The sequence below is a fragment of the Artibeus jamaicensis genome, unplaced genomic scaffold, assembly GCF_021234435.1.
Source record: "Artibeus jamaicensis isolate MK-2021 breed Jamaican fruit bat unplaced genomic scaffold, CSHL_Jam_final contig_515, whole genome shotgun sequence".
In the NCBI taxonomy this organism is placed as follows: Eukaryota; Metazoa; Chordata; class Mammalia; order Chiroptera; family Phyllostomidae; genus Artibeus; species Artibeus jamaicensis.
Genome location: NW_026521869.1, coordinates 633,874 through 705,962, shown reverse-complemented (window position 1 = coordinate 705,962; position 72,089 = coordinate 633,874).

Sequence of the window (72,089 nt, the reverse complement as noted above, 5' to 3'; positions counted from 1 at the left end):
AACACCAGGTGGTGGGAAGAGGACGTGGAGCTATAGTAACTCTTGTACCCTGCTGGTGGGTGTTGATAGTTTTTAAAAAAATATGGCCACGCATCTAACTATGACCTAGCAGTTCTTCAACCTAGATGCTTATTAAAAAAACCAAAACCAAAACCAAAACTAAGTTATAAAAAGGCTTGTGAAAAAACGTTCATAGCAGTGTTTATTCAAATAACATAAAAAAAACTAAAAATAACACAAGTGTTCATTAACAGGAGAATGGGTGAACAAACTGTGGTGTAGTTTCACTACGAAATGTAACTCAGCAATAAAAAGGAATGAATGAACTACTACTGACCCATGTAACAACACGAATGACTTTCAGAAACATTCTGCATGACAGATGCCAACACAAAAGACTGTGTAATTCATGAGTGTCTTTACATAAAGTTCTTGAAGAAGTGAAACAAATTTACTGTGACAAATCAGAAAAATGGTTACTTCTGGAGAAAGTGAATTAACTGGGAAAAAGCACAAAGGAATGGGAGGGTGAAAATGTACTCTCTAACCCTGGCCGGTGTAGCTCAGTGGATTGAGCACAGGCCTGCAAACCAAACAATCACAGTTTGATTCCCAGTCAGGGTACATGCCTGGGTCGCAGGCTAGTTCCCAGCAGGGGATGCATGAGAGGCAACCATACACTGATATTTCTCTCCCTCTCTTCTTCACTTCCCTTCTAAAGATAAATAAATAAAGTCTTAAAAAAAAGAAAATGTACTCTCTATATATTACGCTTGTGAGTTACATGGATATACACATTTTTCCAAACTGTCTTAATTTGGGCTGCTACAGCAAATTACCACAAACTGGGTGGTATAAACAATATAAATTTATTTCTCAAAGTAATGGTGACCGGGAAGTCCAAGATCAAGGTGCTAATATATTTGGTTCTGGTGAGAGTTTGCTTCCTGATTTGAAGATAACTCTCATCTTGCTGTGTCCTCACATGGCAAAGAGCAGAGAGAAAAGGCAAGCTCTCCTGTGTCTTCCTGTAGGATGACTAATCTTTTCATGAGGGCTTCATCCTTGTGACTTAATCACATCCAAAAGACCCCACTATCTAATATCATCACACTGGGGAGTAAGAATTCAACATATGAAATTTGGGGAGGTGGTGACACACATACATTTAGCTCATAACAGTGATCAAACTGTCCATTGAAAATCTGTGAAACACAATTTTCACTGCAGGTAAGCTATAACTCAATCAAAAAATTAATGAGGCTACTCTTCCTTCCTTAAGATTTAGAGGGTTCCTTTCACCAGGGACTATTTTTTTTTTTAACATTTGTAAGACTCCAGTCAGTACCAAAGTCACCTCTCAATTGTGACAGCAGGGCCATTCCAAATGTGAGTGCAGTATCTTTCTCAAGTGATAATAGACACTATAAGTTCAAATCAGCTTTCATGAGGAGAGCTCATGTACCTATCACTTGACTTAAGGTTAGGAGATTGGTTGACTGGTCCCAGCTCTACCAATAGTTACCTAGAAACTTTAGGTAAGCCACTTCACTCCTTAATGCTCTCAATGCTTTATATCCTCACTTATAAAAGAAGAGATTCGGCCTAAAGTTTAATAGCCTCTTTTCTTGTTCTGTTAGTCTTCAGAGAATTGCTAATGATTGAGTCAGAATGAGTATATTTATAACAGCTTTATTCTTATCTAGTAGGTTACAGATTATATATTATTTCTGCAAGAGGAACATTCTGATTGACTAAGTTGACATAGATCTCCTACTTATTCTGTGTAATTACAGTCTATTTGTTTATGCTATTTTTCAGCAAGTTTAACCTAACAAAACATAAAACACATTGGATATTATGACCGAGTGGGTTTATCTCAGGAATAAAAACCTGGCCTATCATTAAAAAGATATTTAATTGGTTAAAGCAAAAATAAGAAAAAAATTGGTAGGGTTTATAACATGTAGAAGTAAATGTAGAAAGTAATAGCACAGGGATAAAAATATACAGTACACTTAAAAATTTGATAGATTGTATTTTTATTTCAAGAGAGACTGAGCATAGTTAAAATTATATGAAGGAATTACAAAAAACAAAACATAGCTAAAAAACCAATAGTGGAGATGTAATGGGATGCTAAAAATAATCATTTAATTCAAAGAGCAGCAATAAGAGAAAAGCAATAAAACAAATAGAAAATATGTAGCAATGTGGTAGATTTAAACCAGACTAAATCTATGTTACATTAAATGTAAATGGTGTAAGTATTCACATTACAAGGCAGAGATTGTCAGTCTAGACTAAAAGCAAAGCCCAACTATATACTATCTACAAGAAACACACTTTACAATTGTATAAATGTAAAATGATAAAAAAAAACAGAAGATGCTTTGGCTTGTGTGGCTCAGCAAGTAAAAGACTGCTAGTTCAATTGCTGGTCAGGGCACATGCCTGGGTTGTGGATCAGTCCCCATTCAGGGCACATATGGAAGGCAACTGATTGATGTCTCTCTCCACACATTCATGTTTCTCTTCTTTTCTTTCTCCCTCTTTCACCACCAGCCTGCAAAAAGAACAACCCCTCCCCCCAAAAACCCAGAAAACCATGAAAACAATATTGATTATTAGATAAAGTGACCTTAGATATATTGATATTAGATAAAGTGAACTGCAAAAGAAGGAATTTTACCAAGGATGAAGAGTGACACCTCATAATTATAATTTTAAGGAGAAATAACCATCATAACTGTGCATATATCTAATGACAGCACTTGGAATAAATGTAGCAAATTCTCACAGAAATAAAAAAACACAATAAAAAAAACAAAACTGATAAATAAAGTTGAGGATTTTTCCCTTCTTATTCTGTAGTAGCTAGAACAAGTAGACAAAATGTTTTTAAGGATATAGAAGGCATGAAAACATCATCAACTAATTTGACCTGATATTTTTAGCACATTTTACCCACTGATAGCAGAAGAAACATTTTTTAAGTGCGTGTGGAATATTCACTCTGATTGGACAAATGCTGAGCCATAAGATGTCTCAGTGAAATTAAAAAGATTGGGATGATTCAGAGAATGTTCTTAACCACATTAAAATTAAATTAGAAATTTGTATCAGAACAATATCTAAAACAAATATTTAGAAATTAAATAACAAACTTCTACATGACTTCTTCTTTTTGTAGTTTTGGCCTCTTTCTTTTTTTTAAAAATTTTAATTGTTGTTCAATTACAGTTTTCTGTCTTTTACCCACCCCCAGGGCACCCCCCAGCCTTCCCTACCCCCTTCTGATTTCTACCCACCCCTTGTTTTTGTCCGTGTGTCCTTTATACTTATTCCTGTAAATCCTCCCCCTTTTCCCTGAAATTCCCTCCCCTCTTCCTGCTGGTCACTGTTCCTAAATGACTTCTAAGTCAAAGAAGGAATTACTAAAGAAGATAGAAAAAGTTTAAATTAAATTAAAATTAAAACAATACAAAAATTGTAGCACTGAATTGGTATTCAGAGGAAGTCTTAAAAGTTTAAATGCTTATATTAAAACAAGAAAAAAGCAAAATCAGTGATTGACACTTTTACCATAGTATGCCAGAAGAAGGAGAGCAAGTTCAATTCAGAGCAAATAAAAGAAATAGAATAATAAAGACAAGAGCATATACTAGTGAAATAAAAGACAAAACCAGAGATAATCAGTTAGACACAATGGTAGTTCTTTGTAAAGAAAAATAAATAAATAAAATTGATAACTCATTTGGCACATTGAGTTAAAAGGAGAATTACTCTTATCACAAATAAATGTGGGTATTGCTACAAGTACTTGTGTTGTGACCATTCAAGGCCTGACAGGACCACAGTATTCGGCCAGATGGAAGAATATTCACGGAGCCATTAGGATGTCTGACATGCCTTTATTCAAGGATGGGTGAGCCACACACGTTGCAAGCCGCATGTCCCCCTGCATGTTTCTGTGTGGCACATGTTGTTGTCCTTGCTGCCCAGCACGCACAAGTCATAGCACCCAGCAGGCAGCCCCTAACCCCTTTTAAATACTGGAACAAACAAAGTCTGCTTCAAGCCAGAAAATTATATAACATAGCATGATTCTGGGCTTACGAGCCCGCTTTATGTTGTGGGAACAGTTTATCAGGCCCAGACTCAAGGCTAGGGGAATACCACTTCCCTCAGTTACCCAGACACCTGGGTGAGTAATCCAGACTGCCCCCACTTACCATACAGTACTGTAGGCATTAAAAGAATAATGAGAGAATGTTATAAACAACTGTTGCTAAAATTTAATCTGGGTTGGCAAATTATGGTAATAGGCCAAATATGGCCGGCCACATGTTTTAGTAAATAAAATTTGATTGGAACACAGCCATAAACATTTACTTGTGCATTGTCTGTGGTTGTTTCCATGCTACAATGGCAAAGTTTAATTATTACAACAGGCCCTCAAAGCCTGAAATACTTAATATTGATTTCTTCCCTGATCAAAATATAATGAAACAAGTCCTTAAAAATATAAATAACTAGACTGACAAAATACAAATAGGAGAATTTAAATGTCCTTATATCTAATTAAATAAATTAACACCATATTTACAAGTTTTTCACAAAATAACTATGCTCAGATAATTTTACTGGTGAAATCAATTAAACACTTAAAGAAGAAATACTACTAACCCTACACAAAATTATTCAGAAAATAGTGGACAAGGGACTCTTTTGAAATTCATATAATAAACTCAGAATTTTTCTAATGCCAAAAATAAACAGCAATATTACAAGAAAACTATAGACCAATATCCCTAATGAGTATAGACGTAAACATACTTAAGAAATATTACTAACTAGAATCTAGCAATATATGAAAAGGACAATAATCCATGACTATGTGGGATTTACCCCATGAATGCAAGAATAATTTAATATTTAAAATCAATTGGTAAAATTTACCAAATTAAAAAAATTTAAACCATGCATTATCATCTCAATAAACATGTAAGATTTATTTAACAAAACAACAATTAAAAAGTTGTCAGCAAACTAAAAATAGAAACTCACTTTAAATTTGATAAAAATCATCTATAAAAAATTCTAGTGTTAACATAATACTTCAGGGATTAAAAACACCTAAATGCTTTTCCCCTAAGATCAGGAACAAGATAAGAAGTCACATTCTCACAGCTTCTATGCAACACTGTAGTGAAAATCCTAGCCAGTGCTGTAAGGTAAGAGAAAAAATGCCAACACAAAAATAAAACAGTGTACTATTTTAATTTTTAATAAAGATAACTGTGGATAGGAAATATCCTCAGGCATCTACTCAAAAAAGCTATTAGAATTAAAAGATGAACTTAGTTCTATCATAATATATAAGTTCATACAAAAAAACATAAATGTGTTTTTATTGAATTAAACTGGAAGTTGAAATGAAAAAATACCATTATAATAGTACCCAACACATGACACACTTAGAGGTAAATTTAACAAAATATACTTAAGACTTGAGGGCTACACCCTATAAAACAAACCTGAGAGAAAGTAAGCAAAATTTAAACAAATAGAGAAATATACCACCTTCATGATTTGAAGATTTACTTTTGTAAAAATAAAAATTCTACCTATATTAATCAATACATTCAATGCAATACTAGTAAAAATCCCAGCAATCTTCTTCTAACATTTATATTATAAAAGAAAAGGACCTATCGAAGGCAAGACACTTTTGAGGGGGGAGAGGGAGACAGAGAGAACAAAGTTGAAAAACATACATTACCAGATTTCAAGGATTACTGTAAAGCCATGGTAATAAAAAAGTGGTACTGACATAAAAATAAGCATGTATATTAATAAAACAGATTAGAAACCCCTATAAATTTAATGGTTTTTTCAAAGAGGCACCAAGGTCATTCCATGGAGAAAGAATAGTTTTTTAAAATTTATTTGAGGGGACTTCCGCCAAGATGGAGGCATAGGTGGATGTGCCGTGCCGTCTCACACAACCAAGTTTAGAGACAACTAAATATTAGCAATAGAAAACACAGCCAGAACACGGAAAATTGAACTTTTCGGAAGTCCGTTAACAACAAATTCTTCAGCCTGACCAGTAAGGGGCGAAACGCGGCTGGTGAGGCAGGGCTGCACAGGAGGACTCTGTCAGAGGGACTCAGGCGCGCGGAATCCAGGTGCAGGGTTGGACCTAGTGAGCGACCCAGCGAGAGACCAGGCGAATGACCAGGCCAGCGACCAGGTGAGCGACCGCGGGGGAGACAGCGGGGGAGTGGTGCTGCATGTTGACTGAGGTCGCGCATTTGTGCGCAGGTGGACAGGTGAGGGAGTGGGCGGTTGGACCAGGCCCAGCGGGTCCCCGAGGCAAGAGGCAGCGGAGGGCGCCGCCATTTCCCTGCTCTGACCCCACCTCCACAAACAGCATCATAACCCAGCAACTCTGAGTGGCCAGGCCCAGGTGAACCACCTAAGGCGCTGCTCCTCACCCAGCGGCGAGAAACAGCAGAGGGGGATGCCATTTCCCTGCTCTGACCACGCCCCCACGTACAGAGTCACAACCCAGACACCTGGGAGTCCAAGGCACTACTTCTCACACTTAAAGGGTGCGAACAGACCAAAAATGTCCCAAGAAGATCTCAAAGCCCCAGAGCCTATAGATCTAAGCGATGAAGAAATAGCAAAACTCTCAGATGCACAGTTTAAAACACTGGTCATCAGGATGCTCACAGAACTGGTTGATTTTAGCCACAATTTAGACAAATATATGAAGGCGAAACTAATTGAAATGAATGGAATTGCACAGGACACTAATAGCAATGAAAAGGAAACTGGGACTCAAATCAATGGAGTGGACCAGAAGAAAGCAAATAATGGCCAAACAGAAGAGAGTGAAGAAGCAAGAATTCAAAGAAATGAGGAGTCTTAGGAACCTCCAGGACATCTTTAAATGCTCCAACATCCGAATTATAGGGGTACCAAAAGGGGGAAAGGAACAGTCACCAGTGGAAAACTTATTTGAACAAATAATAAAGGAGAATTTCCCCAATCTGGCAAAGGAAATAGACTTCCAGGAAATCCAGGAAGCTCAGAGAGTACCAAAGAAGTTGGACCCAAGAAGGAACACACCAAGGCACATCGTAATTACATTACCCAAGATTAAAATGAAGGAGAGAATCCTAGAAGCAGCAAGAGCTAAGGGGACAGTCACCTACAAAGGAGTCCCCATCAGACTGTCAGCAGATTTCTCAAAAGAGACCTTACAGGCAAGAAGGGGCTGGAAAGAGGTATTCCAAGTCATGAAATCCAAAGACCTACAACCAAGATTGCTCTATCCAGCAAAGCTTTCATTTAGAATGGAAGGACAGATAAGGTGCTTCTCAGATAAGATCAAATTCAAGAAGTTCATCATCACCAAGCCCTTATTATATAAAATGTTAAAGGGACTTATCTAAGAAAAAGAAGTTAAAGAAACATGAACAGTGAAAGGACAACAATCTCACAGTTATTAACAACCACACCTAAAACAAAAGCAAACTAAAAGGACAGCTAGATCAGGAGTGGAAACCTAGAAATGAAGATCTCATGGAGGGTTAGCAACAGGGGAGTGGGAGGAGGAGAAGGGGGGAGAAGGTACAGAAAATAAGTAGCATAGACAGTAGATAGAAAATAGAAGGGGGGCAAGAATAGCATGGGAAATATAGAATCTAAAGGACTTGAGACACATGGTCATAAACTAAAGGGGGGGTAATGGTAGGGATGGGGGATAGGGTGCAGGGGAATGAAAGGGGGAATAGAACAACTGTAACAGCATAATCAATAAAAAATTAAAAAAAATTATTTGAAAACTTTATTTTTCAGGTTTATTGAGGTATAATTGACAAACAGTTGTATATGAGTATATTTAAAGTATACAATATGGTAATTTGATACACGTATACTCTGTGACATGATTGCCACAATCAAGTTAACAAACAAAATTATTATCTCTCATGTTATCATTTTGTGTGTGTATCATAAAAAAACTTAAGGTCTAGTCTTGTAGCAACTTTGACATACACAGCACAGTATTAACTGTAGTCACCTTGCTGCACATTAAATTCTCAGTGCTCATTCATTTTCTGACTGTGCCCTGCGCCCTTTGACCAGCATATGTCTGTGCCCTATACACGCTCACTCCCTCATGAGGTAACCACCATTCTACTCTTTGAGTGACTTTTTAAAACAATTTATATTCCACATATATGTGAGGTTATTTAATATTTGTCTTTCTCTGCTTCATTTCATTTAGCATAATGTATTTTAGGTTCATTTCTGTTTTTGCAAATGGGAGGATTTCTTTCTTTCCAAAGGTTAAAAAATACTCCTGTATGTATAATCCTATCTTCATGTCTTGGCTATCATGATACTGATTTTGCTTTCTTTTTTTGCTTTCTTACTCAAAGTGAAATTGCTACCAACTCTTGGCTATCGTAAATTGTGCTGCTATGAACAATGGGATGCATGGGTTCTTTTGGATTGGTGTTTCAGGGTACTTAGGACATACTAACAGTGGAATTGCTGAGTCAAAGGGCATGTTCATTTTTAGTTTTCTTTTTTTTTTTAAATTTTATTTATTTATTTATTTTTCAAGTACAGTTTTCTGTCTATTTCTCCCATTCCAGCCAACCCCGCCCCGTGCTCCCCACCTCCCTCCCATTTCCATCCCTGTTAGTTCTTGTCCCTGTGTGTTTCATACTTGTTCCTCAAAATCCCTCCACTTTTTTCCCCATTAAATTCCCTCCCCTCTTCCCTCTGGTCACTATCCCCCTGTTCTCTATTTCAGTGTCTTTGTTTTTATTCTGCTTGCTTGTTTGTTTTGTTATTCAGCTTCCTGTTAAAGGTGAGATCATTTGGTATTTGTCTTTCAACAGCTGGCCTATTTCACTCAGCATAATGCCCTCCAGTTCCATCCATGTTGTTGCAAAGGGTAGTAGCTCCTTCTTTCTCTCTGCTGCATAGAATTCCATTGTGTATATGTACCACAATTTTTGGATCCATTCACTTACTGATGGGCACCTAGGTTGCTTCCAATTTTGGCTGTTGTAAATTGTGCTGCTATGAACATGAGGTGCATAGGTTCCTTGAAATTGATGTTTTAGGATTCTTGGGACATAATCGTAGCAGTGGAATTGCTGGGTCAAAAGGCAGGTTGATTTTTATTTTTCTGAGAAAATTCCATACTGTTTTCCATAATGGTTGTACCAGTCTGCAATCCCACCAACAGTGAACTAAGGACCCCTTTTCCCCACAACCTCTCCAATGCTTGTTGTTTGTTGCTTTGTTTATGATAGCCATCCTGACTGGTGTAAAGTGGTATCTCATTGTGGTTTTAATTTGCATCTCTCTGATAGCTAACAATATTGAGCATCTCTTCATGTGTCTCTGGATATTCTGTATGTCCTCTTTGGAGAAGTGTCTGTTCAAGTCCTTTTCCCATTTTTTAATTGGGTTAGATGTCTTCCTAGAGTGGAGTTGTGTAAGTTCTTTGTATATTTTGGAGATTAAACCTTTGTCTGAGGTATCATTGGCAAATATGTTTTCCCATACAGTTGGTTGTCTTCCTAATTTAATACTGTTTTCTTTAGCCATGCAGAAGCTTTTTATTTTGATGAGATCCCATTTGTTTATTCTTTCCTTTATATTCCTTGCTCTAGGGGACATATCAGTAAAAATGTTGCTGCATGGAATATCTGAGATTCTCTTGCCAATGTTCTCCTCTAGGACTTTAATGGTGTCATGGCTTACATTTAAGTCTTTTATCCACCTTGAATTTATTTTGGTGTATCATGCTCAAGTTTCATTTTTTGCATGTAGCTGTCCAGTTCTCCCAACACCATTTATTGAAGAGGCTATCTTTACTCCATTTTATGTTACTGCCCCCTTTGTCAAATATTAATTGACTGTAGAGAGTTGGGTTGATTTCTGGGCTCTCTGTTGTGTTCCATTGGTCTATGTGCCTGTTTTTATGCCAGTACCATGCTGTTTTGATTACAGTGGCTTTGTAATACAGTTTGATATCAGGTATTGTGATCCCTCCTACTTTGTTCTTTCTCAAAAGTGCAGCTGCTATTCGGGCTCTTTTATGGTCCATATAAATTTTTGAAGTGTTTGTTCTATGTCTGTGAAATATGCCATTGGTACTTTAATAGGTATGCATTGAATGTGTATATTGCTTGGGGTAGTATGGTCATTTTGATGATGTTAATTCTTCCAATCCATGAACAAGGTATATGTTTCCATTTGTTTGTGTTATTCTTGATTTCTTTCTTCAGGGCTGTGTAGTTTTCTGCATACAGGTCTTTTACCTCCTTAGTTAGGTTTATTCCCAGATATTTTATTTTTGTTTTTGCTATATCGAATGGGATTTTTTCCTTGATTTCTGCTTCTGCTGATTCATTGTTAGTATACAAAAATGCCTTTGATTTCTGGATATTGACTTTGTAACCAGCTGTTTTGCCAAATTCATTAATTAGTTCGAGCAGTTTTTGGGTAGAGTCTATAGGATTTTCCATGTACACTATCATGTCATCTGTGAACAGTGACAGTTTTGTTTCCTCCTTTCCTATTTGGATGCCTTTTATTTCCTTTTCCTGCCTGATCGCTGTGGCCAAAACTTCCAATACTATATTGAATAGAAGTGGTGAAAGTGGACATCCTTATCTTGTTCCTGATCTTATTGGAAAAGCTTTTAGTTTTTGCCCATTGAGTATGATATTGGCTGTAGGTCTCTCATAAATGGCCTTTATTATATTGAGGAATTCTCCCTGTATACCCATTTTGCTGAGTGTTTTGATCATAAATGGGTGTAGTACCTTATCAAAAGCTTTTTCTGCGTCTATTGATATGATCATGTGGTTTTTGTCTTTGCTTTTGTTTATGTGATGAATTACATTTACTGATTTGTGAATGTTGAACCATCCTTGCATCCCTGGGATGAATCCCACTTGGTCATGGTGTATAATCTTTTGGATATATTGTTGGATGCGATTTGCCAATATTTTGTTGAAGATTTTAGCGTCTATGCTCATCAGTGATATTGGCCTGAAGTTTTCTTTTTTTGTTGTATCTCTATCTGGTTTTGGAATTAGGATGATGCTGGCTTCAGAAAAGGAGTTTGGGAGTTTTCCATCCTTTTGGATTTTTTGGAATAGTCTGTGAAGAATGGGGGTTAGCTCTTCCTTAAATGCTTTGTAGAATTCTCCTGTGAACCCATCTGGCCCAGGGCTTTTATGTGATGGGGGTTTTTTGATTACTGCTGCAATTTCATCTGCTGTTATTGGCCTATTCAGGTTTTCTACTTCTTCTTCATTGAGTTTTGGGAGATTATATTTTTCCAAAAATGTGTCCATTTCCCCTAGGTTCTCAAATTTCTTGGCATACAGTTCTTCATAGTAATTTCTTACAATCTTTTCTATTTCTGTGGTATCAGTTGTAATCTCTCCTCTTTCATTTCTGATTGTGTTTATTTGAGTCCTCTCTCTTCTTTTCTTGATGAGCCTACTTAAAGGCTTGTCTATTTTGTTTATCTTCTCAAAGAACCAACTCCTGGATTCATTGATCCTTAGGACTGTGCTTTTCGTCTCTATGTCATTTAGTTCTGCTCTGATCTTGGTTATTTCCTTCCTTCTACTTGCTTTGGGCTGTTTTTGTTGTTGTTCCTCCAGTTGTTGCAGGCATAGAGTAAGGTTGTTTGTTTGAAATGTTTCTATCTTCTTTAGGTAGGCTTGTATTGCTATAAACTTCCCTCTTGGGACTGCCTTTGCTGTGTCCCATAAGTTTTGGGTTGTTGTGAGATCATTTTCATTTGTTTCCAGAAACTTTTTGATTTCTTCCCTAATTTCATTCTTGACCCATTTGTTGTTTAATAGCATACCATTCAGTCTCCATGAGTTTGGGAGTTTTTGGTTTTTTCCTTCGGGGTTGGTTTCCAGTTTGAGTTCCTTGTGGTCAGAGAAAATGCTTGGTATGATTTCAATATTCTTGAATTTGTTGAGGCTTGTTTTGTGTCCTATCATGTGGTCTATCTTTGTAATGTTCCATGTGCATTTGAAAAGAATGTGTATTTAGCTTCTTTGGGATGAAGAGCTCTGTATATGTCAGTTAGGTCCATTTCATCGAGGGTGTTGTTTAATGCCGCAATGTCTTTGTTGATATTTTGTTTGGAAGATCTGTCCATTTTTGATAGTGGGGTGTTAAAATCCCCCACTATAATTGTGTAGCTGTCTATATCTTTCTTGAATTCCTCTATGATTTTCTTGATATATTTTGGTGCTCCTATGTTGGGTGCATATATATTTATGATGTTAATGTCTTCTTGGTGGATTCTTCCCTTGAGTATAATGAAGTGACCTTCTGGGTCACTCTTTATGGCTCTTTTTTTGAAGTCTATCTTGTCTCATATGAGTATTGCTACCCCAACTTTTTTTCTCGTCCATTTGCTTGGAAAATTTGTTTCCATCCTTTCACTTTTAGTCTGTGATGGTCTTTTGTCCTGAGGCGTGTCTCTTGTAGGCAGCATATGTGTGGGTCATACTTTCTTATTTATGCAGCTATTCTGTGTCTTTTGATTGGAGCATTTAATCCATTTACATTCAAGTTTATTATTGATAGGTACTTATTCATTGCCATTTTTGTACCTGTGTTCCTCTCTGTCTGTCTCTTTTCCTTCCTTTCCTTAAAGCAGTCCTTTTAGTATTTCTTATAGAGCTGGCTTGGTGGCAGCAAATTCTTTTAGACTTCTTTTGTCTTGGAAGCTCTTTATTTGGCCTTCTATCTTGATTGAGAGCCTTGCTGGGTAAATTAGCCTTGGTTGTAGGCCTCTGTTTCTCATTACTTGGAATATTTCTTGCCAGTCTCTTCTTGCTTGGGGTGTTTCCATTGAGAAGTCAGTGGCTAAACTTATTTGGGCTCCCTGGTATGTTATTTCTTTTTTCTCCCTTTCTGCCTTTAAGATTCTCTCTTTGTCTTTGAATTTTGCCATTTTAATGATGATGTGTCTTGAATTGGGCCTCCTTGGGTTCTTCTTGAATGGGACTCTGTGTGATTTCTGGATTTGCATGACTTTTTCTTTTATCAAATTAGGGAAATTTTCTCTCATTACTCTTTCAGATTTGTTTTCTATCCCTTGTTCTTCTTCTTCTCCTTCTGGTATTCCTATTATTCGGATATTATTATGTTTCATATTGTCTTGCATTTCTCTTAATCCCTCTTCATTCTTTCTGAGCCTCTTTTCCCTTTCCTGTTCTTTCTGTGAGATGCTTTCTACTTTGTCCTCCAATTCACTAATCCGATCTTCTGTTTCATCTACCCTATTTTTAATGCTTTCCACTGTGTTTTTTAATTCAGAAATTGTATTCTTCATTTCCTCTTGACCCTTGCTAATAATTTCCATTTCCTTTTTCATGTCGATATAGTTTGTGGTGAGATCATTATAGCTCCCCTGTAATTTCTGGTAGCTGATTGTGAGCTCTTTGAACTTCCTGATAACCAGTGCTTTGAATTCAGTATCTGATAGTTGACTTGCCTCTATTTCATCTAACATTCTTTCTGAGGGTTCCTCCTTTCCTTTCATTTGGGGATTGTTTCTTTGTCTTTTCATTGTTTGTGAGACTCTTCTTGTTAGCCTCAGCTTCTTAGATTAATCTGTTTTGACACCGTGGGTTTATGGTGTGAACTTTTGTGGTGGAATGCCTGTGAATTTCAGTGGGGCAGTCTCTTTTGGTTATCCTGTCATTCTCTGCTTCCACCTACTCAAATATACAGCAACTTTTGGCTTCTCTCCTACAACAATGTGCAATTTGTCTCTCTGACTCTACTATTGGGAAGCCTCTTCTATGGGTCCAGCTCTGGTCTTTTCATATTTTCAAGTTGATTGTGACTCGTGGGTAAAAGAAAGAAATGACAAGGAAAGAAATAAAAGGAAGAAAGAAAAAAATGGTTGGGGAATGGAAGAAAGAACAATAAGTTTAGAAAGAAAAGAAGAAGAAATAAAACAGAAAATCCGGGAAAAGAGGACAAAAGTATGGAAAGAAGAAACAGTAATAATAAAAATTTAAATTTAAATTTAAATTTAAATAATAAAATTTAAAAGAAATAACAGATTACTTTAAAAAAGCAAAAAGATAAAGAAAAGGAATGGAGAAGGAAGAAAAGTAAGAAAAAAAAGAAAGAATAAAGATAAAATAAAGTAAAAAAAAAATAAACAAAATACAAAAAACACACAAACAAAAAGAATCCCCCAAAAACAACATCAGAAAAGTAAATATCACTTGTTGGCTTCAAACTAGCTGAACCAGTTTTTCTGGTTGCAGTTGGCTGAGGATTGATTGTTGTGATTTTTTCTGCCAGCCTCTCTCAGGATCCAGACACTTGGTGCCTCTCCCCAGCTCCCTACAATGGGGAACTAGGACTTCCTCACAGCACTCCCCTCCCAGGAGTTACTTCCCTGGGCTGGTTTGCTGTGTTTGCGGGCACCTGCACTGGCCTAGTTGCCTGGTTCCCTTGGGATTGAGCACAGACCTGCCCTCGTTCTGTTGGGAAACTCTAGGCCCTCTGCCCAATCTTGGGTTCACTGCCAAGCTGGGTGTGATGTAGACCAGGCTCTTGTGTCTATTGGATTCAGAGCCCCAGGCTGTACCTCTCAGTTCTCCTGGGCTGGCAACCACAGAGTCCTTGGTTGGGGCCCTTTGTTCTCGGCACCCTCTCCACAAACTCTATCGAACAAGTTTCTCCTGGCACCCCACCTTGCTTGGCCAGAAAGGGAGGGGTTTGAGGGTCTCAGCTCTTTCCCCAGGACCCCTCAGCACCCAGGGCTTCCAGATAGTCTGAGGGGGGTGGACCGGAAGCCGGGAGCCGATCTGAGGACTGGGTGCCACCTAGAAACTCTGTGTGTACATCATGGCACCCTGTGTGGTGTGTATCCCTTCTGTTCCTGTGTTTGTCTGGGTCCCCTGGCCAACCTCTGCCAAAAAACCCTAGGGATGGAGCAGCACCACGCCGGGCGCTGGACCCAGAACTATGTGCATGCTAAAATCTCTGCTCCCCTCTGGTTGGGTCTCTTGGCAGGTCCGGGCCAAAAAATCCTAGGGAGGGAGCTTTCTGGGCGCTGAACGTTGGCCTAGGCGCCCTCAGGCACTCACCCAGATACACTGCCTGTCGGGCGTCTTGTTCCCCAAATTGTGCGCAGGCTGAAATTCCTTCCACACCTCTTTGCCTGGGCCACTTGGCCTGCCCGGCTGAAAAATCCCAGGGAGGGGGCCGTCTGGGCGCTGAACGCTGTTAGGCACTCTCCCAAACACAGTTCCCAGCAGGTGCAGGACCTCTGAACTATGCACAGGCTGAAATCACCTCTGCTCCCCTCTGGTTGGGCCACTTGTCAGGTCCCGGCCCAAAAATGCTAGGGAGGGAGCCCTCTGGGTGCTGGAGGCTGTCCCATGCACCGTTGGGCTCTCGCCACTGGGCGCCGGTTCCCCTACCCTGCACCGGCTGTTTCTCTTTGCTCCGCCCTAGAGACTACTGTACCGCTGCTGTCTCCCTACTGTCTGGTTCCTCTGTGACCCATGAGATTTCTGATCTCTTATTTTCATATATGCTTGGCAACTGCTGGCTTGCTGGTTTCACCTCCTCTGATCGGACAGGTTTCTCTCCCTTTTGTACTAGGAACTGGTATCTGCTTCGTCCTAGTCCACCGCCATCTTGAAAGCCCCTGTATACTGATTTTATATCCTGCAACTTCATATTACATTTATTAGTTTTAACACTTTTTGGATGTTGTTTTTATATAAGTTCATGTCATCTGCAAAGACAATTTTACCTTTTTCTCTCTGTTGGTTATTCAGGATAATTTCTCTATAATTTAGTTGTAATTTCAATTTAATCTGGGAGGAGATGAGTATAACTTCCACTTACTCCTCCTCCATCTTGGGTCCTCCCTTTTTACTTTCAGATTTAGATAATTTTTATTTCTTTTTCTTGCTTAATCATTTGACTGGGACTTCAGGTACTAGAGTGGAGAGAAGCAGTAAGAGTAGGCACCCTTGTCTTATTCCTGATCTTAGAGAAAAAGCTTTCATTTCAGCTTTTCACCATTGAGTATATTGGCTGTGTATTTGTCATAAATGGCCTTTATTTTGTTGAGGTACATTACTTCTATACTTAATTTGTTGAGATTTTTTTTTTATAACTACTATTAACATTTTACGTTATTTCCTCGTCTTTTTTTTTTTTTTAATTTTATTTATTTATCTTTAGAGAGGGAGAGAAACATCAATGTATGGTTGCCTTTTGCATCCCCTGCTGCTAGAGAAAATAGGGTGAGATTTTTTTTATCATGAAACAATGTTGAGTTTTTTCAAATGCTTTTTCTGCATTTATTCTTTGTTCTGTTAATGTGTTATATTACATTTATTGATTTGCATATGTGTAACCATCCTTGCATACTAGAGATAAATCTAACTTGATTATGATATATGATGCTTCTAACAGAAAGATAGTTTTTAAAACACTGCTGTGATGTCTGGATATACACATGTTAAAATTTTACACATGGTAAAATATGTATCTCAATTCTTGTTCATATGACACTCCAAAATTAACTGAAAATGGACCATAGACCTAAATGTAAAGGTTAAATCTATAAAGCTTCTAAAGCAAGAGTTGGAAAATTGTAGTCCACTAGCTAAATCTGGCCATGTCCATTTATTTATGAATCTTCAGTAGATATTTTTGTGCTACAGTGGCAAATTGAGTAATTTCAGCAGCAACTGTTGGCCTTGAAAGGCGAAAATATAGATTATTTAGTCTTTTACAGAAAAATTTGCTGACCATTGATCTACAAGAACACATATGTGAATATCTAAATGATTTTGGAATAAGAAAAGTTTTCTTAGGATACAAAAGGCATTAATAATAAAAAGACACAATTAGAGCTTATTCAAATTAAAAATATTTATTATTCCAAGGGCATCATTATGAAAATTAGAAAGAGAGTGAAGGGAAATATCTGTATATCTGATGAAAAACTTTCCCCCAGAATATACAAAATATTTGCACAATGCAATAACAATGGAAATGGTCAAACAAAAATGAGCAAATGTGTAAACAGACACTTGAAAAATAAGATATATGACCAACAAATATATGAAATATATCCAACATTATTAGTCACCAGTTAATTGAAATTGAAAACATAATGAGGTACTACTACATACCCATTAAAATATGTAAAATTAAGACACATGACAATATCAAATCTTGGCAAAGATGTGGAGCAAATGGATGTTCATGTATTAATAGCAGGTATAGATTTAAAACAGTCTAACCACTCTGGAAAAATCATTTGACAGTTTCTCACAAAGTTACAACCATACCTTCAATGCAGCCAACAATTGTATTCCCAGGTATATTTATCCAAGAGAAATGAAAACAAAGACTTGAACTCAAATGTTTATGACAGCTTTATTCCTAATAGACATAAAATAAGCCATTCAAATGCTCACCAACTGTAAACTGAAAAACAAAATGTGGTACATTCATACAATGGTACATTACTCAGTTATAAAAGGGAACAGACTGTGTCCCATAGTGTAATGGTCAGCACTCTGCACTCTGAAAAAGGAACAGACTGATGATCTATAGAAAGATATAAATGTCTCAGAACATGGTGTTAAGTGAAAGAAGCCTTGTACAAAGAAGCATGTACTATATGAATCAATCCATATGAAATTCTAGAAATGTAGACTAATCTGTAGTGACAGAAAGCATATCAGTTTGGGAGATGGGGGTAGAGAGTGTATTGACTTGACTGTAAAAATAATTTTAAAGTTTTGAAAATGCTCAATATTTTAATTGAGGTATTGGGCACATGATTGTATACCTTGTCCAAACCTATTGACCTTACTTTAAATAGGTAATTTTATTTTGTGTCCATTTTATTATAAATCAACCTCAGGGAGCAGCCTCCCCTCAACCTGAAAAGCTTTCCATTAATATCTATCAGTCACCAGAATGCTGGAAAGCAAGCAGGCCTATTTTCACCATCCACAACCACAGAAATCTTTTTCACATATTATGAACATTACTGAAGGAATCTCTCCTGCTTGAATTTATTCCAAACTCCTTTTGTTTAGTACTCTGTGGACATTGAAAGTGGCTCTGTTTTCTTTAAATAAAAACTCATTGGCTTGAGGAAAATAATTAGATCATTTCTCTGAGGTGTAGTCAAATAGTATTTACTAAGTTCTGTGTTCATCATTCTGGGCACTCTGCAGCCCTGAGACCTGGGAGCAGTCATCCCTGACCATGTGAAGTTGATTCTCTGTGAGGAAGGGGAGAAAGGTGGGAGACATGGTTCTTAACCAATACCAATTAGAAATTGGTACTTAGGAATACAGCTGAAAAACAGAATATGCAATATATTCCAAGGGTATTAGGTATTCAGAGGACTGGAAAAGCATCCTCAGTTGGGCAGCCAGATAAATTTTTATGAAGGGAATGAAATTTAAGTGAGCTTGGAGCAACCTTAATCCCTTTAAATGTTCTTCCTGAGAACATTAGTCTATCCCTTGGGTCATTTCAGATTCCATCCTCTGGAACCCACAGGAAAAATTGGGTCATTTTGTAACAAAGTGCTAGGTATACCTGAGGGAGTTTACCAAAGAAATATGCCAAATGGGCATCTCTCTGGATCACAGCTGGTAGATTTTGTGGGATCCAGAGAATAGTTTCCTACTTTCGAGTTTGTTTTTGTCATCTTAATTTCTATTTTCTTGCTCTGCATTTCAGCATGGCATGGGAATATCAAGATCCTGGGTGTTACAAAAGAAAACTCTTAGGAGGTAAACTTTCTTGCTGTATCTAGCAGGAAGAAAAGAGTCACATGTACCAGAAAAGATGGCAAGATCTGGAAGTAGACATTATTAGTAGAGATATGCTAGGAACACAGCATGCTGTGTTAATCTTCTACTCCTCAGCTTCATTAAACTTTTGTCTGTAATAATTAAGATGAAACAGCTCCAAAAGCGAAGTTGGGGGAAAAAGTACTCTGCCTATCAATATCTACTTCATAGGAATATTAAAGCTCCTAAAAGGCTAATATTTATCACCCCACTGATCATTGTTACATATGATATTGGCTGATCTATGTTGAAACAGATATTTATAGCCAAGTGACTGCATCTTTCATTGAACTATTATAGGCATAAAAATACTACATCTTCACTTATTATATAGGGTAGCTGAAAATAATTACTGTTGTTCTTCACAAGGTTCACCATGGGCTGTATGATAATTTTAAATTTCTGAAGGATATAGGCTATTATAGATGTTCTCACAACTTCCAAATTTCATTTGTAAATTAAAGAGGCATTTTAGAAATATATTTCCTAGAAGAGAATGACATTAATTCTCTTTGAATTCATCAGAGTAGCTAATTGTGTCTGCTGGAGAGAAGTGGCCTGCATTATCCATCCATAGACCTAATTATCAGTGGTGAGAACATTTGAGCCTCATGTACTCTAATCCAATTAGAGAAATTATTTCTAATTTCCTAATTATTTGGTGAGGGTGATAGTGCTAGTTGTTCTTCTTCTCCACCTCCTCCTCTTCCCTCTTCTCTTCATTGCTCTTTGTAAATTCCCATTCTGCTAGCAGTTTATTCTTTGGCTATGATTCTAATTCTCCAGTCATTTTTGTCCCCTGGGATCTTATCTCTATGTGACTTCCCTGGATTTCTTTCAAAAGGTCAAGATTAAATCACTTCTGACTCCCTATCTTGACTATTTGGGACATTAATTCTATCATAGCTCTGGTTCAAGGTACCATACCCAAAGATCACTTACCTTCTTGGCCTCTTTCTAGGTTGAAGAGTGAGGGACTGAAAATACAAGAGAGATAAGATTACAAGTTTAGAGGGCACCGGAGAGATCAAGGCAGAAATATCTATGTGGAAGCAAGGGCACCAAGCCTAACAGAAAGATGTGAGGCTGAGGTAATCTGGTGTAGGTTAGTGTGTAGATTGGGTACCTAGCCTTTATCACTTAGAAAAGAGAAAAGTGATTTATTTTATTTTATTTTATTTTTTAATTTAATCTTTATTTTTTTCATTACCAGTTAGTCCCCTTATACTCCCTTCCCCCCAGCAATCACCAATCACTACACTATTGTCGACGACCATGAATACTTTCTTCTTTTTGCTCAATCCCTCTACTCCCTTCCTCCTCCCACCCCACTAGCTGTTATCTGCTTTCCATCTGAGTCTGTTTCTGTTTTGCTTGTTAGATCAGTTTGTTCATTAGATTCCACACATGAGTGAAATCATATGGTATTTGTCTTTCTCTGACTGACTTATTTCACTTAGCATATGTTCTCCAGGTCCATCTATACTGTTGCAAAGGGTAAAATTTTCTTTTTACAGCTCAGTAGAATTCCATTGTATAAATGTCCCATTATTATTGAGAGAGGAAAACACTTGAGAGAAAGAGAGAGAGAGAGAAACATTTATGTCAGACAGAAACATTGATTGGTTGCCTCCCATTCCCACCCTGACTGGGGATCAAATCTGCAACTTATGTATTTGTCCCAACTAGGGATGAAACCTGCAACCCTTTGGTGTACACAAGTACACAATGAAACTCCGATCAATGAAGTCACCCTGCCAGGGCAAAAAATTGATTCTGTGCCATTCAAATTTATTTAATGGGGCAAGAAGTAGACTTCAGGAGTGAAAATATAATCAGAAATATAAATAGCAAGTGAAATTATAAAAACAAAAGTATTTCTGCAAACAGGAAAGTATTTCTTAGATTTAGGGGATTATCATAATACACCTGCTCTCAGTTTCCTCATTTGTGGATTTATAAGATATATGTTATAGGACAACAAATAATTTCATGAAAGAATAGACATAAATGTGTTTCATAATATATTTGAGAAGTCTTTAGTTTTTAAATTGGTGGAAAAAGCATAAATTGTAGATTCCCTTTCCTCACATCAAATCAAAGGAAATAAATGTATATGCATTATTTTATCTTCAAGGAAGATAAAAATCAATCAGGGAACCAGAAACTATGAGAAATTATAAAAGAATGAAAATGGTAAACTTCAGAAGGAACATCAGCTGTGGAGGGAGGGTGGAAGGCAGGAAAAGTGTAGGAGAAAGCTGCAACATATAAGTAGCAAAAGTGAGCTGTATGTAGACAGCAAACTGTCTTCCTGTTGACTGAGAACCACCAGGACAGTGGTGAGCTGTGCTACCCCAGGTGAAAGGGGGTGTGGGGGCTTTCCCTGAACTTGGCTTCTTTACTTCACAAGCAACAGTAACAGATGTACCTGGTTCATGAAAGAGAGGTGACTGTGAGATCTTAGGAAACATAATTGGTAGAGCCTTGACTGGCTTGCAACTCCCTGAAAGTATAGGGCAGCAGATGAAATGATGGTTGCTCTGTACTTCAGCATGCCCAATGGCTTCCCAGGTTACCCCAGAAGCTCAAGTCCAGTGGCAGCTCAACAGGCAGCTGTTGTAGACCACTCTGCCTGGTTTTAGGAATTTTATCTCTAAAGCCCTTGTGGCTAAGGGTGAGGGACGACCTCTGGAGTACCAGCCGCAGGAGACAAAGCCTGTCTCTGGTAGCAAATGCTGCCTCAGTTTCCTCTCCCTGCCCCCAAAGTTTGGTCAGAAGTCAATGATGGGTAAGACCCCTCACAGCAGGGGGCAACCTAAGCCAGACTCAATCACTTCAGAGGCCTTCATGGAAGGACTTGCAGGGCTGCAACACAGAGCAATGGACTCTCGCCCCCGACGGCTTCGACATAGCCCGAGTCCCCATGTTCTCTGGGAGAAGTGCTTTCTGGCTCTAATCCCCTTAAGCCTGATTACCTGATGGGGAGAGGTGCAGCTCCTTGCCTTGCTAGAGCATGTCCTGGGGAAAAATCTGGCATCACAAAGACTTCCTGATAAACCTGTGAAACCTGCTCTGCTAAGAGTGCTTTCATTCATGTGATAAGGGTCTGAGAGGAAATGAGTGTCTCCCAAAGTTTCTGCAACTCTCTTCCTGACAGACACTGACTCATAGTAAGCCCTCAGATTTCTTTGAAATGTTATCTACTGTTTGATCCTTGCTGCCCTGTATTCCTGTGTATTACAACCCAATAAAAGGCTATGGAGCAGGGGGCTCCGGGCCTTTTGCTCCTCAGAGAAACTGGCCACTGCCCACTTCTCCTCCCCAAACACATCATATTATGACTCGGCCATATTCACTAGAGTACATGGCACTTGGGGGGACTCGAGAGGAAGTCACTCCCACAGGCAGCCAACAGAGTTACTAGGACTTTCAACTGCAGAAACAAACACTCAAGGGAAACCCGAAGCATTTGATGATATTTATGATACTTGACATCATGAAAGAGAAGTAATAAACATCAACAAATGGAAGAATTTACATAAAGACTAACTAATCAATGGAACAATAAGAAGAGGACTGTCAGAAAAAACCAACATCAGATTTTAAAATACTAAGTAAATTAAAACAAGAGGCAATTTCTAGTACTAAAAGAAAATAATTATAAATTTATTGTTTTTCTTTTTTTACATTTTATTTTATTTGTTGTTCAAGTACATTTTTCTGTCTTTTACTTCCATCCCAGCCCGTGGACATGTTGTTCTCTTCCTTATCCCCTTCTTCCTACATGGACATAGACTTAATGAATACAGACATGTAAACCACTTGTAACAATGAGAACTAACACTATATAAGGGTTGCAGACTAGTAAGGTATAAAGAATTTTTGATCACTTCTCTGAGCAATTGCCCCAGCCTAAGACTTCTAATTTTTAGTTTCATACACATTAAAAAAACCCAAAATGACCAAACTTTAGTTTATCAAGTGTCACATATGCAACTCATTAATCAAATTGCTATTCGTGAAGCCAAATACAATTCCTAACTCATAAAAGCTAGAATTCCATACTTAGCCAAGCTATCATTCAAGAGGTGAAAAAATAAAACATGTTTTCAAGAAAAATTGTAGGAAATTTAAAGATTCATAGACCTCTGAAAATATTACAGTGAGATATACTCTAGCAAGAGAGAAAAGGAATGCAAGAAGCAATAGAGCATACAGTTGTGCATTTACTGCAAATTTTTTAAATGTGATAACAGTATGAAAAGATACTAAATGTAAGGTAATTTGTACTTTAACTGGTCACTAAAATGTTGAATGATTTTTAATCATCTACAAGATGAGAGTGAACACTATCACTTTAAAATGTCTGATTTCATATAGTCATATAGTGGAAATATTCAGTACACTCTCCCTTCCCAGAAAATCATACACAGAGAGAAAGAGACAGAGTGCTGACACTCTGGACTGAAAAGCTCTGAGCTACTTCCTAAATTCATTCTATTTACTCATTAAAATAGAGATATTTTAAAGAGCATAATAGGATTTAGTGTTCATTTATTCATTTATTCTTGAAAACAAGACTGGAACTTAAAATGTGACCTAGCAGCCAGATGCTGGTTGGAGATGATGATAAAAATCATGAGGAGGAGGGGGAAGAGGAAGAAGAGGAGAGTAGCACTCATGATGAGCTTGGCTGCTATAGCAGTGAACAGTTAGAGTGCTCAGCCCATGCCAGGACCTGTGCTCTGTGCTTTACATGTTATCATATTTTTCTGCTTAGAACTTCTCTCTGTGATTTGCAGTTGAGGATTTGGGTAGTTCATAGGTCATTGGAGGTGGCAGGTGAATTCAGAAACTCAGCAACATGGTTAAGAAGGAGCGAGGACCTCTTCAACTATTCTTTTGTTGGGGAAGCTGCCGAACACGAAGACCCACAGCTGCAGAGATCATGCATTTGAGCCCTTCCTCCTCCACTTCTCATTTGCTTTATGGTGAATGATAAATGGGTCTCTTTGAAACCCTGCCTCACATAGATATTCAACATCCAGAATCTGTTTACTTTGGCTGGCTGGGGAAGAACAAGAGGGAAAATGTACAGAAGAAAATTGAGTAAAATTGATTCTAACATCTGGTTATAGGAATATTTCTCACTGATTTTTCTCTCAAAAGGAGTACCTATCACATTAACTTGCTATTAACTTCCATTCTCATCTGGAACCCAAATGAAGAAAGGCATAGGGATATAGTAGAGAGAAGGTAAAGAGCAGAATAAAGAGGTGAGAAAACATTTGTTTATTCTTCTTTGCTTTTTCTGTAGTATGATGCTGATTTGCCATTCCTCCTGGAAGATTATTTATAACTTTATCAGAGTTTCTCTTGCCTTTATTTACCTATGTTGTCATCACCTACTGTCATCACCTACTGTTGAGGACCTGTGCCATGTTCTTTCATTTTACTTCTCTGTCACTAGTCATCAGCAATATATCTGGAGGTTAAGAACTCCATAACTGGACCTGGCTGGGTAGCTCGTTTAGAGCATTGTCCTGATACACCAAGGTTGCTGTTGTTCTCCAGTCAGGGCACATACAAGAATCAACCAGTGAATACATAAATAAGTGGGGCAACAAATCAATATCTCTCTCTCAAATCAATAAATAAATTTTTTTAAAAAAGAACTCCTTGAATAACAGGGGGGCAATCCAGGAGGTTACTCAAAAGAGTCTTGCAACTTAAGGTATGCAACAGGGTTATAAACAGTCTTTTCAGTGGAAAATTTTGAGTTGGAATTAGTGATTCATAGTGTGAATAATTTTTCTAGTCTTTACAAGTCCTACTCCAGGTTAGCCTAGCTTCTTCTCTGTTCATCTCTTTAAGTTGGCCTTATCTCCTGTTGCCTGCATTTTTACTTCTCTCTCCGGCTAGGCCGATTTTTCTCTGCCTTCCTGAAATTAAGCCTGACTTTTTAGTTGCCTGTCCAGACCAGAAGACATTACTTGTTGAGCCCTGATTGAGGATTTGAACCTGAGATATGCCTCCTTGTCCACAGAGAATTCACCCTGGACTTTCATTCCTTTTTTATTCATAAAATGAACATGGGAGAAGTAGGGAAAAGAACAGTTTATGAGGGTATAATGTTTAAAATCTGTTTCTGCCATGCACTAGCTGTATGAATTTTAAAAAGTCACTTCATCAATTTGGGCAAATCACTTCACTGACAAATGATGGGGTTGGCCTGACTGGATAGTGTTTAAGATACCCTGCAGCTGTAGTAGCCTAGGACAAGTAGCTTCCACATAAAGCCTATGTAATTAACATTGTTAGAGAATTGATGCTTCTTCAAATCTATTTTGTCTTCAGCAGCATATGTATAAATAGATATATAAACATATATAACTTAGATGTCTTCCTTGAAAAAATACAATTCTTTATAATTTGGCATGTTGTTAAAGGTATGGAAAAGTAAGGAGAAATTATGCCTTCTCTACATTGCATAGCTTTGTCCATGTCCTATGACATGGGCATTATTCCTGCCCCTACACCCACTGCACCTTGGATTCTGTCCCCTCTTTCTGTACTCTGGTCTAATTATAATGTATGTTTTGTTGGTGTTTTCATGTTAAAAGCAGAAAGAATAGGATCTTTGTGAGGTCCGATAGTTACAACAGTGTTGGCCAATTGATGGTGTGCCTGAGAGCCACTTAGGCAGGACCTAGGGTCCCCTCTGCTGGATGGACTCACTGTGTGAGCCGTGAACCTCACAGCTGATGTTTGGATACATGTCCTGGGGTAATAGTCAGTCGTTCTGCCTGAGAGAACTTTGCCCTGCCTGAGGGATTACTACTGAGCCTGTCTCAAAAAGAAGTTTTGCTATCACAGTTTTTTTTATAGGTTTGGTAACTAGTGTTGATACTGTGCTATTTTTCAGGGGTTGGTATTTTTTTCTGGACATCATCTTTGTGACAGTGAGCATTGCTGTTGTGGCAATAACACACATGTAATTTAAGTAACAGCAGGCTCTTCAAGCCTAATGAAGGTAATACAGTTGCAGTCGCAAGATCTGGGGGAGAGGGCCAGACAGCTTGTCAGTGGCCATTAACTCTCCCCCCAGCCCCTGCATTTCCCTTTCCATTCTGTCTTAGAGCTTTTGTTTCAGACAAGTTGCCTGTGGCATGGATTGGGGAGATCACTTTGAAGGAACTTCAGCCCACACAGGGACATTATGTGAAAAATTATCCTGACAGAGCTGCCACTACAATGTTAGCAGCTTGTTAGAAGAGACTGGTGAAACTCATCTTGGCTTTGATCAATTTTCTGCTAGCATTTGAGGGCTTTAAAAGGATCCCATATTTTCTATCCCTTCCTCCACACCACTAATTTATCCTAATTTTTTTTTAATTTAGGCCACACCTGGTGGGACTTCCCAAGAGTTCAGAGAATCTGGCAACAGATTGAACAAGTCTTGAGATAGTTTATGTCCAGTTTGAAGAGGAAAAAAAGAGAACGTGAGCTGACATTTTTACATTTGTATTTGAAGAAATAAAGAAGCAAAGAGCTTGGATGATATAATCTCTAAGGGTCTAGCCAACTGTCACACTCCGTGATTCTACGAGGACAGTTGGAGGCAGGGAAAGCAGAGGGAAGGCCTCTCCATTCACATGCTTTCCTTTGTTGGGGAAACCTTGGTGCCAGAAAGACTCACAGAGAATGGCTGGTCCAACTATGTTGCTGATGAATTCCCTGATAAGGAGACAGAGATGAGAGAGAGAAAGATCTGGACCTCCTGATTTTCAGTCAGTTGTCTCTCTCATTGACTGCCTCACCATAATAGACAAAATAATCAAAATGAATATTGGGTTCTCCAGAGAGGCACAAACAATAGGAGATGGGTGTGTATGTGTTCACACAAATTTTCTTTTTTTTATTGTTTGTTTGTTTGTTTGTTTATTTATTTATTTATTTATATTATTTTCAGTTATAGTTGTCCCAAGCTTCCTCTATCGTTCTCCCCTGCCCTACCAACTCCCCATTTCTACAGTCAATCCCTACCCCCTGTTGTCCATGCCCATGGGTCGTTTAACCTGTTCCTTGACTTGCTGCTTCCCCTTCTTTCCCTGATTATCTCATTTCTCCTTCCCCTCTGGTCTCTAGAGTCTGTTTCTTGGTTCCATGCCTCTGGTTCTATTTTTCTCATTTTTTGTTATGTTCCTCTTATGAGTGAGATCATATGGTATTTGTCTTTCTCCACCTGGCTTATTTCACTTAGCATAATACTCTCCAGTTCTATTCATGCTGTCATGAAAGGTAGGAGTTCTTTCTTCTGCAGTATAGTATTCCATTGTGTAAATGTACCATAGTTTTTTGATCCACTCATTTACTGATGGGTACTTAGGCTATTTCCAGCACTTGGCTATTGTAAATAGTGCTGCTATGAACATAGGGGTGCATAGGTTCTTTTGAATTGGTGTTTTAGGGTTCTTAGGGTATAATTCTAGCAATGGAATCACTGGATCAAAACACAGTTCCATTTTTAGTTTTTTGAGGAAATTCTATACTGTTTTCCATAGTGGCTGCAACATTCTGTATTCCCACAGACAATTAAACAATGTACTAGGGTCCCCTTTTCTCTGCATCCTTACCAGCACTTGTTGTTTGTTGATTTGTTAATGATGGCCATTCTGGCCAGTGTGAAGTGGTAACTCATTGTGGTTTTAATTTGCATCTCTCTGATGGCTAGTGATACTGAAAATCCTTTCATATGCTTATGGGCCTTCTGTATGTCCTCCTTGGAGAAGTGTCTGTTCAGGTCCTTTGCCCATTTTTTAAATTGGATTGTTTGTCTTCCTTGTTTATACAATTTTTTTAAAAGAAATTGTCTCATGTGATTAGGGGGACTGGCAAGTTCCAAATCATAGGTCAATTTGACATGCTGGAAACTCAGAAAGGATTTGATTCTGTGGTCCTGAGGCAGAATTTCTTCTCCAGGAAATGGTAGTTTTTGCTTTTATGACTTTCAACTATTTAAATGAGGTCTGGCCACATCACTGAGGATAACCTCCTTTACTTTTGTATATTTTTGGAAGTCATAGAAGATACTTGCCTAATAAATTTTTTCGATTACTAAAAAAAAAACCAACAAAGACACTGAAATAGAGAACAAGGGGACAGTGACCAGAGGGGAGTAGGAAGGGAAGTTAAGGGGAAAAGGGGGAGGAATTTGGAGGAACAAATAGGAAGGACACAGGGACGAGAACTAAGGGGGGTGGAAATGGGAGGGAGGTGGGGAGCAAGGGGTGGGGGAGGCTGGGATGGGAGAAATAGACAAAAAACTGTACTTGAAAAATAACTAAATAAAATTAATTAAAATTAAAAAAATTTTTTTCAATTACTTTTAACATTCAGTATTGTATTAGTTTCAGAGGTACAGCATAGTGGTTAGATACTTATATAACTTACAAATGATTCCTTCAATAATTCTTGTGCCCACCTGATACCATGTATAGTTATTATATACTATTGACTATATTCCCTATTCTGTATTTACATGCACATTAATCTTTTTAACTGCCAATTTGTACTTAATTCCTTCACCTTTTCACCCAGTGTCCCAACACCCTATCCCATCTAGCAACCATCGGTTTGTTCCCCATAACTATGAGTTTGTTTCTGTCTTGCTTATTCAATTACTTTGTTTTTTAGATTCCACATATTAGTGAAATAATATGTTATCTGTCTTTCTCTTTCTGACTTATTTCACTTACCCCCTACATTCATTCATGTTATAGCAAATGGTAAGCCTTCATTCTTTGTTACAAATGAATAATATTTCATTGTGTATATGTACCATTTCTCCTTTAGTCATTTGTCTTTTGTTTGAAGCACTTAATCCATTTACATTTAAAGTAATTGACAGGTATATGATTATTGCCATTTTATTATTTTCTGATTATTTTTGTAGTTCTTTTATGTTCCTTTCTTCTTTTTTTAAATCCTCACCCAAGGATGTTTATTGATTTTAGAGAGGAAAGGAAGTAAAAAGAGAAAGAAAGAGAGAGGGAGAAGAATATTGATAAGACAGAAACCTTGATCAGTTGCTTCCCGTGTATAATCTGACTGGGGATCAAACACACAGCCTGGGTAGGTGCCCTGACCAGGGATGGAAACTGCAGCCCTTTTGGTATATGGGACAATGCACTAAGCAGCTGAGCCACTGAGCCAAGGGGTCTCTGTTCCTTTCTCATTCTCTTACTGTCTTGTATGTTGTTGACTTTGTAGTGGTGTGTTTGGTTTCCTTTATCTTTATTCCTTGTATGTCTCTTGTATAGTTTTGGATTGTGGTTACCATGTGCTTCATATATGCCAATATGTTTATAGCAATCTATTTTAAGTTGATGGTCACTGAAGTTCCAACACATTCTATTCAATATAATCACTATCATTTTTGTTCACCCCCTCCATGTTTATGTTGTCATTATTTTTCATTTCTTTTTTAAAATATTTTATTTATTTATCTTTAGAGGGGAATGGAAGGAGAGAGGGAGAGAAATATCAATATATGGTTGCCTCTCATGCATCCCCTGTTGGGAACTGGCCTGCAACCCTGGCATGTGCCCTGACTGGGAATTGAACTGTGATACTCTGGGTCACAGGCCTGCACTCAATCCACTGAGCTACACCAGCCAGAGCTTATTATTTTTTATTTCTTTGTGTGTGTGTGTTTGTGTGTATCCTTTAATTTACTGTTATAATCACACATAATCTTACTATTTTGCCTTTTAACTTTTGGCTAGCTTTAGTGTTGGTTGAATCACTGCTTTTATTATGTTTCCCTTTGTCAGTGAGATTTCGTTCTTTGCAATATTTACTTTATACATATTTTTTCTTCTGAAAGAAGTCCTTTTAAAATTTTTTGTAAGACTGGATTGGTGGTGATGAAATTCTATTGCTTTTTCTTATCTGAGTAGCTCTATCTCTCCTTCAATTTTAAATGATAGTCTCACTGGGTAGAGTGATCTTGGTTGGAGGTCATTGCTTTTTATCACAGAATTTTGTGCCAATCATTTTTGCCCAGAAAGTATTCATTGAGAAGTAAGATGACAGTCTTATGGGAGCTCCCTTGTGTGTAATTAACTGCTTTTCTCTTGTTTCTTTAAATATTCTCTCTTTGTCTTTAACCTTTGGCATTTTCATTATGACATGTCTTGGTGTGGGCCTTTTGGGTTCATCTTGTTTTGGGCTCTCTGTGATTTCTGGACTTCTGTATCAATGTTTTGTTCATTGGGTTTGGGAACCTTTCAGTCATTAGTTCTTCAAACAGGTTTTCAATCCTTTGCTCTCACTCTTCTTCTTCTACTACCCCCTGACCATGATGCAGATATTACACTTGATGTTGTCCCAGAGGTCCCTTACACTGTCCTCATTTTTTATTTATTTATTTATTTATTTATTTATTTATTTATTTTTAATTTTATTTAGTTATTTCAGTATTTTTTTCCCTCGTCCCCGTCTTTTAAAAATCCTTTTTATTTTTGTTGTTGTAATTGGATGATTTCCCACTACTTATCTTAAAAATTGCTGATTTGATCCTCTGCTTCCTCTAATCTGCTATTGATTCCATCTAACATTTTCTTCATTTCTGAATGATTCTTTTTATGTTTCTTTTGTCTTTGTTAAAGTTCACACGAAGTTCATCTATTCCTTTAAGTTCATTGCACATCCTTGTAACCAGTGTTTTGAACTCTGAATTTGGTAGATTGTTTTCCTCCATTTTGTTTACTTCTTTTTCTAGAATTTTGTTCTATTCTTTTATTTGGGTTGTGTTTCTTTGTTTTCTCATTTTGGTGCCTCTCTGTGTTTGATTCTTTGTATTTAATAGATCTTCTACTTTTCCCAGTCTTGGCACAGTAACCTTATCTAGGAGGTGTCTTGTGAGTCCAAGTGGTGCAGTCTCCTTGTTCACCCAAGCCAGTTGCTCGAGGAGTGTTTCTTGTGTAGGTTGTGTGTGCTTTCAGGTTGTAATGGAGCCTTGCTTGTGTTGGCACATCAGCGGGTAGGACTGACCCTGAGGCTGGCTATAACCTGTGGATGAGATATAGGGTAGGATCTGATCTCACAAAATGGGATTTGCTTTAGCAGGGCTCAGGTGCTTGACACATCTACCCATTAGGTGTGCCATTTGTGGTGCTAATCAGGTAGCTCTGGTGTAATCTGAAGTTGGCCACCTGGTGTGTTAGTTCTGCAGTCTCTTGGGAGAGGCTCCTGTGCAGGACAAATTCATCCACTGTCTGTGTCTGGCCTGGGGCCATCTGGTAGGAACTAAAAAGTGATCTTTGGTTGGAAGCTGCCTGTGCTGGGCTTGGAAGTACCTGGGAACATCCCCAGGTGAACTGAGGACACTAGTATGAGGCTTGGGGCCACATAGCCACATGTATGGGGCATGCCAAGGCCAGTTGCTATTTGTTTGTTTTGTGGATCATTGAAAGATTTTAAGAATGTCTGTAGCATAAACCCAGACTAGCTCTTCTGGTTAACCTCCAAAAGAGGTTCAGGCCAGACTTGTGAATTAGGTGGGGCAGGGTCTCAGAGAATCATCAGGGTTGGTGGAGATGGGTGTTAGCCAGCTTAACTGAGATTCATTTGGGGATTCACCTGCTGGCTATGTAGGGGGAGAGCTCAACAAAGGAACAATGACATCTATTGGTCCTGGATAGAACTGTCCCTCAAGCTTCCTCCCTGAAGGCAGACAATTAAGTTTTTCCTTGTACCTCCCTGCTGCCTATTAGGCAACTGTCTCTGGTGGAGCTTAGGGCAAGTGTTTGTGAGGGAGTGACACTGTGAGGAAGCTCTCTAAGAGGACTGCTGGGACTCCAACCACCCTCTTTCTTACCCAGACTGAGTCCCTGATGATTTTGACAGCCAGCTGTTGTGGGAACTATTGCCAGCACTGTTGCTCTAGGCTGAGGAGCCTGTGGGGCAGCTGGGACTCCTGGATCCTCAGGGGGACCTCTGCAGCTGAGTTATTTTTCCTGATTCTTAGCTGCCACATGTGGGCATAGGATCAGCTCATTTAGAGCCTCTGTCCCTCCACCAATCTAGATGTTGCTTCTTCTTTATAGCCTTAGTAATAGCAGTTCTGTTGTCCAATATTCAGGTGCTTATTAAGGGTGGTTGTGCTATACTTCAGTTGTAATTTTGATTATGGGTGGAGGTGAGCATAGCATTTATCTATCATCTTGACCAGAAGCTGCTACTATTGTAGATATTAATCAGTTTATCACATCTACAAAATATCTTCATAACAATAATTAGGGTCATGTTTTATTAAATAGTGAAGCACTGTAACACAGCCAAGTTAACACAAAATTTACCATTAAAGAAATTAAGTGTGTTCCTACCTTATATAACATATCTTGTATAATACAAGCTTATTATATAAGTTTATAAGATTTACCATGTGCCAGAAACTATTCTAAGATTTTAAAATAGACAGTTGATTCCTATATTTATGGATTCTGTATATGCCAGTGTACCTACTTGCTAAAATGTATTTGTAGGCCCCAAATCAATACTTGTAGTGCTTTCATGGTAATTCATGGACATGGATGAAAAATTTGTGTCCTGATGTGTGTGTTCCCAGCTGAGGTGCAAGTGTGTCACTCTGCTTTCTTGTTTTAGTTCTCATTCTCTAAACAAGTGTCCTTTTGGTGTCTATTTAGTGCTATTGTTTTTGCGTGTTTGTTGATAGTTTGCTGTTTAAAATGGTTCCAAGCATAGTACTAAAGTGCTGTCTAACGTCTTGAGCACAAGAAGACTGTGATGAACCTTATGAAGAATATACGTGTGTCAGATTAGCTTCATTCAGGCATGAGTTGTGATGTTAGCAGTGAGTTCAATATTAATGAGTGAACAGTGTATATTACATACGGTGTCTTTACAGAGCCATGGTTCAATATTTGCTAATTCAGAGTTCTTGGCAACTTTATAGAATATAAATACCACAGATAACTGCAGATAATGAAAATAAACTGTACATTATTGTGTTTAATCCTAGAATAACCCTATTGTTCTCATTTCACAAGTGAGAACTCTGAAGCACAGAGATGTGAAATACATGCTGGAACTGTGATTCAAACTGAGGCAGTTCAGGGTCCAGTGTCTGATCCCTAACCACAATACTGTGCTGTATCCCTCTAATGGCTGTTCTTATATTAAATTTATATTTATGCTTTTTATCTTTGCTTACCCTTTATATGTTATGCCTTATCCCACTTTCCTGAATGTCAGTTGTGTGTGCAACTTCTTTATTTTTCCTTTAGTGTTATAATACAATTAAAAATGGAAATATTCAGACAAACAAAAAAAGAGGCAAATGCTCACTGAGTTGGGGATGTTGAGTCAGAAACAAGAGAAGATAGGTTAAAATTTGTTTCCCTGCCTGGAATAGTTTGGTGGATTGAGCACTGACTGTGAACCAAAGGGTTGCTGGTTCAATTCCCAGTCAGGGCACAAGCTTGGGTTGCATGCTGGGTCCCCAGTGGGGGATCTATGAAAGGCAACCACACATTGATGTTTTTCTCCCTGTCCTTCTCCTTCCCCTCCCCTCTCTAAAAATAAGTAAATAAAATCTTTAAAAAATTGTGTCAATTCTCAAAAGGCATTTTAATTGCATGTCACTTAGAATTTAATGTTTAACCTTTCCTTCTTTTCATTGGTTGTATTTCTGGATGATGTAAACTGGGCAAAGCACATCAAAATAGCATGCTTTCCAAAGACTTTTATTTACCTGTGCCATGAGGAAGAGTTGCATAGGAAGTCAGAGTTCCTGCCTGTGAGAATTTTATTGTGCTTGCAGAAACAGAATAAAAGCAATAACTGTAATGCAATGGTGGAGGTATTTCAGGCAGAGGGAATCTTGTGCAAAAAATGTACAGAGGCAGGGAAGTGTATGATTTGTTTCAGAAAAGGCAACTAATACACTGTTGTTAGTATAGGAAGGTGTGAAGGTCAAGGCCATTGTCTGCATAATTCCAAAAGACAATATGTCAATGTCTTCCAGGTAAACAAAATTTTGCAGAGTTGTCTACTGCACAACCTGAGAGGCCTTGAATAGATTTGGAAAGGAGGATCTATACTATTTTTCTCATTTTATGTTAGCAAGAAAAGACTTACAAGAGAAAATAACATCAGATTTGCCCATCATTAAAAGAACAAAAACTATATGTCTTTCTGGGTCAGCAAAATTGTCCACTAGGAATAACATGTTTGTATCTAATTCCCATGGTACCTGCTTTAAATGTGATCATTGGCAGTAAAGGGGAAATGCCTAATCATAGAGTCTCCTCACAAGTGATAAGTGCTTTGACTTAGGGTCAATAACCAGGGCAGATAAGTAGCCTTTTTCAACAAGTAAGCATTTTCAGAATGAAATGCATAGGACTTTGGAATATGCTTGTAATGGAGAATTTTCAGTCTCTGCTACAAATGAGGTAAAATATCTTCAAATTTAATCTCAGACAGCACTTAGGTCTGTGGCTTCTAATATAGCATTCTTTCCTCCCCACTGACCTGCTACTAAAATAAATAATAATAAACTTTCACACTCTTTTAGCAGGGGTCACACTATTTTAGTTTTTCTGTTTCCCATTGCCCCAACTTGACCTCAGGTTTGAACTGAAGCTGAATCCAAACAGGATAAAATACCATGAGAAGCTTTGTTCCGATTGCTGCAGCCTGGCCAGAGGCAGGAAATACTAGAAACCATGAGAGAGATCCTGTTCTGACTAAAATTCCAGTAGAGCATGGTTCGATTTAAGCAAGTTCCAAAACAAAAGAAAAATCCTTACATGATCCGCCAATATTTTTAAGGTACTACTCCAAAATAAACAGAAATTTGCATCTTTAGAGAGTCCCCCATGTCTGGAGGCCATCCACTGCCTGTGTTCTTCTGGCAGCCCCTCACTTGTATTAGAAAAGGATCCGTGGCAGGAACAAAAAGTTGTGTGGATGTTTTGTGAGGCTGCAGCTTGTCATGAGCCTCGTGGGTGACTGACAGTGAGCTTTTTCCTAAGGCTTTCAAATTGAAAACTATTAAGTTTCATTTTTCTTGTGCTGGGTAATATGCCATCATTAATTGATATGATGCCGTCATTCTCTCCCCATGTAAAAGAAAATCTCTGAAAGCCATGGCTTAATCTTTGTTCATAGGAGATGTAATAAAAGTTGTAACTCCTCCAAAAAGAGAGGTGAGCATTGTTGATCACTCTGTCAGTATAGAAGAATACTTTCTGCTGCACAGTTGTTCACTGACCTAAGACAAATTTGAAGAGGCTCCATTGTTCCAGAGCCTATATTGTTCTGCAGATCTGGTAATAAGTAAAATATTTCCCATAGAGTTAAATACATGCAGGAAAGAGCAGAGTGTGAGGATATGCTGCAGTGAGACAGTCTAGCCAGATGTTAGTGCTGACCTCCACTCACTGGAATCTGATTGACATTGGGGTTGGGTTTCCTCAGCTGTTTGGAAGAGTTGCATGGGAAGTCAACTCTTTCCCAAGACTAAAGGGGGCCACCTGCAAAATATCTACTTCATTGCCATTGGGATTTACATATTGTGTATTTCTTGTACTTTGGATCCCTATTTTTCAATGTACAGAAATGTTATAAAAAGGATTACAGATTTATCAGCAACCAGATCTCTTAAAAAGAGCTCTGTATTATTTCCACCATGATATGTCTTAGTGTGTCAGCAGGATCCTACCAACCCCATATCTGCTATTTAATTTCAGCATAATTTGAACTGCAGAGAGCATGTACTGAAGCCAACAAATCACAGAACACACATGTGTGTATGTGTGCTTATGAAAGCAGGCACATATTGTGAACAAGTCACTGCAAATGGAAACCATCTATAAAACTGCTCAGTGGAGCCAATGGGACATTCACTGATTAGAATCTTTTCTGGAAACTATTGTTTCCAGAAAATGGTAGTTCCAGGAAGCATTATAGATTTTATTTATTTATGTATTTATTTATGTAGATTTTTATCACTGAAGCCTTGGCTAAAATTAGTATCATAAAGCAAAGACAGCAAAATTGCCTATTTTAAATGTGCCTTAAAATTGAGCATTAGTCATAAGAAAATACCAAGATAACTCAGGATTTAAAACTAGCAACTTCAGTAAAAACCACAGAAATCTGGACATCATGTATAGATTAGTTGACTAATGTAATTTACCTTTACATTATCTATAAAAATAAGAGGTTTGGATGTAAATTGTAAATGCAAGTTAAATTGCGGGCCAAGGTTTAAAAAGAACAAACTGGTTTCAAACAGACCCTTAAGCATTTCAGAAGCATCTATTTACATATAAGCAATTAATGCCTGAATTACAAATCATTTTTATCTGTTCATTAAAACAAGCTCTCTAGGACCTCTATTAGACTTCTAAAGTATCTAGATCTATAAATTGTATTCATTTGAAAATATGAGCACATTCCACTGTTCACCCTTCACTAATTCAGATTGTCCTTTAAAACAATCTCAGAAAGGTTTCTGCTTGCTCTTGGAGCTCTTAATGATATAAGACTGACATTGATCTCTGATGTCTTGGGAATTTAGAAATGGCCTCCTCAGAGGACACTTTTAAGTGGACAGGAGAGAGAGCCACTTATGTGATGTAATTAAAGGAGTACATCTTGCCCCCCATATATGTCCCACTTGTGTCTACAGCATTGAACATTGCTATGATTGGACTCATTTAGATAATGGCCAACAGCTTTTTTAAGGGGTCCTCATTTAAGAGAGAATATCTTCTTAAAGGAGGGCAATCTACGAGCATAGATATGTCACTGACCCTGAGGTAGCATGTTCAGGGCAGAAATGGGCAGGAAAGGAATGTGGTTGTGGAAGGAAGGTCCAGACCTTGGGGCCTTCATTTTCACTGCTAATAAGAGTACAGATATACGTCTCTGTGGCATAATGGCTTCAGGTGGACAGGGAAGATGAAGAAGGCAGTACTAAGTATAAGATTTCTGACTTTACAATTGAGCTGTAGGACAGCACTTGTCCCATCAGGCTAGGTCAGCTCATGATTCCCAGGGAGCTGGCTCTGGAGATCATTTCAACCCTCTTAGCCTCTCCTTTTTCAAGGCTGCAGTGCCTCTCTGCCTCACACCAGCCCCTTCGATGTTGCTTCTGGTTTGTGGAAAACCCTTTAAAATCCTAATAGCTTGTCTTGAAAGCTCTGTATGTTGTCTAGGGGAGTATTTTATCATCCCTGATGGAGCCAGGCCCTCTCTTCTGCATAAATCTCCTGACTTCTGTAAGAAATTTCCAAAATTAAAATTCAAGGCCCAGCAAAGTATTTCTGGGATGATATGAATTACTATTGGCAACCGTAACATTTCACATGCTGAGAAGTCAAATACATAAAAAATACATAAAAATTCAGGCATTTATATGTCCTACTGAACAGTTACACATTGTCTAAGAATTTTATTTAAATGTTATTTAGCTTGAGGTGATATACCTACTAAAAGCCATATGAAAATATATACGAGTACATGTTTTAAAACATAATTACCTGTTGACAAATCATCTTTTCTACCTAAAATAAAAAGTTAGAACATCTTTTAAAAAGAATTCTTTTTTCTTAGAGAAGGTGAGGACTTTATTTCCATTGCAGATGTCTTGTGCAATCTTAGAAGTGCCCTGTATCCTCTCAGGCCATTGTGTGTCAGGTCAATGACAAGTGATTCACTTTACTGTCTTTCTTAACTGGGCCATTTCTATGAATGGCCAATCCTTGCCAATTGTTCCTATTTATATAACTACCACTTTCAGTTCTATTTCTTTTCTATAAAATGCAGCTATTCATTTTTATTCCTGGGAGATTTTTTAATCGGTTCATTGAAATCTGCCATTTTTTGAGGGTCATGTTAGATACATGAGTGGGGGGTGGGATGAAAGGAAGCTTTCTTAGAGAATTGTGACATATTGGGCAGATTTTCTATGTGTTGTCCCTACCCAGAACTTTGATTTTCACTACCACTTGGAAATTCTAAGTGGGCTTAGTGGTTTATTACCTAACCCACCCACAGCTCTCAGTACTAATTGCTAATCTGGTTTGATTCCTCATAGAAGGTGCTGAAGATGAGAATGTCAAGTACAAATCAACTCACTGGTGTAAAACATGTCTATACAAACATATAGAGTTTAATCTCTAAAATTATTTTCTCTTTGGCACTTGGAAAACTGAAATTCTATCTAAAATGGTTATAGCCCTGCACCTTGGGAGCAATAACTAAGCATACCCTCCCCACACGTCACCACTCCCTGGACCTCCCTGTGAACAGTCTGCCTCTTGACCTTTGAGCAGATCCAAATGCAGATGATGTGTCAATGCCCACTCATTCAAACAATCGTCACATAGACTCTAGGAACGAAATTTAACGTTAAGATCAAGAGCTTTGTTTTTCTGAAGTTGCCAGATTTTTGGACTCATCCCACAACATCCTCCAAGAAAGAAAGAAAGAAAGAGAGAGAGAGAGAGAGAGAGAGAGAGAGAGAGAAAGAAAGAGAGAGAGAGAAAGAAAGAAAGAAAGAAAGAAAGAAAGAAAGAAAGAAAGAAAGAAAGAAAGAAAGAAAGAAAGAAAGATGGTGATAATCAGAAAGAAAACCAAATGCACTAATTTTACTCATAGACTTACTGAAGAGTTGTTAAAGCCAACATGTATGACCATCATTTTTAGCCAAAATAATATTTAAATGAGCCTTAGCAGACTTCTTTTCCTTGTCTTTCTCTGTGATTTTTTTCTTAAAGATTGCTGACCTAAATTTTTAGGTTTTGTCACTTTGTTCATAATAAAGTTTGCACTAGAAATTATCCTATGTTTAGTTAAAAGAATGTCTTTGTTGTCCTTGCACTGTTCATTTTTCATATTCTTTTTCTTAGATAAGTCCCTTTAACATTTCATATAATAAGGGCTTGGTGATGATGAACTCCTTGAATTTGACCTTATCTGAGAAGCACTTTATCTGTCCTTCCATTCTAAATGAAAGCTTTGCTGGATAGAGCAATCTTGATTGTAGGTCTTTAGACTTCATGAGTTGGAATACTTCTTTCCAGCCCCTTCTTGCCTGTAAGGTCTCTTTTGAGAAATCAGCTGACAGTCTGATGGGAATTCCTTTGTAGGCAAATTCACAGTTATTAACAATTACACCTAAAACAAAAGCAATCTAAGAGGACAGCTGGATCAGGAGTGGAACCATAGGAATGGAGTTCACATGGAGGGTTAGCAACAGGGGAGTAGGAGGAGGAAAATGGGGGAGAAGGTACAGAGAATAAGTAGCATAGATGGTAGGTAGAAAATAGACAGGGGGAAGGGCAACAATAGTATGGGAAATAAAGAATCTAAAGAACTTGTGACACATGGACATAAACTAAAGGGGGGATGGTGGCAGAGAGGGTGTGCAGGGTGGAGGGGAATGAAGGGGGAAACAGGACAACTGTAATGGCATAATCAATAAAATATATTTTTTAAAAAAGAATGTCTTTGTCTGATTCTGAAAAAGTCCAAAAATAATCATGAAGAAAATGTCTTGACTTAAAGATATTTCTGCAAACTTCCTTAGATATTTTGCAAGTTAGCAATGAAGGCAACCTGACCAGAAGTGAAATTAGCCATGGCTCACTGAATCAGGCACAGCCAAAGAAACACCATGCATGGCTGTGGGTTGGATATGGGGACCCACAGGGAAGGTAATGAGCATTCCATGGTGTCAGCATCTAACAAGGAGCCAGATTTTCTCTGTGTGATGCTGTGCAGCAAGTCTTAAAGCTAGTGTCTTTAGGCCAAACACCTTGGTCTTTGTTGTCAACAGAGCACTGGTAAATATCAGATGAAAGAGCAAGACCCAAGGCTTTGTTCTTGTCCTGTGAGGTGCTAGAGACTATGCTAACCTCTCAGAAGAGAATATCTTTTGGCTGTAATGTAAAACAGTATGTTTATCTGTCAGTGTAGTTAAGGTTTTTGTTGAGGAAATAAGTTATCCCAGACAGGTATCCCACTTATAGTTCTGTCAGATTGGAGGGGTTGTTTCTAGGTTATGTACTTTTTTATTGTCAAATATGCAGCCCCAACTTTAAGTCCTGAAGGTCCTAAAGCCTGCACTCTCAACCCCTTCATATATGCATCAGCCATTGACTGAGACCCAGTGGTGTGCCAACACATATTAAATTTGTGCAACACCTGATTGCACAAACAGAAATGAAAATACAGTCCTTACTCATGGTCTTGCTGAGGGTACAGACACAGAAAAATGGTCTAAACAATGTCAAATGGCCATTTTACATCAAAAATTATCGATATTGGCAATTTCATATAGTGCAACCTATATATTACAATTAAGCTCAGATAGAAATATGCACAGTTTCTGCTGTTGTTTGTGTGTAGCACAACAAAAGGACACAAACTGGGGAATGTGCATTGGAGACTGGGGAAGAGAGAAGCTGGGTAAGCTTGCTGGAGGATTCTTAGTCACAAAAAAATGAAGAAAATGTGGACTACACATGTGATGAGGACCTTCTGGAATAAATAACTTTTAGGAAAATTATCTTAAAGGGGCCCTTAGTTTTTTAATCGGCAAAGTTGCTCAAAAGGAGAAGAACAATGGGATAACAGTACTAATGTCCTACAGACTGACCTAGAAGCTTCAAGTGTCTGACTCTTTCTTTCTTTGCTCTTGCTGGCCCAGAGTGTCTCAGAGCCTCTCGCTACACACCACCTGCCTTGATCCCTGGAGCTGGCTCACTCATCAAAAATTTCCATGATATGAAGTAAAGAATATGAGCCTGTTCAAGGTTTATAGATGTTTTGTGTGAGGATCTCTACTGCTTCCTAAGAATGGTGTCATCCATCAGTGGAGTTTGACTCTTGCTTTGAGAAATAGTTCATATGCCAGTATCTGGAGTCTAAGCCCTGCTCTGTTGATTCAAGTTTGATGGCTCCAGGCCTATGAGCACTGACCTGAGCTGGATTTATTTTTGGGCCCAGCCCTGCAAAATCTTTTGGTTTTAATTTCCTGACTTTCGAAACCTCCCTTCCTAATCCAGCTGGCTCCTGCCATGTATGAATTGGGCCCCATTTTCTGGTTCTGCTTTTTGTTCTGAGTGAGAAATCTCAGGTCCTGAAGAAAGCCATTTTGAAGATCTAACTCAAGAGCACAGGGACTAAAGCATATTGAATTAGAGTCCAATAAACCCTTACAGCAACTCAGGGTTCTCTTAAAGTTCACTGAGTGTGTTACCACATCACAGTTGGGGAAGCCCTTGATGGTTCAGGTTGCCAATGGTTTCACTTTACACTCTGTGGCTTACCACATAGACAGTATTATGGGGAGAAGAACAAGTTCTCAGCCTGATTATTCATTACAGGCTCATAAAGATAAAAGGTTGTACACATACACACGTTTGTGGATATTCATTGCCACTGTGTGATGAGAAAGGAAAGAGCACTTCAGAGAAATTGAGCTGTCAGATATACCATATAAGGCTCCCTGCATTATGGAGAGCTGATTGAATTTACTGTCTCTTAATTTTACATCCAATTCTATAATCCTGAACCTTGCAAAAGCTTTTTTCTTTTCTAAATGAGAAATAGGGCTTCTGTCACCTAACATCCCGAGGTCACATAGCAAATGGGTACTGTTACTATATGTTTGATGAAGCGTGTGCTGAACTTATGGGGACATTTTAACTGATGTAATACTCTAACCTTTTATTCATTCCAGGAAAGGCCTGTGACCCATGGACAAGAGCAGCACAGTGTGTTTGTGGAAGGTACCCAGACCCCGGGATGATGACTCACTTGGAGACATAGTTGAAGATGTCATTTGGAATAATCACTTCCCAGGTGGGAAAACACATTTTGATGCCTCATTCTTACCTTTTTTAGTAAAGTCTACCAGGAAATTGTTTTCTATGATGACAAGATGCATCCCAAATTACTCGAAAGATGATATTGATTTTCCTGCAAATATTAAGTCCAGCCACAGGAGAACCATAAGACTTGAAGTTGTTGCTTCAGTGAGTGCTACTGTGTAATGTCAGTGGCTTTGTTTTTTATTTAATTTTGTGATTAAAGTTTTTATTGAATCCCCTGCAGGATAGAATATATCAATAACTTGGTTTTAAAGGAACATTCACAAATAGGAAGGACACAGGGATGAGAACTAAGGGGGGTAGAAAATGGGAGGGAGGTGGGGACCACGGGGCAGGGGGGCTGGGATGGGAGAAATAGACAAAAAACTGTACTTGAAAAATAACTAAATAAAATTAAAAAAATAAAGGAACATTCAGCAACAAGAAAACATAAAAAGACTCTACTACAGAAAAATAGTGCTTTATTTTAAAATTTAAGAAAATGCCACTGTGAATCCTCAGGGTATACCTTTGGAACTAATTTTGTATGGAGCCACTCAGCCTTAAAATAAGCCAAGGAGAGGGATAGGAAGAACACAAAGGCAAACACTTGCACTTTAGCTCCCAGTGAATCCCCAGTGGGTAACTTGGGTTTCCCTAACTGGGCCAAGCTGGTTCTGTTTGTTCTAGCTGTTGAGAAATTCATCACTGTAGGAGGCCTTAAGCTTTTTTCAAAATACCCCAAGAATAGGCCAAAGAAGAAGGCAGAGATGGTATTGTTGGGACAACTGCCAAGACAAAGAAACTTTTAGATTTCTGGGGACAAAAGGCTATGTAAAAGGAATTCTCTCTCTTTATCTCTCTCCCTCTTTCTCTCTCTCTCTCTCTCCCTCCCTCCCTCCCTCTCTCTCACACACACACACACACTCAAATGCAGAGAAGAGGATAGATGTGCACATGTGGCTGGCAGAACTTAGATTAATCAGCTTAGCAGCATCAGCTTTAAATTAAAACAATTTCCACTGTAGAGGGAGAAAACATGGAATGGGACACAATCTTAAAATGAGCACATGAACAGTAAAGGGGGAATTAGAAGCAGAGCCATTCCAGAAAGTGAATCCAGACCATCTGGAGCTGAAGACTGGAGGAGTCAATGAAGCTGCAAGCATATCGGATACCAAGAGTTGCCTCTTGTAGATATGGGCACTGAAGGTGTGGTGGGAGGTAGGAGCAAGGCATGGAAGCCAGCCCACCAACAGGACTGGCTGCAGGGCCAGATGGCTGCCTACCATGGGCTGGGAGGGGAGCAGGGAGGCCTCATGGTCTCCCCCAAAGACAATAAGGAGAAACAGACCCTGGGGCTGCTGGCTCCTGGGCCTGAAACTGAATGCCAAGGCTCCCTGGGCAGGAAATGAGTGAGACTCCACAGAGACTAGTTCAGGGGTTGGAGAGGAAATCATCAACCCTGGCAACAATAGGAAGAAGCAAGGATGGGAGTAGAAGAAAGAGTCTGTTTGCTTGATGTTGCTCTATTAAAGGTCAGAGATAAATGTTTGCAGAAGTTCTTGGCTGCACACACAGAGCTTCACAGGAACTAGAGGATCGGTTCCAAGCTTAGCCTCAGTGACCTGGGGTTGCTTAGGGCTGGAAGAACTGCTGTGACCCCCGCAGCTCGTGCATTTCAGGCCTTCTCTTTGCCCAGGCAACCTCCCCAAGAGTAAGACAAAATGCTGGTACCATTTTGAAATTCAGGTACAGTTTACTATTTCTTAGCTCAGACCAGCCAGCCAGACCTGATTTCCAATTCTTCACAAGGCTTATCAGGTGATGCCTTGGGCAAGTTACCTCAGTATCCTCATCAGCGAATTGAAAATAACAGGTTCAGACAATGTTTAAACATCTTAGCACCTTACCCAGTACTTAATAACTGCTCTCTAAGTGGTAGCCATTTCACAATAAAATATAAAACAATATTAGTATCATTGTTTATTCCAATCATGTCCTGTTATAAATACCTTCCAAATAAATATCTTCATAGGTAAGTTTATGTCCAGATCTCTGACTATTTCTCTAGTGTAAGTATCTGAAAGTGGTAAAGTGCATCCAAGGATACAAACATTTTAGAGTTGTTTGCTAACATTTTGAGATAATTTCTTGCTGTGATTGTCTCTCCCCTTACTGCCCTTGAATGAGGACACAGGTGAGGAGCTTTGACTCGAGGGCCTGCCTTTTGATGTGTTCCATCAACACCTATTTATTGTGTGCTGTGTACTGTTCTGGGCCCTTGAGATGTGGCCACAAACAACAACCAAAAGAATGTCCTGTCCTTAAGGCACTCAGAACATGAGAGAAGATGAGCAAAAATACAAAACCAAACACAGTGTACAGCAATAGGTCCAATGAAGACAGTGAAGGGGTCAGGCCAGCAGGGTGTTATCGATGTTGTTTGGCTAGGAAATGACACTTGAGTCCAGCTCAGGATGAAATGAAGCAAACAGCATTCCAGACAGCCACAAGAGCAGGTCCAAGAGGCCTGAGCCCTGTACTAACAATAACTTCCAGGGTTAGAAGGAGGTCGGTGTGAGCAGAGCAGTGAGGATAGGAAGTAAGGATGCATGGGGAGTGGCAGCCAATGGCCAGCAGGTGAGGGAGGGCTGTGCTTAGTGGGAAACAAGTCCTTCAAAGGCTCTGAAGAGGGAGACCCCAGGTATCTTAGATTATGTCAGGATCACTGGGGCTGCTGTGTGCATCTTAGATGGGACTATAGGAAAGAAAGCATGGGAGCAAAATGAGTTAAGGGGCTGTTGACCTGTTGATTTCATGGACCAGAAAATATTTCTCCTTTTAATCTGCATTCATGATTACTTGTGAAGTTGCATTTTCTGTGTACTTATTGGGCATTAGCATTGAGTGTTCTGTGAGGAGTGGACTGAATTTAGCCCTCTAACAGGACTACACCAGCTCTGCCATCAGTGGGGTAGAAACATTTCAGTTCCCTCCCTTAAGAGAGACTTAAAGGCAGGACCTGGAAAGTTCTCTCCATTCTCTAGTCTACATAGTCTCCATCTTGGAGGCATCTGTGGGAGTTTTGTGGTTCTGTTTCTGGTTTCTCCTACTATTTTTTTAAACAGCCAACATTTAAAATATGTCCTTTATTAAGCTGTGATTGTGCAAGTTGTGGGGTGGGATGAGTTTGAAGGTATTAAGCTGAAAATTCAGGCTGGATAAATATTACATTGAGATTTACCCTTTTATTGTGCTTTTAATCATTCTGTGAATGCCTTTTCAAGAACAGCTGGCATCTAAGAAATGGAGAATCATTTAACATCATGCTCTTTAAATGCAGAAAACTACTAGATAACTGAATCTTTAAAATAACTAAATGAAAGTGTACATTTGTTATGCAACATCACACAATTGTTCCATTGGCACACCTTCCTAATGGCTTCTTTATGCAGACATTATCGCCTTTGTGCCATTTTCTACTTGTTTCCAGTACATTTATTTCAATGAAGACTGCTGAAAACCTGCAAAAAAGTTGGAGATACTGGCCCTTTTCCTCCTGCTTCAGGGTGTGCATTTACATGAAGAACTTGCCTAAACTACCACAGATAAAATTGGAAAGGGGAGCCCTCCCTGCTTAAAGTATGCAATTTATGTGCCTGCAAAAATGCCAAGCATATGCAATCCATTTCAGTATTTTAAATTCTTATGGAGATAGTTAATTAAATGCATAGGACCAGAGCTTAAATTGTATCTGGTGTTGAAAAGAGCTTCACTCTAGGCCCCACTGATACATTTAGTAAATTTGCAGGGGGTATGAACACTCTTTTGGCTCATCTCCATAGTGGGGAATGGACAGCTTCCTGGTCTCTGCTTGCTGTCTTCTTTGTGATTGAGAGCTAGTGAAGGCACATTGACTTGATGAGAGGTGTCCTTCCAGGAGTCCTTATCATTTTGCCATCTTTCATTTCATTGGGAGTTCTGCCAACAAAAATCAGTTCTGCCTAATAAGGCTTTTTACTTATTTCATTATTTTCACTAATGCCTGACACAGGAAAGGACAATTGCCTTTGAGGAGTTGAGCATGGTGCTTTTGTAGTTACAAAATGTTTTGTTTTCCACAATCTACCTTAAGATACAACTACCAGGAGTAAGGACGAAAAAGGCGGCCACAGGACCGGATGTTGCTTTGAGGCTGAGCCTCTGCTATGAAACTTAAACCCATAGCCAGCCCATCATCACTGGTGCATGGGAGCTTTAGTGCAGAGGTTCTAAATATTTTTCATGCCTGACACCATTTACCTGAACAACGTATTCCCACCAATAACATATTGTATATCTGGGAGGTAGTATAATAGATTGGTTAGGAGTCGGGTTTCTATCAGCTATGGGATGAAATGAAAGAACTGTTCCAATCCTTTCATCTCTGCTCAAGTGCCTCTTGTCCTATAAATAACATTTTCACAAATCTCTCAGAGACATATATACTCATGTAGTCTAATATTTATGTTTACATATATTCTATTAAAAGTTACATATAATTTTAATTAATTATATAAATATTAGGAATATATAAGTATATAATGATATATAAAACTTAGATATGTAAGAGTATATAATATTCCTATAAATTTAAGATTTATTCATATTTTACTTATGATTTAACATATTTTAATACAATAAAATTTCAGTTAATATTTACATTAGAAAAAATAAAGTTTATTAGCTGCTCATATTTCTTTGTCACAGTTTTCATTGCTTCAATAAAGTGTTATAGTAGGCAGTTAGACAGACATGAGCAGAGTAGGAACAATAAGCCAGGTATGGAATATGACCAGGGTGGAAGGCCCAAGGTGCCTAGCAACAGAAAATAGTAAGAAGGGACCTCGACCCCAGCATGACCTTTTCTCCTCAAAGCACGTTGTCAGATATGCAGTTTAGACCCCCTTAGAAGTGGAACAAAGAGGCCAGAGAATAATCTCAGATGACTCCCATACAAGCTCTTACGGAGACCTCTCCCTTAAGGATTAAGCCCTTAGGACAATGAGGTTCTGGCAGGCATCAAATAATCTTATAAACAAAGCAGAGGGTCTGTTGACTACAGAGATAGAGTTTTGGTCAAACTACAGATAAACTCTAAGCCTCAGTTGTGTTTGAGCTCCAGGCCCAGAAAAGTAGCCAAACCAGTTTGAGCAACACCAGTGCGGACATCAGGACCAGCTGTAGTGACTAATGACCCCCACCCTGGAGCCAACCAATCAGTGGAGACCACAACCCTGAAAGGACACACCTGGAAAAACTGATAAGTATTCTATTGAGATCCTCCCCTGACACCTCCCCTAAAATAGTCATCTTTGGAAACAGATAAAACCCTTAAGATGAAAAACCCAGCATGGACTCCCTGTCTCTCTTTCTCTGGATCATGTCTATGCCTTTCCCCTTCTCCTTTCCCCAGGTGTGTTTTCTTTGCCTTTTTTTCCCCCTAAATTCCAAGGGCTCTTCTTTTGACTCTGATACTTGTTCCTGGGTCCACATAGTCCATCTGGCTCTCTTCTTCTATGGCTCACTTTTTCTATCCCTGTGACTTTCTAAATAAACTTTCACTCGCATTTGACCAACATGATCAGCCAGACAAACTCAGAGACCACAGGATGTTCTGAGTAAAATTCCTAATTAAAAATGGGCTATGGTCGGTAGTCACATCATAGGCCTATAGGTTCCTTGACAGAGATCAACCTTTAGCTTTTAAATTGTCTTTGTACATCCAACATACCTTTGGAATGTCAGCATAACCTCCTTTTCCCAGATCCCTTAAAGGCACAACTGGCAGTGTAACAGGGTGCAGCCAAGAGGATGGCCCCAAGTAGGGATTTGTAATGGGTCAAAAAGAACTTGGAGATGATTGGTTCCACATCACAGGGCCACACCTGCCCAGAATGTTGGTAGCTGTGACCAATTGTGGGAGGAGCCAGAAGTGAGGCTGCAGATGAAGATTGGTGCTGGGATTTAAACCCGGGCGCGGTAGGCATTTGGTGTCTTTTGGGGACCATGTGTCTTTTTAGAGACCACTAGGCTTGGGTGAGAGTCAGGACCATGTGGCTTTGGAAGTGCTCCCTTTTTGCCATGTGGGTAGTGCCAGAAGCCTCAGGGACTTCTTCTTTCCTGAGATATGGTACCCCAGACTGGGCAGAGGGAGAAGGAAGGACTGTGTGTGTTTGTGGGTATTCTAAAGAACTTCAGTCTGTATAACTTTTAAATAAATAATAAGTCCTTTCCTTTTCACCAATCTCTGGCACTGAGAGACATTTTTCCTCTGGCAGCAGGCAAAGTGAGCCTAGTGTGGGGGAGGAACCCCTATTAGAAAGAGGGGGGTCTTTTATATCATTCAGCCGCCCCTATCTGTTCTGTAACAGCAGCACCAGAGCAGGAGACCACAGAACCCCACGTTGTTATCTTGTTGTCCCATACTATCTCTAAGTGCCGTAAACATGAATTATTAACTATCCTGTACTCACCTATGGAAAAGAAGTTTGTATTCCTGCTCTGCTTTTTATCCAATCCTAGAAATTTCCCCAATTTGCTTTTTCCCACTCCCCTAATCTATCACCAATGGACTTGATTGAACATCCCTTACATCTCCTTCTTTGATTTTAATGTATTAAGAAAGCTTCAAAACTGCCACTCTCTGGAGCATTTTCTCAACCCATTGAGATTCTATCTCCCTGCAATTATTGTCAGTTTGGCTCAAATAAACTCACAAAAATTCTCTACAGGTTTGGATGTTATGTCAACACATGGAAGGTGTTTATAGACATGCTCCCTGATGGTAATGAGAGTTTTAACTTTTTTAAATTTAAAAAATGCTCAGGGGTTGGCAAACTATGTCCCCAGGCCAAATCATACTACCTGTTTTTGTAAATAAAGTTTTATTGGAGCACAGCCACACCCCTAATTTACATATATGAGTTTCAAAGGCTAAAATATTTACTAACAGGTCCTTTAGGAAAAACATTTGACTCCTTAAATAAATTTCACTGGGTACAATGAAGATCAAGGTTAGCAAAGTAAAAAAAGTGACATTTATTTGAAGACTTGGGATGGAATGGAGTTAAAAAAAATCTAGTTTCCACAACATTCAGAACTTTACCCATCAATGTGGTGCAGCTGCTTCCTGTCATAATCACACACTTCATGAATTTAAAGCATATGCCTCCCTAGGCCAGCCCTGAGAGCTCTGTCTCATCTCCTGCAGGAGATGGTGGAGAGAGTTGTGAGCCCGGTGAGTATGCACTGCCCCCTGGTCTGCAGTGTGGAGGAGACATTTCACTGGGAACCAAGAACTTGGAACACTGTGGATTCTCTGTTGATGGTGGAAGCATTCTTATTTCTAAGTCCAAAATCTACATTATCTTCTATCGCAGCACCTCCTGTGTTTTCTAGAATCTTGAAGCCCAAAGAAACTGGAACTCTTTCTATTCTTCAGTCATTGAAATGAGGAGTTTAGTGTGCTATACTCACCCATAGGAACAATCTCTCTAGATTAAAGTCGACCTTGATGGGCAATGAGAAAAGTGTAGCATTGTGACAGGTAGTGGAGCTAAGATTCTGGGGGAAAAGCCTGGAGATAATAGGTTCTCATCCAAGCTCTATCACTGGCTAGCTGTGTGATTCTGGGCTGTCATTCTGAACCTCTGCTTGCTTATCTATAATTTGTTATCCAGAATAGTAATACCTATGCTATCTACCTCATTCAAATTGTTGCAAGGATAAAAAGAGATGGTAATCGTAAATTGTAGTGTAATGACTGGAACTATCCTGGTGTTTGGTTCAGGGACCAACCATACTTGATTTGAGGACTCACATGGAGAAGGCTTGTTTGATATTAATTTAGGTAGATTTCAGATACTGGGCATGCCAGGACATCCAGAGATCTATGTGGAAGAGGAACACACTGAGACAGGCAATAAAGGGGCTGGGGAGATAGCCCAGATGCAGGCTGGGCCCTCTAAGGAAGCCAGGCCATTACAGGCCCTTTCCAGTGAGACAGTACCAGGCTGTGGAAGGGAGAGTCCCCTCACAAGAGGACTCTCCCAGGCAACAGGAGATAGAAAGTAAAAATCTCTTCCTCCTGAGAGGAAGAGGATGTGGATAATTATGGAGCCAAAGTGACACAGAATTCTAACTGAGACTCCAAACTCCGGACAATTAAAGAAGGGCAGGTCATGGTGCAACAGGGAGAAGATGGAAGAGCTGTAGTTCACGAGTCACTTTGAGGTCCAGGAATGTCTGGCAGCAAAACCAGTTACAAATGCCATCTCCCTGTGAATTGAGGCAGCTGGCACATTCCCACTTTGATTGGAGACACCAAAGCTGTCTTGTGTGAGAGGCCAAGCAGAAAGCCCTGACCAAAAAATAGAGTGGGGCAAAAGTAGATTTACAGTTGTGAGTAAATGAAATAGTTTATTTTGTAGTACTATTTATTGGGTTGACCAAAAAGTTCATTTAGGTTTTCTTTGCCCCATAAGATGACTCTTCTAGAACTTATTTGTCTTGAATTTCATTTGAAACAATTTTGTTAGGTTGTATTGTGACAGCTGTCATATCAGCGTGCACTTAAAAAAATGAAAACTGGTGACTATTTGTGCAGCTATTTTAATATTGAGGATGGAGGAAAATACGGTACATTTTTGGCATATTATACTTTATTATTTCAGGAAAGGTGAAAAAACAAGCAAAACACAAAAGATTTGTGTAGTGTATAGAGAAGGTGCTGTGACTGATCAAACATGTGTGAAGTTTTGTGTTGGAGACTTCTCTCTGGATGATGCTCCTTGGTCGGTAGGCCAGCTTAAGTTAGTGATCAAATCGAGATATTAATTGAGAATAATTATTGTCATACCACATGGGAGATGGCCAACACACTAAAAATATCCAAATCAAGTGCCGAAAATTATTTGTATCAGCTTGGTTATGTTAATTGTTTTGATGTTTCGGTTCCATGTAAGTTAAGTGAAGAAAACTTTCTTGACTGCATTTTTGCATGTGATTCTCTACTGAAACACAACAAAAATGTCTCGTTTTTAAAACAAATTGTGATGAAAAGTGGATACTTTACAATAATGTGAAATGGAAGAGATCATGGGGCAAATGAAAGGAACTACCATTACCTACACTAATGGCTGGTGTTCATCCAAAGAAGGTGATGCTGTGTATATGGTGGAATTGGAAGGAAGTCCTTTATTATGAACTCCTTCCAGAAAACCAAACAATTAATTCCAACAATTACTGATCCCAGTTAGACCAACCGAAAGCAGCACTTGATGAAAAGCATCTGGAATTACTCAACAGAAAACACACAGTCTTCCATCAGCATAACTCAAGACTGTATGTTTCTTCAATGACCAGGCAAATACTGTTACAGCTCGGCTGGGAAGTTCTGATTTGTTCACCACATTCATCACACATTGCACCTTTGGATTTCCATTTATTTCAGTCTTTACAAAATTCTCTTAATGGAAAAAATTCTGGGGTGGGGAGGAGGTGGTGACGGAGTAGGATGGAGGGACCCTGACCCATTGTCAGAGGAGCACCGAATCCGTGTGCTTTCTCCTGACTGTGGGCCCTGCAACCCAGACCATGGTGGTAACCCCTGGGAGAAGAGCGCTGTGAGGAAGTCCTAGATCCCTTTCGTAGGGCACTGGGGAGAGGCGCCACCGGTTTGGCTGTTGGGAGAGCGGTCGCAGAAAGAACACACTAATTGCCCCTCAGCCTGCTGCAGCCAGACAAACCAGTTTGGCCAATTTGAAACCAACAAGAGATTTTTTAAAAAGTAATCTTCTTTTTTAAATTTATTATTGTTTTATCTTTCAATACTTTTTTCCTCTTTTTTCTTCTTTTCTGTTTTATTCCTTCTTCCTTTTTTTCCAAACTGATCACTTTTTTCTCCATTCTCCTGCCTTTTTTGTTCTTTTTATTTTTTCTTCTTCTTTTACTCACAAGTGACACAAACAACTTGAAACTGCGAAAAGACCAGAGCTGGACCCAAAGAAGATGCTTTCCAACAGTAGAGTCAGAGAGACAAATTTCACTTTGCTGTAACAGAGAAGCCACGAGTTGCTGCATATTTGTATAATTATTTTTTCATTATTCTTACTTCTTTTATATTTTAATAGTATCTTTGTATTCCTCCTCTTTCTGTATTGGCTTCTTTGCCTTGGCTGGTTATATTGTATCATTTGACAGGTTTCCCCTGTTCTCTCTTCCACAGTGTATTGCTAATTTTCTATTCTTCATGTCACTTGTGTTCCTTTAGCATACTACCCAAAGTGCCATAACCCCTATTCAGACAGAACACATAGAGTCTGTCATATGATTGTTGCTCTAATGTTATTGTAAGTAATAGCTGTTCTATAAAACTGTAAATACTTCACAACACATGTCCTGGATCTTAGTCCACTTCACAGTTTCCTGAATTCTATTACTGGAGTAATTAACTCTATTTGCTCATCCACTGCACCTATTTACTATCCTTTACTCTCACCTTAACCCAGAATCAGACCAACTGCAAACTCACTGCTTTCTAGATCCAACTCACTAGCCTTCCCTTTCCACCAAGACACTTGTCTTATGTCCATCCTCTCTTAAAAGTGGCAAGTTAGGTTGAAGAATATGGTTAATACTATATATATCCTAAAGATCTTCTATCTCTTCTCTACTGGCTGTGACTGTAAATATCATAAAAAATCTCTCACTGTCATAAACCCTTTTTCCTCCCCCTTCAACTGACCACACACACACACACACACACACACACACACAGAGGAGAAGGTGGAAGAGGAGAATGCCAGGATACCTGAAGGAGACTGCGACATTGAATTTCATAGGCATTCCACCACAGAAGTTCAAACCATAAACCCAGGGAGTCAGAACAGATCCATTTAAGAAGCTGAGGCTAACAAGAAGAGTCTCACAAACAATGGGAAGACAAAGAAATAATCCCCAAATGAAAGAAAAGGAGGAAGCCTCAGAAAGAATGTTAGTTGAAATAGAGGCAAGTCAGCTATCAGATATTGAATTCAAAGCACTGGTTATCAGGAAGTTCAAAGAGCTCACAATGAGATACCGAAAACTACAGGGGAGCTATAGTGATCTCACTGCAAACTATATCAACATGAAAAAGGAAATAGAAACTATCAGCAAGGAAAAAGAGGAAATGAAGAATAGAATTCTGAATTGAAGAACACAGTAGAAGGAGTCAAAAGCAGGATAGATGAAGCAGAAGATCAGATCGGTGAGTTGTAGGACAAAGTAGCAAAAACTCCCAGAAAGAGCAAGAAAAGGAAAAGAGGCTCAAAAAGAATGAAGAGGGATTAAGAGAAATGAAAGAGAATATGAAACGTAATAATACCCGAATAATAGGAATACCAGAAGGAGAAGAAGAAGAGCAAGGGATAGAAAACATATTTGACACAATAATGAGGAAAAACTTTCCTACTTTGAAGAGAGAAAAAGTCACACAAATCCAGGAATCACAGAGTCCCAATCAAAAGGAGGCCCACTTCAAGACACATCATCATTAAAATGGCAAAATTTGAAGACAGAGAGAATCTTAAAGGCAGCAAGGGAGAAAAAGGAAGTAACATGCAAGGGAGTGCCAATAAAGTTAGCTACTGACTTCTCAATGTAAATGCTCCAAGCAAGAAGAGAATGGAAAAAAATACTCCAAGTAATGAGATCCAGAGGCCTACAACCAAGGCTACTTTACCCAGCAAGGCTCTCAATCAAGATAGAAGACCAAATAAAGAGCTTCCAAGACAAAACAAGTCTAAAAGAATACGTCTCCGCCAAACCAGCTCTACAAGAAATACTAAAAGGATTGCTTTAAGGAAAGGAAGGAAAAGTGAGAGACAGAGAGGAACACAGGTACAAAAATGGCAATGAATAAGTACCTATCAATAATAACCTTAAATGTAAATGGATTAAATACTCCAATCAAAAGACACAGAATAGCTCAATGGATAAGAAAGCATGACCCTCACATATGCTGCCTACAAGAGACCCACCTCAGGACAAAAGACCATCACGGACTAAAAGTGAAGGGCTGGAAAGAAATCTTCCAAGCAAATGGACAAGAAAAGAAACCTGGGGTAGCAATACTTATATCAGACAAAATAGACTTCAAAAAAGGGCCATAAAGAGAGACCCAGAAGGTCACTTCATAATACTCAAGGGAAGAATCCACCAAGAAGACATAAACATCATAAATATATATGCACCCAACAGAGGAGCACCAAAATATATAAAGAAAATCTTAGAGGACTTCAAGAAAGATATTGACAACAACACAATTATAGTAGGGGATTTTAACACCCCACTATCAAAAATGAACAGATCTTCCAAAAATATCAAAAGATATTGCAGCATTGAACAATGCCCTAGATAAAATGGACTTAACTGATTATATATATATATATATATATAGAGAGAGAGAGAGAGAGAGAGAGAGAGAGAGAGAGAGAGAGAGAGAGAGAAAGAGCCCTTTATCTCAAAGCCTAAATAGGCATTCTTTTCAAATGCACATGGAACATTTTCAAAGATAGACCACACGATAGGACGCAAAATGAGCCTCAACAAATTCAAGAAAATTGAAATCATCCTCAGCATTTTCTCTGACCACAAAGGACCGAAACTGGAAACCAACCACAAGAGAAGAGACCCCAAACATTCAAAATCATGGAGACTGAATGATATGCTATTAAACAATGAATGGGTCAAGAATGAAATTAGGCAAAAATCAAAAAGTTTCTGGAAACAAATGAAAATCAACTCACAACATCCCCAAACTTATGGCACACAGTGAAAGCAGTCCTGAGAGTGAAGTTCATAGTGATACAGGCCTATCTGAAAAAAACAGAAACATTTCAAACAAACAACCTAACTCTACACCTACAAGAACTCAAGAAACAACAACAAAGACAGCCCATAGCAAGTAGAAGCAAGGAAATAACCATGATTAGAGCAGAATTAAATGACATAGAGACTAAATGCATAGTTCTAAAAATCAGTGAATGCAGGAGCTGGTTTTTTTTGAAAAGATAAACAAAATTGACAAGCCTTTAAGCAGGCTCATCAAGAAAAGAAGAGAGAGGACACAAATAAACACAATCAGAAATGAAAGAGGAGAGATTACAACTGACCCCACAGAAATACAAAGGATTGTAAGAAATTACTATGAAGAACTGTATGCCAAAAAATTTGAAAACCTAGATTAAATGGACAAATTTCCAGAAAAATATAATCTTCCAAAACTCAATGAAGAAGAAGCAAAAAACCTGAACAGACCAATAACAGCAGATGAAATTGAAGCAATAATAAAAAAACTCTCACCACACAAAAGCCCTGGACCAGATGGGTTCACAGGAGAATTCTACAAAGCATTTAAGGAAGAGCTAACCCCTATTCTTCACAGTCTATTCCAACAAATCCAACGTGATGGAAAACTCCCAAATTCTTTTTATGAGGCCAGCATCATCTTAATTCCAAAACCAGACAGAGACACAACAAAGAAAGAAAACTTCAGGCCAATATCGCTGATGAACATAGATGCTAAAATCCTCAACAAAATATTGACAAACCATATCCAACAATACATTTAAAAGATCATACACCATGGCCAAGTGGGATTCATGCCAGGGATGCAAGGATGGTTCAATATTCACAAATCAGTAAATGTAATACATTAGATAAACAAAAGCAAAGACAAAATCACATGATCATACCAATAGATGGGGAGACAGCTTTTGATAAGATCACAACACCCATTTATGATAATGGCACTCAGCACTAAGTGGGAATACAGGGAGCATTCCTCAACATAATAGAGGCCATATATGACAGACCTACAGCCAACATTATATTCAATGGGCAAAATCTAAAATCTTTTCCACTAAGATCAGGAACTAGACAAGGTTGTCCACTTTCACCACTTATATTCAATATGGTATTGGAAGTTTTAGCCACAGTGATCAGACAAGAAAAGGAAATAAAAGGCATCAAAATAGAAAAGGAGGAAACAAAACTGTCATTGTTTGCAGATGACATGATAGTGTACATGAAAAATCCTATACACTCTACCCAACAAATGCTCAACCTAATAAATGAATTTGGCAAAACAGCGGGTTACAAAGTCAATATCTGGAAATCAAAGGCATTTTTGTATACTAACAATGAATCAGCAGAAGCAGAAATCAAGGAAAAAATCCCATTCAATATAGCAAAAACAAAAATAAAATACCTAGGAATAAACCTAACCAAGGAGGTAAAAGACCTGTATGCAGAAAACTACACAGCCCTGAAGAAAGAAATCAAGAATAACACAAACAAATGGAAACATGTAACGTGTTCATGGATTGGAAGAATTAACATCATCAAAATGTCCATACTACCCAAAGCAATGTACAGATTCAATGCAATACCTATTAAAGTACCAATAGCATATTTCAGAGACGTAGAACAAACACTTCAAAAATTTATATGGAACCATAAATGACCCCAAATAGCTGCTGCAATTTTGAGAAAGAAGAACAAAGTAGGAGAGATTACAGTACCTGATATGAAACTGTATTACAAGGCCGCTGTGATCAAAACAGCCTGGTACTGGCATAAAAACAGGCACATAGACCAATGGAACAGAACAGAGAGCCCAGAAATAAACCCAACTCTCTACAGTCAATTAATATTCAAGGAAGGGGGCAGCAACCGAAAATGGAGTAAAGATAGCCTCTTCAATAAATGGTGTTGGGAGAACTGGACAGCTATGTGCAAAAAAATGAAACTTGAGCACCAACTTACACCATACACAAAAATAAATTCAAGGTGGATAAAAAACTTAAATATAAGCCTTGAAACTATTAAAGTTCTAGAGGAGAACATTTGCAGGGAAATCTCAAATATTTCATGCAGCAACATTCTTACTGATATGTTCCCTAGAGCAAGGAATATAAAGGAAAGAATAAACAAATGGGATCTCATCAAAATAAAAAGCTTGTGCATGGCTAAAGAAAACAGTATTAAAATAAAAAGACAACCAACTATATGGGAAAACATATTTGCCAATGATAACTCAGACAAAGATTTAATCTCCAAAATATACAAAGAAGTTACATGACTTCACTCTAAGAAGACAACTAACCCAATTAAAAAATGGGCAAAGAACTTGAACAGACACTTCTCCAAGGAGGACATACAGAACATTCAGAGACACATGAAGAGATGCTCAATATCATTAGCTACCAGAGAGATGCAAATTAAAACCACAGTGAGATACCACTTCACACCAGTCAGAATGACTATCATAAACAAAGCAACAAACAACAAATGTTGGATAGCTTGTGGGGAAAAGGGGTCCCTAGTTCACTGTTGGTGGGATTGTAGACTGGTACAACCATTATGGAAAACAGTATGGAATTTTCTCTGAAAACTAAAAATGAATATGCCCTTTGACCCAGCAATTCCACTGCTGGGATTATATCCTAAGAACCCTAAAACACCAATCCTAAAGAACCTATGCACCACAGTGTTCATAGCAGCACAATTTACAATAGCCAAGAGCTGGAAGCAACCTAGGTGCTCATCAGTAAATGAATGGACCCCCAAAGCATGGTATATTTACACAATGGAATTCTTTGCAGCAGAAAGCAAGGAGGAGCTCCTACATTTTGCAACAGCATGGATGGAACTGGAAAGCATTATGCTGAGTGAAATAGGCCAGGGGTTGAAAGACAAATACCATATGATCTCACCTTTAACAGGAAGCTAAATAACAAAACAAACAAGCAAGCAAAATAAAAACCAAGACACTGAAATAGAGAACAAGGGGACAGCGACCAGAGGGGAGAGGGGAGAGAATTTTAGGGAGAAAAGGGGAAGGATTTACAGGAACTAGTATAAATGACACATGGACAACAACTAAGGGGGGTGGAAATGGGAGGGAGATGGGGAGCATGGGGGTGTAGGCTGGGATGGGAGTAAAAGACAGAAAACTGTATTTGAAAATTTTTTTTAAAAAGCAGTTCACCGAGTAAAAAAAAATATCTAAAAACTACTACTCACATTTTACTGCAACCACACATTTTCAAAAAAAAAGAAAAAAGAAAAAGAAAAAAATTCCTGGAAGACAGCAAAAGACATGTGGAATGGTTCTTTGCTCAAAAAGGTAAAATGTTTTGGTAATATAGAATTATGAAATTGCCTGAGAGATAGCAGAAGGTAGTGGAACAATAAAGTTATTGGTGAAATTTTAAAAATGTGTCTTTTATTTTTGCTTAATAGCCAAATGAACATTTTGGTCAACCCAATATTAATTATTGTATTTTTTTCCAAATGAACAACTCTAAACCTGCTTTTGCTTCATTTGTCTAAGTCCCTCACTAGCTGACTCTTGTGTAAATATTTCAATATTTTGATTTTTTTTCTTGTCAGAAGCATTTGAAAATTTCTGAGAGTTTCTCTTAAAATATAAATAAATAAAATGTAAATCATCAGGGAGACAGCGTGTTAAACCATTAACAGCCATTTTTTGCTTTAAAGTGAATATACTTCATTGAGTTATCCCCTTCTACCACTATAGCCTTGAGGAAATGGAGAATAAGAAGCTTATAAAACACTGATGACAAACTTTGCCTATTTGCATTTTGTGACTGTCTGTAGGAAAGGTTACCAGGCACAGGTGTGTGAGTTGTGTCCTACACAAGCCATTGGTATATGTTAACAGCTGCCTACCAGCCTCAGAACAAGATAGCAGAGCTTTCCAGAGGGGCAGCTAATTGCAACTGCACTGCCTAAAGGAGACATCTTTCTCTAAACCTCTCAAAGGCATCTTAGAGCTTGAAAATATCCAGGAAGCAAAATTGCCATTGGCCCTGTTGAATGATTTGGTCCCACTGCTTTTCAGACTGCAAGGGCAGGAGAATGCAGATAAATTCTGGTTCTTACAGAAGTAGGATTCCTCTGCAGAAACCTGGGAGGTGAGGGGGTACTTTCTCTTTTATTGTCTGGAGTTTATGAGGGAAAGAGGCCCAGGCTGTCAGAAGGTCAGCCTTCTGGTCAGTCAGGAAGCAGACAGCTACTAAAGACTACTTTATTTTCAGTGATAGTAACATTTCTCAGTATTGAGACTTTGAGAATAAATTTGCAGCTCCCCAGTGATGGGTAAAACACCATCAGAAAGTGTGACAAGGTCCTGCATATCCAGCTCAGTCACGGGAAAATGAATCATGCTTACAGAGAAAAAAATTGCAAATATGCATCCCAGAATGCATTGCCATTGTAAGCCAGGAAAATTGTCCACCAAATTTCTGTCATCTACAATGTGCCAGCTAATTTTCTGCAGAAAGACAGTGTGCCTGTGTGCTAAACTGGCTTCATTAACTACATTGGAAAAATTGATTTTGCGATTTACATGGGGCTTAAGAATATAATTAATACAATTCATAAAATTCCAAAGCCATTTTGCAGACACTAGTCCCACTGGGCATTGTGAAGTAGTTTGCTTTAGAGAGAGTGCCTATGCTTAGAATTCCAATAGCTAACACTGTCTGTCCTTACTGTGGGCCATTCTCATTTGGACCATCAGTAAAACTAGATTCGAATTGCCTTTCTCTTCCAGGTTTTCTCACCAGTTCCCTCTTCTCAGTAATCTTGCCCTCCTGGGGTAGATGCTCTCATTTGAATGAAAAGTAAAAGATGCTTTAAGATTAGGGCTCAGGGATGCAGTCAGGAAGAAGTGATGTCACCACTGTGCACTTTACTTTTCAACCAGTTTTCTTTTTCCATGTGTTTATGTCTTAAGTTAGTTGAGTGCTGAAAGCCTGGGTTTCCCTTACCCACAGAAAACAGTTAACAGGGCTGGTCTTTTAAAAATTTAGGTCCAACCAGGGACTACCTGGAGTTTGGAGAGGGGGAAGGAGTTTGAATTGTGTATCCTGGTGAGGTGACCAGGAGTGACCTGAAAATCTTTGAGAGAGGGGATGTGTGAAGTGTCCTCAATGAGGCAGAAATGGCAAGTATAGCAGCAATTCTATGGGGTCCCTCCTCCCAAAGCCAAGAACAAACTAGGAGGAGCACTGGGCCGGTGGAAAAGGAAAGGGATCACTTTGGCACCTAGAGTACTCTGTGTTGTCAGACCTGAGTTGTTTTGCATAATGGTCTTTGGGAGTGGTGCAGACTCCCTTGGGGGTTTCTTCAGGAGAAGCAACAAGGTCGAGTCCAACACTTTCCTTGCTCTGATTTGTCATTTAGGATAGATCGATCAAGTTCCGAGTCAGAATTTTCCTGAACTACTTTGGGAAGATTGGTTGGGAGAATAGATACTTGGATTGTCCTGAGGATAGGGATGGATATTGACCATGCAGAGAATTAGTTTTGGGAGTCTGCTAAAGTTAAATATTTGTTGCACTTACACTTCTGGACAGATTTGAGCAGCTCTTTTTAATTGGGTATCAGAGGTAAATAAAGTTAACAAATCTGTTAGGGTGGCAACTAATTAAACAAGAAATAAACAGAATATGCAAAGGTCCATTAGAGTAGTACTGGCATAGTATGCTGAATATATCTCTGCACCCAGCATATCCCCATCTAATCTCTGGAACCAGTGAGTATTACCTTATTTGGAAAAGGGAGTCTTTGTACATGCAGTTCAGTTAAGGATACTGAGATAAGAAGATAACCCTGGATTATCCAGGTGGTCACTGAATGCCATCACAATGTCTGTATGAGAGAGGAGAAGACAGCCACACAAAGGAGAAGGCAATGTGAAGATGATAAGGAGAGATGCAGCCACCAGTCATGGAACACCCCTGGACACCAGAGATAAGGAAACAGACTCTCTCCCAGAGCCTCTGGGAGGAGTGCAACCCTTCCAACACTTTCATTTTGGACTTTTTGGCCTCCAGAACTGTGAGACAATAAATCTCAATAATTTGAAGCCATGCAATATGTGGCAACTTGTTATAGCAGCTGCAGTAGACTAATACAGCAGGTTAATGGGAGTGTGCAGTGTCAGCACCTGACCAATCCAAGTGGGGGGGTGCTCAGGGAAGACTTCAAAAAGAATTCATGTTCACAGTAAGATTTCAGGACAAGTTTTTAGGAGAAGGGGGAGAAAAAGAAATATTCTCAGCAGAAGAAAGATTGTGAAAACCTGGAACCAACAGAGAGCATGGTGTGGTCTCCATGTAGTCTCCATGGAAGGAGATAGTGGCAAAATATCATACTAACAGGCAAGTATATCATGGGAAAGGGAATGTCATCATCAAGGCTATAGAAAACTGTTGAGGGATCATAAGCAGACAGTGTCCCTATCATTGTAAATTACATGAATATCTCTTTGGAAGCCTAAACAGGAGTAGTTGAAACAGAAATGGTACAGCTGGGCAAGATGATTAAGCAGGACTGAGAGGTTTGGAAGGGGAAGGAAGAAGAATGGGAAAGAATGAAAATGGATGTCCAGTTTCTGGATTGAGAACTGGATTGGTAATGATGCTTCTTACTGAGAAAAGGAATAAAGGAGGAAATTAAGCTTCTCAGTATAGGGGGCATCTGGGAGCAAAATTATTGGCCCAGGTGAGAATTTTCTCATGAATTGGCAGTCAAAGCAAAACCTCTCAGGACCTCTAGAATCTCCCTCTTTGGCCCTCCCACAGTTCCAGCAGTATCAATAGTGTTTATTATTAGGGATTACAACACCAAAAATTCATGTTGAAATGTAAATACTACTTTGAAAGAAGACCTGACTTGCCATGCCTAGCCTCAAATGCCAGGTTATCATCTTGGCCCTTTGACAAAGGAATCCCTTGGAAATGTACAGAAGACAGAAAATATTTCCTAAGAAGGGATCAGAGTTCTGCAGTCTTTTACTGCTAAGGCAGATGAGAATGCTTTGGGATGCACAAGGGGATAGAATGGAGACATGGTTAGGGAACCCTGAAAAGAGGTGGAGAGTGTCTGAGATTGAAAGAAAACATTTTATAAATAAAATTAGTGTTTTATTCTTTTTCAACTCTAAGCATGTACAAAAGGAAGGACAGGGTCGAACCTCAACAACAGTAGTACGGAGATTCAAAAAATGGCCACACCCAAAGTTGGAAGTGTCCTCTGGTAAAATTGCCATAATATGTTATAAACAATGCATGGAGAGTGGACTTTACTTTAGAAGCAAATAAGAATATGCCACTCCCAAATTTGCCACTTGGAGTAAGGATTGTGTTGAGCTGAAGGCAACTGAGAAGAAGCAAACTCAAAAAGAGCTTTCTGTCCTCCTGCATCTGTCCAAAAGTGGGACATAAATTTCCCTTCATGAATGTCTTCCCCCTCCTTTCTTCCATATAAGGGGGAGGAAAAGCAATCATTATTCTTAGAGATAAAAAGTCAGCACTGGGATGGGTCTACACAAATCTTGCCAAAATTATCCTTGCCTTCTGTTAATATCTTCATATATTTATTTTCCCACAATTTACTGCTCCAAGAAGCCAAACTCCTTTTACTTTTTCTTGCCACTTTTTTTTTCACAAATTTACTATTCTTTGTTAAAATGGTATAAAAATCTCCAGGTTGAATCCCCTATTTTGATCTCATTTCATTTTTATGAGGGTTTTTATGCATGTAAATTTAAAATATTAACATCAAATAAGATTTTATGCTTTTTCTCCTGTCAGTTTGTCCTTTGTCAGTTTTTTTAAAATTTTATTTAGTTATTTTTCAAGTACAGTTTTTTGTCTATTTTTCCCATACCAGCCCCCCCCGCCCCTTGCTCCCCACCTCCCTCCCATTTCCACCCCCCTTAGTTCTCGTCCCTGTGTCCTTCCTATTTGTTCCTCCAAATCCCTCCCCCATTTTCCCCTTAACTTCCCTTCCTTCTCCCCTCTGGTCACTATCCCTTGTTCTCTATTTCAGTGTCTTTGTTTTTTGTTTGTTTCTTTTTTCTGCTTGTTTGTTTGTTTTGTTGTTTAGCTTCCTGTTAAAGGTGAGATCATATGGTATTTGTCTTTCAACCCCCTGGCTTATTTCACTCAGCATAATGCTTTCCAGTTCCATCCATGTTGTTGCAAAGGGTAGGAGCTCCTTCTTTCTCTCTGCTGCATAGAATTCCATTGTGTATATGTACCACAATTTTTGGATCCATTCATTTACTGATGGGCACCTAGGTTGCTTCCAACTCTTGGCTATTGTAAATTGTGCTGCTATGAACATTGTGGTGCATAGGTTCTTTGATATTGATGTTTTAGGATTCTTAGGATATAATCCCAGCAGTGGAATTGCTGGGTCAAAAGGCAGGTCGATTTTTATTTTTCTGAGAAAATTCCATACTGTTTTCCATAATGGTTGTACCAGTCTGCACTCCCACCAACAGTGAACTAAGGACCCCGTTTCCCCACAACCCCTCCAACATTTGTTGTTTGTTGCTTTGTTTATGATAGCCATCCTGACTGGTGTAAAGTGGTATCTCATTGTGGTTTTAATTTGCATCTCTCTGATAGCTAACGATATTGAGCAACTCTTCATGTGTCTCTGAATGTTCTGTATGTCCTCCTTGGAGAAGTGTTTGTTCAAGTACTTTTCCCATTTTTTAATTGGGTTGGGTGTCTTCTTAGAGTGGAGTCGTGTAAGTTCTTTGTATATTTTGGAGATTAAACCTTTGTCTGAGGTATCATTGGCAAATATGTTTTCCCATACAGTTGGTTGTCTTGCTAATTTAATACTGTTTCCTTTAGCCATGCAGAAGCTTTTTATTTTGATGAGATCCCATTTGTTTATTCTTTCCTTTACTTTCCTTACTCTAGAGGACATATCAGTAAAGAAGTTGCTGCGTGAAATATCTGAGATTTTCTTGCCAATGTTCTCCTCTAGGACTTTAATGGTGTTATGACTTACATTTAAGTCTTTTATCCACCTTGAATTTATTTTGGTGTATGGTGTAAGTCTGTGCTCAAGTTTCATTTTTTTTGCATGTAGCTGTCCAGTTCTCCCAACACCATTTGTTGAAGAGGCTATCTTTACTCCATTTTATGTTACTGCCCCCCTTTGTCGAATATTAATTGACTGTAGAGAGTTGGGTTGATTTCTGGGCTCTCTGTTCTGTTCCATTGGTCTATGTGCCTGTTTTTATGCCAGTACCAGGCTGTTTTGATTACAGTGGCCTTGTAATACAGTTTGATATCAGGTATTGTGATCCCCCCTACTTTGTTCTTCTTTCTCAAAAGAGCAGCTGCTATTCGGGCTCGTTTATGGTTCCATATAAATTTTTGAAGTGTTTGTTCTGTGTCTGTGAAATATGCCATTGGTACTTTAATGGGTATTGCATTGAATCTGTATATTGCTTTGGGTAGTATGGACATTTTGATGATGTTAATTCTTCCAATCCATGAACAAGGTATATGTTTCCATTTGTTTGTGTCTTCCTTGATTTCGTTCTTCAGTGCTGTGTAGTTTTCTGCATACAGGTTTTTTACCTCCTTCGTTAGGTTTATTCACAGATATTTTATTTTTCTTTTTGCTATATCAAATGGGATTTTTCTCTTTATTTCTGCTTCTGCTGATTCACTGTTGGTATACAAAAATGCCTTTGATTTCTGGATATTGACTTTGTAACCAGCTGTTTTGCCAAACTCATTAATTAGTTTGAGCAGTTTTTGGGTAGAGTCTATAGGATTTTCCATGTACACTATCATGTCATCTGCAAACAGTGACAGTTTTACTTCCTCCTTTCCTATTTGGATGCCTTTTATTTCCTTTTCTTGCCTGATCCCTGTGGCTAAAACTTCCAATACTATATTGAATAGAAGTGGTGAAAGTGGACAACCTTGTCTTGTTCCTGATCTTAGTGGAAAAGCTTTTAGTTTTGTCCCATTGAGTATGATATTGGCTGTAGGTCTCTCATATATGGCCTTTATTATTTTGAGAAATGCTCCCTGTATTCCCACTTTGCTGAGTGTTTTTATCATAAATGGGTGTTGTACCTTATCAAAAGCTTTTTCCACATCTATTGATATGATCATGTGATTTTTGTCTTTGCTTTTGTTTATGTGATGTATTACATTTACTGATTTGCGAATATTGAACCATCCTTGCATTCCTGGGATGAATCCTACTTGATCATGGTGTATGATCTTTTTGATATATTGTTGGATGCGATTTGCCAATATTTTGTTGAGGATTTTAGCATCTATGTTCATCAGCGATATTGGCCTGAAGTTTTCTTTCTTTGTTGTATCTCTGTCTGGTTTTGGAATTAGGATGATGCTGGCTTCATAAAAGGAGTTTGGGAGTTTTCCATCCTTTTGGATTTTTTGGAATAGTCTGTGAAGAATGGGGGTTAGCTCTTCCTTAAATGCTTTGTAGAATTCTCCTGTGAATCCATCTGGTCCAGGGCTTTTGTGTGATGGGAGTTTTTTGATTACTGCTTCAATTTCTTTTGCTGTTATTGGTCTATTCAGGTGTAGACTTCTTCAGGTGTAGAAGACTTCTACTTCTTTTTCATTGAGTTTTGGGAGATTCTATTTTTCTAGAAATGTGTCCATTTCCCCTAGGTTCTCAAGTTTCTTGGCATACAGTTCTTCATAGTAATTTCTTACAATCCCTTCTATTTCTGTGGTATCAGTTGTAATCTCTCCTGTTTCATTTCTGATTGTGTTTATTTGTGTCCGTTCCCTTCTTTTCTTGATGAGCCTACTTAAAGGCTTGTCTATTTTGTTTATTTTTTCAAAGAACCAACTCCTGGATTCATTGATCTTTAGAATTGTACTTTTAGTCTCTATGTCATTTAGTTCTGCTCTGATCTTGGTTATTTCCTTCCTTCTACTTGCTTTGGGCTGTTTTTGTTGTTGTTCCTGGAGTTCTTGCAGGCGTAGGGTTAGGTCATTTGTTTGAAATGTTTCTGTTTTTTTTAGGTAGGCCTGTATTGCTATAAACTTCCCTCTCAGGACTGCCTTGGCTGTATCCCATAAGTTTTGGGTTGTTGTGAGATCATTTTCATTTGTTTCCAGAAACTTTTTGATTTCTTCCCTAATTTCATTCTTGACCCATTCATTGTGTAATAGCATACCATTCAGTCTCCATGATTTTGGGTGTTTTGGGTTTTTTCCTTTGGGGTTGGTTTCCAATTTCAGTCCCTTGTGGTCAGAGAAAATGCTTGGTATGATTTCAATATTCTTGAATTTGTTGAGTCTTGTTTTGTGTCCTATCATGTGGTCTATCTTTGAGAATGTTCCATGTGCATTTGAAAAGAATGTGTATTTAGCTTCTTTGGGGTGAAGAGCTCTGTATATATCAGTTAGGTCCATTTCATCAAGGGTGTTGTTGAATGCCGCAATGTCTTTGTTGATATTTTGTTTGGAAGATCTGTCCATTTTTGATAGTGGGGTGTTTAAATCCCCCAGTATAATTGTGTTGCTGTCTATATCTTTCTTGAATTCCTCTAAGATTTTCCTTATATATTTTGGTGCTCCTATGTTGGGTGCATATATATTTATGATGTTAATGTCTTCTTGGTGGATTCTTCCCTTGAGTATTATCAAGTGACCTTCTGGGTCTCTCTTTATAGCCTTTTTTTTGAAGTCTGTTTTGTCTGATATGAGAATTGCTACCCCAGCTTTTTTTTCTTGTCCGTTTGCTTGGAAAACTTGTTTCCAGCCTTTCACTTTTAGTCTGTAATGGTCTTTTGTCCTGAGGTGAGTCTCTTGTAGGCAGCATATGTGTGGGTCATGCTTTCTTATCCATTGAGCTATTCTGTGTCTTTTGATTGGAGAATTTAATCCATTTACGTTTAAGGTTATTATTGATAGATACTTATTCATTGCCATTTTTGTACCTGTGTTCCTCTCTGTCTGTCTCTTTTCCTTCCTTCCCTTAAAGCAGTCCTTTTAGTATTTCTTGTAGAGCTGGTTTGGTGGAGGCATATTCTTTTAGACTTCTTTTGTCTTGGAAGCTCTTTATTTGGCCATCTATCTTGATTGAGAGCCTTGCTGGGTAAAGTAGCCTTGGTTGTAGGCCTCTGGTTCTCATTACTTGAAATATTTCTTGCCATTTTCTTCTTGCTTGAAGTGTTTCCATTGAGAAGTCGATAGCTAACCTTATTGGGGCTCCCTTGTATGTTATTTCTTTTTTTCTCCCTTGCTGCCTTTAAGATTCTCTCTTTTTCTTGGAATTTTGCCATTTTGATGATGATGTGTCTTGCAGTGGTCCTCCTTGGGTTCCTCTTGGTTGGGACTCTCTGTGATTCCTGGATTTGTGAGACTTTTTCTCTTATCAAATTAGGAAAATTTTCTCTCATTACTCGTTCAAATTGGTTTTCTATCCCTTGTTCTTCTTCTTCTCCTTCTGGTATTCCTATTATTTGGATATTATTATGTTTTATATTGTCTTGCATTTCTCTTAATCCCTCTTCATTCTTTCTGAGCCTCTTTTCATTTTCTTGCTCTTTCTGTGAGATGCTTTCTACCTTGTCCTGCAACTCACTAATCCTATCCTCCGCTTCATCTATCCTACTTTGGAAACTTTCTACTGTGTACTTCAATTTTGAAATTGTATTCTTCATTTCCTCTTGTCTGTTGCTGATAGTTTCCATTTCCTTTTTGATGTTGCTGTAGTTTGCAGAGAGATCATTATAGTTCCCCTGTAGTTTCTGGTAGTTCACTGTGAGCTCTTTGAACTTCGTAATAACCAGTGCTTTGAATTCACTATCTGATAGTTGATTAGCCTCTATTTCATCTAACATGTTTTCTGAAATTCCTGCTTTTTCTTTCATTTGGGGATTGTTTCTTTGTCTTCCCATTGTTTGAGACTCTTCTTGGTAGTCTCAGCTTCTAAAATTGATCTGTTCTGACTCCCTGGGTTTATGGTGTGAACTTCTGTGGTATGATACCTGTGAATTTCAGTGGTGCAGACTCCTTCAGGTATCTTGATGTTCTCCGTCTCCACCTACTCTCATGCTGGTCCTCGAGCTGGTCCCCGCACTTGTCCCCTACCACTGCTGAATGTCCCGGCTCTAGTAGCCGCCTCCTCAAGCACCCAGGCCCGTTACTACCGCAGTGGCACAGAGGCTGGGAATGTCCTGGCTCCTGTATCTGGCTCTCTCTGCCACCCATGGCCGTCACAGGGGCTTGGCGTGTCCCGGTTTCCATACCTGATTCCCCGGTGTCTAGTCCTGTCTCTATGGCAGTGGCACAGAGGCTTAGAAAGTCCCAACTCCCGTACCTGATTCCCCAGTGTCCAGTCCCGTCGCTATGGCAGCAGAACAGGGGCTGAGACCGTCCCAGTTCCTGTATAGGGATCCTCTGCCACCCAGGGCTGTCTCAGGGGTTTGGAGTGTCCAGGCTTCCGTACCTAACTCCCCAGCGTCCAGTCCCGTCACTATGGCAGCGGCACAGGATTTGAGAGCTTGCGGGCTCCCGTAGCTGGCTCCTCTGCTGCGTCACAGGGGTTTGGAGAGTCTCGGCTTCCGTACCTGACTCCCTGGCATCCAGTCCCGTTGCTATGGCAGTGCGAGAACGTCCCGGCTCCCGTAGCTGGCTCCTCAGGGTCCAGGCCTGTCTCTATGGCGGCGTCACAGGGGCCTTTGGTGTCCCAGCTCCTGCAACTGACCCTTCCGTTGCCCAGGCCGGTAGCTATGGCATCGGCACAAGGGTGTCCCCGCTCCGGTTCCTGACTCCTCCATCTCCCAGGACCGTCACAGGGGCTTGGAGTGTCCGGCTTCCGTACCTGACTCCCCGGCTCCCAGGCCTGTTGCTCTGGCGGTAGCACAGGGGCCGCGTGAGACCCAGCTCCATTAGCTGACTCTGCCGCCGTCTGGTGTTTCACTGTCGGTCACAATCTCTGGTCTTTTAATTTCATAAATGCTGGGTAACCGATGATTTATTGTGCTGTTTCTCTATAGATCTGCCAGGATTTTCACCCATGAGTACAGGAGCTAGTATCAGCTCCATCTTACTCCGTCGCCATCTTCCCAGCATCCTTGTCCTTTGTCAGTTTAATACACAAATGCCAGCTACTAAATCTAGGAGACTAGAAGAAAACTTTTTTCTTCTGTACACCTGTAAAATCTGCACTTGCTGTTCAGTGCTAATGTTCTTTCCAACAACAGAAATGGTTATTCCATTTTCTTTATGTCTCTACATTTAGTCTTATACTTTTAAAAGCTCCTCTTTTTGTTTCAAATTTAATAATTGCTATGAGTTGAAAGAAAAATAAAAATAACTCTTCAAAATCTAATAATTTGTTACTAGAATGATATACCTAAGGATTACAAAGTGGAGCCTGAAGAGGATAGAAACTTCAACCTGATTTTCCTTTATTGTGGATGAGTTTGTATTAATTAGGCATATAACTAAGTAAGAATTGTATAGTTATCTTCCTTTCTCTATCATTTTTCTAACAACTTTTAGAACTTGTCTAAGACAAATCAGTGTGTCAGAGTGCTCTAGGTGATTCTGGCTCCATGACTCACATCCACACACCGCAACTCTAAATTTTCAACCTCCTCTGGGTGGATAGTTCTACATGGCTTTCACTGACTTTTCACTATCAACCTTTGTCTTAAGCATTGACTTCCTTCTTTACTTCTGTCCCCCCAGGTTTCTCCAACACCTGCGTGGAATCCCTGTACCTGATATCTGTGCAGCCTACAGTTAATATCGCTGGGTGCCATCCTCAACCAAAGGGTAGTAGCACTACTTGATGAATGCTCCTGCCTCCCATCCTTTGGATGGACAATGTTGAGAGGGGAATTGTCAAGAATTTGCCCTCACCCCCATTGACTGCAGAGGTGACCTCAACACACTCTTATATTCACTTTTCCTACTTCCTTGTCACACTCTCCCTGCACCTATACTCTTGCTCTCTGGGATGAACTCCCAAATAAACTACCTGTACAAACACCCCTTTTCTCAGGGAAAGGCAAGCTAAATCATGCTGTGAAAAATGTACAAGATTCATTCACCAAATCTAGGTTCCAGTTTATCACCAATCAGAGGTAAATCACTTAATTGTACTGACCCTAATTTCCACTTCTGTAAAATAAAGACATTAGATTAATCTCTTTTTATTCTTTCACATATTTACTTTCACTCATTTTATTCATATATTCATGAATTACTCACAATTCTTTTATTCATTCACTTTCATTCTTCATTTATTCATCTACTCTTACTGTCTTTCACTCATTTTTATTTAATTCATCCATTCATTTTTGTATGCATTTACTTCTATTCTTATATATTTTCTTTATTCATTTACTCAGTTACCCATTGATTTTAAAGCAGTCATTGAGTCTTTTATCCGTTTTTCATCCACTCATTTTTATTCATTTAGTGTTCTATTCTTTAATTCTTTATGCTTTAATTTTGTCCTATAGGTCTTTTAAAAAATATTTTTGTTTATTTAGAGAGAGGGAAGGGAGGAAGAAAGAGAGAAAGAGGAACATCAATATGAGAGAGAAGCATTGATTGGTTGCCTCTTGCCCATACCCCAGGCAGGGTCCAGGCCCCCAACCCAAGCATGTGCCCCTACTGGAAGTGGAACTGGACATTTCTGCTTAGCAGTATGATGCATCACCCACTGAGCCATGCCAGCCAGGGCTAATTTTGTCATACTGTTCTTATTTTCACTGTTCCTACCCTACTTTTCTTCCTTCATCTCTTTCTTCCTCTCTCCATTTTTTCTTCAATGACTATTTACTGAGAACTTATTCAAGTACCATCCAGTATTCTAACATTATTTAAAACTATTAATGCTTGATAGATAATCACTTCTATGAATCAGAGATATATTAAGGAGATCTATGAGGGGGGAAAAACAGTGTGGGCCCATATACTAGAAATGGAGAAAATATATGTATATTCCTAAATCAGGTAGCATCATGTATTTCTAATAGATATTCACTCTGTTTAATCATTTGTTATAATTTATGAAGACCATAAGAAGTCTTATTTTAGCCACTGGGGAAATAAAATTTCTGGTGGTTCCTAGCTCTACAGAAGTTACTCAACAGCTTTACATGATATTATATTTATATCATTTAAATGTTCATAAATTCAAAAATCACATGAGTACTAAACTAAAAATGCAAAATAGAACATTATTGGACACATGCTTTTCTCCAAGGAGTAGATATCATTATCAAAAGTATACATATGTATATATAATATGGTGCTGAAAACAAATGTTTTAAAGTAAAGATAATCAAGAGGTTAAGTTATTAAATTGGTTAATTAGCAATTGAAGATTAGAAATAATGTACCAATTTATACTCTCACAGACACAATCTATAAAGTTTGAAGAATGACATACAATTAGTACAATTTCCTAAATATTTTTTAAATTTTTTTATTGATTATGCCCTTACATTTGTTCTATTCCCCCCCCGTTCCCCTCCACGCTGCACACTCCTCCCCCACCAATCCCCCCCTTTAGTTCATGAACACGTGTCTCAAGTTCTTTAGATTCTATATTTCCCATACTATTCTTACCCTCTCCCTATCTATTTTCTATCTACCGTCTATGCTACTTATTTTCTGTACCTTCTCCCCCCTTCTCCTCCTCCCACTCCCCTGTTGCTAACCCTCCATGTGATCTTCATTTCTATGGTTCACTCCTGATCTAGCTGTCCTCTTAGTTTGCTTTTGTTTTAGGTGTGGTTGTTAATAACTGTGAGTTTGTTGTCCTTTCACTGTTCATCTTTTTTATCTTCTTTTTTCTTAGGTAAGTCCCTTTAACATTTCACATAATAAGGGCTTGGTGATGATGAACTCCTTGAATTTGGTCTTATCTGAGAAGCACTTTATCTGTCCTTCCATTCTAAATGAAAACTTTGCTGGATAGAGCAATCTTGGTTGTAGGTCTTTGGTTTTCATGACTTGGAATACTTCTTTCCAGCCCCTTCTTGCCCATAAGGTCTCTTTGGAGAAATCTGCTGACGGTCTGATGGGAACTCCTTTGTAGGTGACAGTCCCCTTATCTCTTGCTGCTTCTAGGATTCTCTCCTTCATTTGAATCTTGGCTAATGTAATGATGATGTGCCTTGGTGTGTTCCTTCTTGGGTCCAACTTCTTTGGGACTCTCTGAGCTTCCTGGATTTCCTGGAAGTCTATTTCCTTTGCTAGAACGGGGAAGTTCTCTTTTATTATTTGTTCAAATAAGGTTTCCACTCGTGGGTGTTCCTCTTCCCCTT